This window comes from Amia ocellicauda (assembly GCF_036373705.1).
Source record: "Amia ocellicauda isolate fAmiCal2 chromosome 11 unlocalized genomic scaffold, fAmiCal2.hap1 SUPER_11_unloc_2, whole genome shotgun sequence".
In the NCBI taxonomy this organism is placed as follows: domain Eukaryota; kingdom Metazoa; phylum Chordata; class Actinopteri; order Amiiformes; family Amiidae; genus Amia; species Amia ocellicauda.
The window spans coordinates 824,029-896,117 of record NW_027102660.1 but is presented as its reverse complement, the minus strand read 5'-3'; the positions used below and the strand labels follow the sequence as shown (position 1 = coordinate 896,117).

Here is a 72,089-nt window from a genome sequence, read left to right as displayed (position 1 = left end):
ACGACATAATTAGGACCAAGCTCAGGCAATTAGTGGTGAGTTCCAGTGGGGACAATAAGCTCTGTTTTGCTTACAGTTTAATAAAACTACTCACCCCCGACATGCCTGAACCCCAAGCTCTGCAAGAGGCTTTAATGCTTCATCAGAGGGCCGGCTTAAACTCTCAACAGATGGTTGCCTTTTCAGACATTACCAAGTTTGAGGAGTTGTTGTCTTTAAAAATTGTTGTGTGGTACCGTTGTGAGGTAAAGGAAGTATTTGTTAAATTTCAGACACATCCTGAAACCCATACACAGACACTGTTTCTCTTCCTAGGTGATAGACATTAATTTGGAATAAAGAGTTTGACGGCTTTTTTGGGTTGTTCGTATGTTTGTCATTGGTGTTATAAGGCCTTCAATGATAAGCTTAAGCACCGCTGTGACGGTTACTGTAACGTCTGTTTCAATCCGCAATGTCGTAAGGGTTTGGCCCCTACCATCCAATGTAAAGATTGCTTAAGGATTTGTCTCTCAACGTTCTGTTTTTCCGAGCATAAGGTACAGAGGGCCGCTGCTGAGGGGGTTAAAAAACTGAGTTATTGTTATCAAACTAAATATTGCCCGCAGTGTTGCCTCCAGTACCATTTTCATGAGGTTAAACCACACAAATGTCTGGAGCCGAGATGCAGGATCTGTAATGCTGATTTAACCTCGGGGTCCGAACACCAGTGCTTTATTCAGCCGGTTAAAAAGGAGCCGCCGCACAACCGGTATGTCTTTTTTGCTTTTGAATGCCGGCAAGAAAACGGGGTCCACGTTGCTAATTATATACACTGTATTGACATGTTGGATCGTGAGTGGTCAGCTAGCGGTGAGAGTTGTGTCAGGGATTTCTTTACGCGGTATCGCGGTCCAAAATACCTCAATTACACATTTATTGCCCACAATGCTAAGGGTTATGATTCTTACATTTTGATGAAGTATCTGGTGGAAAATGGGGTGACCCCAAAAATAATAGCTCAGGGTAGCAAGATCATGTGTTTCACCGACGAAGCTTTCAACTAACGTTACATAGACTCGTTAAATTTCCTCCCCATGAAATTGAGCGCTTTGCCTAAGGCTCTGGGTTTTGAGGCTCAGAAGAAAGGTTGGTTCTGCCATTTTTTTAATACTAAGGACACTCAAAATTATCGAGGGTCCTACCCGCCCGCCTCTTATTATGGGGTTGATACTATGATGTCTCATGAGAGGGAGGAATTCTTTAAATGGTACAATACGGTTAAGTGAGGTGTTTTTGATTTCCGAGAAGAGATGGCCGCTTATTGTAAAAATGATGTGGTGATCCTTAAAGAAGCCTGTGTGCGTTTCTGCGCCGAGGTTATCAACACATCGGGTCTCGACCCTTTGCAAAGTGTGACCATAGTGTCTCTCTGCATGAAAATGTATCGGTCCAATTTCTTGCAGAGAAACACTATAGCGGTCACCACTTCTGACAACTATCGTGCTAGACAAAATAACTTTTCGACTGTCTCCATACAGTGGCTGGAATACCTGAGTGCCCGGGATAACATATTCATCAGACATGCTTTAAATCAAGGGGAAGTCAAAATGGGGCCTTACTACTTAGACGGTTTTAGCGACGTGTTCGGGCGGCGTACCGCTTATGAGTTTGCTGGTTGTATTTACCATGGCTGTCCTCAGTGCTTCGACCCAAACACCTTTAACCCCGAATCACAAAAACTCTGCGGTGATATCTACTATGATTTCCAGGAACGAATTGAAACTTTAAAAAACACCTATGGTTTGAACGTGCTGGTGATTTGGGAACACGAGTGGACGACCCTGAAGCAACAGGATGCGGGGGTACAATGGTTTTTGGAAACCTTGGACTTTCCTGAATGTCTAGAGCCCCGGGATGCGTTATTTGTGGGTCGTACCAATGCCCTCTGTTTACATTATGAGGTAAAGGAGGGTGAGAGAGTAGATTACTATGATTTCACCAGTCTGTACCCTTATGTCAACAAGACCAAAATGTACCCGGTGGGGCGTCCAACCATTGTTTATCGTGACTTTCTCGAAATCGGACATTACTTTAGTTTGATCAAAGTCACCATGTACCCTCCTCGCGAGCTGTTCTTACCCGTGTTGCCTTACAGGTGTTCGGGAAAATTGATGTTCCCTCTGTGTAGAACGTGTGTGGAAACTGAAAATCAAACTACCTCTTGTCTGCACAGTGATGAAGAGAGAGCGCTGACGGGTGTCTGGTGTAGCATTGAGCTTGACAAGGCGGTGGAGAAAGGTTACAGAGTCGGTAAGGTGTATGAGGTTTGGCATTTTTCTGAAAAAACTGATACTCTTTTTGCTGATTACATTATGACCCATCTGAAAGGGAAACAGGAGGCATCGGGCTATCCCTCATGGTGTGTTGACTCCGCGGCCAAAGAGCGATACGTTCAGCAATATTTTGAAAAGGAAGGGATCCGTCTAGAGCCGGGGAACATAACTGTAAACCCCGCCAAGAGACAAATGTCCAAACTGATTTTAAACAGTCTGTGGGGTAAGTTTGGGGAAAGAAATTACCGTCTAAACACAACCTTGATTAAAACCCCTGAACTGTTCATAGAATTTATGTTTTCCAAACAACATGCAGTATCACACTTTCAATTCTTAAATGACCACGTGGCACAGGTCCAGTGGAGGGCCCCTAAAGATTTCCCCACCAAACAGGGGAACGTTAATGTTTTCATAGCGGTTTTTACCTCGGCTTACGCCCGGCTTGAACTGTACAACTTAATGGATCAGTTGCAGGAACGCACGCTCTATCATGATACTGACTCTGTAATCTTTGTCACCAGGCCAGGGGATTGGGTCCCTCCCCTCGGGGACTACCTTGGGGAGTTAACGAGCGAACTAGATCCTCAGGACCACATAGTGGAGTTTGTTTCAGGGGGTCCTAAGACTTACGCATACAGAACGGCTGCGGGTAAGACCTGTATGAAAGTTAAGGGTTTCACTCTGAACCATTGTAACAACAAGCTCATTAACATCAAGTCTCTGACGACCCTGGTAGAAAGTTTTGTAACCGAGAAAGACGCGCCTCCTCGTGAGATTATTACAGCCGGAAATCAGATCTATCGCAATAAAAAGGGGTACACGTTGGAAAATAGATCACTAAACAAACGGTTCAGGGTGGTGTACAATAAAAGAGTGTTGAAGACTGATTATACCACTCTGCCTTATGGATATTAGCGGTGGTTTTGAAAACAGACTTCAACACCCTTTCTCCTGTATTATAGCCGGTCCCTCCAATTCGGGGAAGAGCTATCTTATAAAGAACATCATAGAAGATGTGGACGCAACCGTGTCCCAAGCTCTTGACAACATAGTGTGGTGTTTCTCTTGCTGGCAACCTCTCTACGATGATTTGGCTTCGAAAAAAAATAATCTGAAATTTGTGCAAGGTCTCCCCGCCTCGTTGTGTGGCGATGACTTGTTCCCGCCCGGTAATACTAACCTAGTGATCCTTGATGACCTGATGGAGCAGGCCGGTGACAACAGTGAAGTGGAAAAAGCTTTCACAAAGTACACTCATCATAGGAATTTAAGTATTATTTATTTAGTTCAAAATCTATTTTTTCAAGGTAAAAAAAGCCGCACTATTAATTTATATGCCAATTATATAATTCTTTTTAAAAACCCCAGAGATAAACTACAGGTCACCGTCTTGGCTCGTCAAATGTACCCTAACCAGACCAAGTTCTTTTTGGAGGCATTTGAGGATGCCACCAAAAAACCCTACGGGTACTTGATTGCGGAATTAAATGCACAAACCCCAGAAGACTTTCCCCTAAGAACAGGTTTGTGCCCGCACGATTGGCCGGCAGTCTATGTGCTAAAGAAAAGGAAATAAATAAGAATGTCTGTTCGGATTAAAAGAAATCTGCCGCTTTTGCAAATGTTATTTGAGAGGAGCCCGCGCCATAGGAAAGCTGTGCTGGCAGGGGCCCCCTCGGATTTGATCGAGACCCTGTGTGAAATAGCTTTTAACATCTTACGCGGTAATATACCCCTAACCCCTTCTCAACATTCTAAACTCAAAAAACAAAAAGCGGTTATCAAGATCATCGCTAATAAGAAGTATTCTATTAAAAGAAAAAGAAAGAAGATTAATCAAACCGGGGGTTTTATAGGACCGCTGTTGAGCATAGCCGTGCCTTTCCTAACCAGTCTTCTAGCTTCCAGAGTGGGTTAATAATGGAATATGCTCAGAAAATGTTTTTGATCCCTCAGGAGCAGCTTGAGAAACTGAGAAAAAATGTTGTCGGGCCAGAGCCCATTAGACAAACGGCCGAAAACAACCTGGACTCTGAAATGAAAGCTATACAGGCCAGGGCCGATTTAAATCAGTATTCCAAAGCCCAGTTGTATACCAACACGTTACAGCGCTACCTCCGTCTGGTTAGACAGGGTGAAAAAGATCAAAACATTTTAACTTTAACCATGGCCTCTCAAGAAAATGGTTCTGGGGCTGATGCGGGGGGAACGGTTGATAAAGATGTTGCGGTGACCGAACCTGTAGAGAGTTCAGAGGGAGATGTTGTAACGGATGTTTTGAGAAACATGCCGGCCAGAAGCAAAAGACATGCACAATATATCCTGCACAAAATGGTTCAGAAACTGCGGGTAACGGCTTGGAATGAACAGGGTGAATTTGTTTTTAAAGGACTACTGATCAAAGGTTCACACATGTTCGATTTGTTGAAGAGTGTCACTAGCACTAATAAGGTACCCGATAGTCGCCGACCTGTAGGCTGGAATGCTTTCCTACAGGCGATGGCCTGTCTGAACATGCCCCAATCAACAGTTCCTAACCAGGAAACGCGACAAAAAATCCGTCTGTGTAAAGAGGTGGAGCCTGATCTGACTCCGATATCTCATTACTCTGACCATGCTGAGCGACCATCCTCAGGATCTATCCATTGTTGGGAAGCTTATTAATCTCATGTTTTTATTTGTCTCCCCTGTAAATAATGACCCGACAAACAATTTTTTATTTTTATTTTTTATTTTTCAAATGTTGTACATTTATTTATACCATAACCCCTGCTTTGTATAAGAATTGTGTTGAATAAAAACAAAACTAATGATTCAAAGGCTGTTTTCATTATTTTTTCACCTTAACACGCATGACATCTTTTAAAATCCTCACAAGAACACCCCATCTGTATACACGGCTGGCTAGGGTCGTAAGTCATTGTGTTATAAGGGGGGGTCCACAGTGTCCTGACAAACTCTGCCACTTTTTTATAATTTTGGCCTAAATCCTCACTGTACAAGGCCATAATATCGGGGTATGACCTTCCTTTAGATCTATGAAATAAGAAAAACACACAGTGTTGACCACAAGTGAAGGTCTGAAGACTTTGTACTTGACGACCGCTGTAAATGGTTTCTTGACAGTTGTTCAGCAGAAAGTTATTGATCTTCCGAGGGAAAGGTCTGAAATCCGGGGGGTTTGCATAGGAATCAAAAAATTCACCACGGTGGTCCTCCCTTAGATAAATAGCCAGCCAATGTTCTCCGGGCATATTTTTAGGGTGTGTGTTGATTATGTACATTGCAGGTAAATTCTTGATCTTAAATTTAGGCAGCTGATCGCAGGTGTAGACTCCTTGAAACAGTTTCCGTGAGCTGGCCAGGGCATTCATGATGTGGTTGAGCTCTCTGGTGTTCATTTTAATAATAATCATACATAACATTTCTCCTCTGATTCACCTCAATAATGTTGTCAAACACTGCATACACGACCATATTTACAGTGCGTGGTAGAGGCTGCTTGAAACGCATCTCCAAACGCATATTGCCCGTCTTCATCAGTGAAAAATGTTGTCCACACTCTTCGTCAGGGGTCAGGTTGAAACCGTACAGGGTGTAACCGCTGCAGTATTCCCGGCGATCGATCAGCCGGGAGTTTGATCCTTGAGATGGCGACCCGTAGCCAGTACTAGACTGTCATATTCACGAACCACATTGCCGTTTTCAAAGTCAGGTTGAAAAGGTCTGGATGGAACCTGCACACCATCGACGTACAACGCTATAAATTCCGCGTTATAATGTTTAAAGTTAAAGGGGTTCTTGTTGTAAACCCCGGTAAATGCATCATTATCTTCGAGACCTATAATAACCTGTTTTGGGAGCTGTCCTAGAAACAGATTTTCCTGGTTCATCACCCGTGTCCCTGCGGGGATACTGTGGACTTTCATATAGACTCTTTCGATCGGGTACTCGGCGTTTGCCGTCATTAACGCCTGCGCGTGTCCTAGTTTAACCGCCGGGGAGACGGACACTTTTTTCACAAACAGCGAGGCCGATAATATGGTCAGTTTATATTTTTCAGTATCAGGGGTCATCAGACAAAAAGCACTTTTACTACGGATCATTTTAATTTTAATGTCTACCCCGTTGAGCATGAGTTTTTCTAGGAAAAATATGTCTGCATGGATATGCCCCATTAGCTCAAAGGTCCTCCCTTCTGTTGAAAAGGCCGTTCTTTTTTGCAAACCCTTATTGAGTCCCTCTGGATCCTTGTCGTCCATAGCTTCCGGGATGTCTTTGAAGAAAAGGCCGGGGTTGAACTGTTTGCTTAGGGTCTCCTCACTATAATTAAGTATACACTCCATCATGGCTCTATAGGGGTAAGTATTGCTGCTTTGACTAATGAGCCGATCTCCCAGGGTCACATCCACCTGTGAAAACATGGTGGCCACCGGGTAATTGATGACCCCAGCGTTGGTCGTCTTCTCGATTGCATCGCCATCCTCATCAGTCACTTTACAGTTCATTAAAATAAATGTGTTATTCAAATCAATATAATCCTCGCCATTGCCAGCTATAAAAAACTCCAGAGGGGCCGTGTCTGAAATTGCAGAAAGAGGGGGAATCTCTACATATATGATCTTATCTATACTCGTTTGAGTGTATGGAACTGTAAACAGATCCAGTTCTGATTTGACGCATTCTTCCGATAGACTGTGGACAAAAGACATGTTTAAAAGATGTATCCTGAGGCTCTATTTTTCTTTCTTTGAGACTTTCTTTTTGCAGGTTTTTTCTTGTGCTGCTTCCTTCTCCGAGTGTTTCCACGATATGTTGGAGAATGAGAGATTCTTCGTTTTTTGTTAGCCACGGATCTTTGTCGCCCCCTGGTGGACACATGCTGTTTCTTCTTTTACCCCCCTCCTCGCCATTACCATGAGACCCGAACCCTCCTGATGCTCATGGCTAGCTGCCCGGTTCATAACATTGGTGAACACGTCACTAACAATATTTTTAGCCGCTGATTTCAAGTGGGGTCTGGCTATAGCAAAGCCTCTCTTAAGCAGGGGTATGGCCATTCTAAAGAGACCACGAAAGAGTCCTCCTAGACCGGCGCCATACATTGTGGGGGCTCCTACAATACCGGGCAAGCCGTTCCATCTTGCATCTTGTAATAATCCACATAGGCGCTAGGATCTACATAACCCCTCGAGGTAGCCATTTTAATAATGTACAAACTGTTTCAGGGGTCGAAAATGTAGTTTGACATTAACTTTACCGAAGCGGAAGGGTACGTTGATATTCTGATCCGATTTTACTTCGATCGTGATGTTGTCAAAGTGGGTCTTTGAGACTGGTACGTAGTGTGGTTTGTCATAAGTAATTGTGACCATGTCATTGCTTTTACCTTTATTAAGTACATTTCTCAAAAGGGGGACATAACTATCCCCGACCCTCTGGTGGGTTATGATATCCGTATACACATAAAGAGTGTAAAAGCCGCCCCACCACTTCTGAGAACCTGCTCTCTGTGTCAGAATAGAACCCAAATATACGCCCCAGTTGGCCGCTGGTTTGAATGCTAATACCTGGTTTTGACACCTTGTACACTCTGTTTTTAATAGGGTTGTAATATAGCTTGATGTTGGGGGTGCCTTCTGAGAACTGTTTATGCATCTCATCTAATATTTTATCCACATTGTCATAATAACCTCCTTGTATCGTGAATGTCCATTGACTCTTTTTAACATCATCAAAAATGGCGAAGGTGGCATCCTTATCTTGTAAAACAGCCCAAGTGTAAGGATACTGTATTTCCGCCAACCCCACTTCCCACGACCCCCTTAGATCTATAGATTTTCCAAATTGTACCGTGTAACTGGATATTTCATTTTTAGGATATATATCGAGAGAGGCATTACTGGGTAGAGTCACGTAGAAGCCTCCTGATTCCATCTTGAGAATCGAAAGTAATGCCCCCAACACACCCGCGGGCATGTTGTTATAAGGATTGAATATCGCAAACCTGTTGTTCCGGGACCCAACTATTGAACTTTTCAGGCCATCCAAGCCATTTCATCAACACATATTTTTTCCGGTTCTGGGTTTTTTCAGCTAATATCTTTTCAACTCTGTATACACTGTCTTTACCCACAATAATTTTTTGTAACTCGGCTTCGTAAAACGTTCCTTCTATATCCTCCCTGTCATAGTCTTTTAACCGGTACACGGGGGGGTCTCTACCCAACTGTTCGGTAACTGTAAAATATTCGTCAGAAAATGTTTGTTCATAACCTTTGGCAAAAGTACTCCTTAGCTTTGAAACGCGAACCACATCACCGATGTTGAACTAATAAGTAGTTTTTCCCTTCTTAATAAATGGTCGGTATAATTTTTTATAGACCTTAAAAGAATTACTTTGATCAACATCTAAAGGCTTCATTTTAATACTGGTGTGATACCCTTGGTTGTAAGCATCGATAAAATCTTGAACTTTATCAAAATACTTGAACGTGTTGACCGCTGTAAAATATCTCCACATTTTGGTCTTTATGGTGCGGTTAAACCTCTCCACTACCGATGCCCTAAGCTCATTACCGGTGGTGAAATGATGTATTTTGTGTCTCTTCAGTAGATTCTGAAATTCTCTGTTGAGAAACTCTTTTCCTTTATCAGTCTGCAGTTTTTTAGGACATCGACCCTGGGACAATATATCCTCAAAGGCCCTTGTCACCGCCCGACCTGTTTTATTATGTAGAATGCGAGCCCAGGCATATTTTGATAACACATCGATACACATCAACATCAATTTGTGACCATTGTTATGTTTTGATAAATTTGACATATCGACTAGATCCATTTGCCATTGTGAATCTATGTCAGTTGCATATACGCGGTTTCTTTTAAAGTTAATCCTGAGAGGTTTATGTAAGGTATAGGCGTCTTGTTCCTGTAACCATTCTGAAACAACCACATCATTAACCTTCACTCCGGCCTCAGCGAGTCCTCTTTGAAAACCCTTCTTACCCGCCAAACCCCCAATCTTGGCTGGGTTGTAGTATAGTTCCTGCATTTGGGGAGCTTGCCGAGTCATTCTGTCAAATAACCACACAGACCCACACTATGCGCAAAGTTTTTATACAAGGTTTTTTATTCAACTTCAGGAGAGCAGATACCACTTTTTAGACATTTGAGAAAAGTATAACATACACAACAATTTTTTCTACGGTCCAGACAAAAAGAAATCAGATGATTGGTTACTTGATCTATATCAACAAATATACCTGTTTCTTTATCTTGTAGGCACACACCTCAGTTACATATGTAAATAAAACAACAATATGACCTATTTTAAAAGTAAACAGAGGTGTATTAAACATGCTCAGTAAAAGGTCATACAGATGTTGATGAAATGGCCTAATATCATTCTTGGCCCCCTTGAGCCCTTCATCCCAGTGTTCGTACCCCCCGGTCTTTGTTACAGCAGCCATTCACTTTTCCAGGTTTGAAAGTTGATCCTCATCGATGGTTAAATCTGTAGAGAAAAGGCTCGCGTTGGCTACTTTTCTGTCAAGCACATGGTGTAATAGCGCTCTCAGGTTAGCTGCTGAGTGTTGATGACAGAACCAGTTGCAGAAGCAGTCCAGAACATTCCCCATGTTCAAAGTCCCTTAGTTCAGGTCAGAGTCTGAATCAGTGGCGTAGATGTCGAATTCTTCGTCGCTGCCCCCAGCTTTAACTTCTTTACGGAAGAAATAAGCTTTTAGCTTGCCAGCGGTTTTTCTACTCGGCTCATCCAGGTCATTGAGCAGCTGCCCAAGTTTCTCTATTATAAACGGCTCCTTTTTCAGCTCCAGCAAAATCTCATCTATGATTTTCTGGACTTGTCCCACAGTGACATGTATGTGGGAGTAAGAGAGCGCCTTGATTAGTGCCGGTTTCAGCCACGGTTTGTTCAGTCTTCTGTAAAACACGTTGAAATAGAACAGGAAATAGTAACGGTCTGGTTCAAACAAACAACTGTGTCTCAACTGACTGGGGTGATTCACTTCACACCCCCGACAGACTTCTTTCAGAGCTCGGTCGATGAGAGCACTCAGAATATACACCAGGGTGCTTTTAACCACTCTGCTTACTTGGTCACATACCCCGGGCAAAAATCCTGCGTCTTCATCACGCCCCCGGGACAGTCCGATGCTCATTGGGTCGCCTGGTGGTTTGTGGGGTGTTTCTCCATCCATTGGACTGACCCCCTCCTGAGACGCACAGACGGTAGACAGTTCGGCAAAATCAAGGCCCTCCATGAGCTCCAGAGGCTGGGGATCCCCGAGACTCATTTGGACATCCATCGCACCGCATGTTGTTTCGTCCTGAGGGACCGGGGTCTGAGGTCTTGGAGAGTAACCACAGTCAAAGGGTTCCAGAGTGTATACAAAATCTGGGGAATAGAACCAGGGGTGATCCCGGGTTTGAAGAGGCCTGTAGAGCCTGTCGACGTCCGCAGCTTTCGGGTAAGACATTCTCTTTAATTTTAAACCATGAATGAATTGTTGCACCTTTTATCCTATCTCTTCACTACGTCACGACACACCGCCCTCTTAGAAGAGAGTAGCCCCTGAGCCGTCAGACCCCCCTCCAAAACCCCACACGTCGTCTGTCGTAGTTCTGCAAGCTTTCCCATTCACACCTTTCAAAACCCTGAGTCGGAGACTCCATTTCGCATTCTCTTGGACCCTCTTGCAAGCCTTCTAGAGTCTTATCCACAAGCCCCAGATCTCTCCAGGCCATCACCTTCAACCAGTCCTCATAAGAGTATTCAATTACCGTCTCAAAAGGTTCCAACGTACCCTCCTTCTCTCCCAAAGCAAGAAGCTCCACTCCAACATAGCTGGGATCCCTTTTAAAGCGGTAACCCCGTCGAGCCCCCCAGAACAACACCCAGGAGCGTTCAATCTTCAAATTGGTGAGTACAGGAACCCTTGCCCGGGATTGTTTCTTGCGGGGTTTCATGTTGATGTCGCTGGACATGTTGAAGAAGCGGGATGTTTCAGAAGCTGAGAATTAAAGAGGTATTGCCTAAAAGAAGCGCGGGTTCTTAAATAGAGAGGAGAGTTTCGGGGCGTTGCCTTCAGAGGGGTGGGGGTATTTATGGGTGGCCTTGTTGTTCAGGGTTTTATGGGTGCACACTTTCTGACGGATATGACGTAGGAATAATTAAGGAAATAACTCTACCTAAAATCACGCCCCCCAATTATGACGTAGGAATATTAATAAGCTTAGGGCATACGTCATAACAAAATAGGCCGCGCCCAAAAAACCCTACTATCTACTCTTATGTAGTTGAAGGCGCAGTATAGCTCTCATAGTCTGGTGGAGACGGAAGACCACCAGCCGTTTGAACAAGCCATTCAGCATCACCTTGTTGGGTTAAGTGCAGGCACTATCAGAGCGCAGGGCGTCCTGCCTTTGAAAGAGTTTCCGAAGTGTCCTGATGTGCCCTTTAGCAATGCAAAATAGGTCAGTGAAAATAGAAACCTTTATCTCACAGGCTGGCCCACGGGAAACGCCTGTGCGCGTTTTATCAGCCTGCTTCGATGGGAGGCATTCGAAACGCCAGGACGGGTCGTTTTCCGTAGTGTAGTGGCTATCACGTTTGCCTCACACGCGAAAGGTCCCCGGTTCGAAACCGGGCGGAAACAACCCGCGGTGCACGCGTGACAGTGCCATGTTACCCGTCGCCATCTCTCTGCCCCAAGGCCGGCCGTCGTTTTCTCTTCCTCGGAGTGGCAAGAAATCCTGACCTTGAGAACAAACGATCGCAGAAGGGTAGCTTTGCGAGGCGCTGGAACTCACACTTTTAAAATCGATACATGTTGTAGCTGTTACAATACGACCGTAGCAGGATCAGCGACATTGCTGTTACTCTTATGTAGTCGAAGGCGCAGTATAGCTCTGATAGTCTGGTGGTGACGGAGGACCTCCAGCCGTTTGAACAAGCCATTCAGCATCACCTTGTTGGGCTAAGTGCAGGCACTGTCAGAGCGCAGGGCGACCTGCCTTTGATAGAGTTTCCTAAGTGTCCCGAAATCGGTGCACTCAGAGCGTCCGTCCGTCGACAGGTTGAAATTGTAAACGCTGGTGTAGCCACTTTTAATTGAAATATGATGATGATGATGATGATGTTGTTGTTCTTGTTCTTGTTGTTGTTGTTGTTCTTGTTTTTCTTGTTGTCGTCGTGGTCGCCGTCATTATTATTGTTAAAGTAAAGCAGTAGTTAGATTTGTTGCTACCGTATGGTGTAGAAGGCACAATAGCTTTGTGATTGTCTGATGGTGGCACAAGACGAGCAGCAGCTGTTTGAACAAGCCATTGAACATCACCTTGTTGGGGTAAGTGTAAGTCTTGTCATAGCTCAGGGCGTTCTTCCTTTGAAAGAGTTTCCAAAGTGTCCTGATGTGCCCTTGAGCAATGCAAAATAGGTCAGTGAAAATAGAAACCTTTATCTCACAGGCTGGCCCACGGGAAACCCCTGTGCGCGTTTTACCAGCCGGCTTCGATGGGAGCCATTTGAAACACCAGGACGGGTCGGTTTCCGTAGTGTAGTGGCTATCACGTTCGCCTCACACGCGAAAGGTCCCTGGTTCGAAACCGGGCGGAAACAACCCGCGGTGCATGCGTGCCAGTGCCGTGTTACCCGTCGCCATCTCTCTGCCCCAAGGCCGGCCGTCGTTTTCTCTTCCTCGGAGTGGCAAGAAATCCTGACCTTGAGAACAAACGATCGCAGAAGGGTAGCTTTGCGAGGCACTGGAACTGACACTTTTAAAATCGATACATGTTGTTGCGTTACAATACGACCGTAGCAGGATCGGCGACATTGCTGTTACTCTTATGTAGTTGAAGGCGCAGTATAGCTCTGATAGTCTGGTGGTGACGGAAGACCACCAGCCGTTTGAACAAGCCATTCAGCATCACCTTGTAGGGCTAAACGCAGGCACTGTCAGAGCGCAGGTCGTCCTGCCTTTGAAAGAGTTTCCGAAGTGTCCCGAAATCGGTGCACTCAGAGCGTTCGTCCATCGACAGGTTGAAATTGTAAACGCTGGTGTAGCCACTTTTAATTAAAATCTGATGATGATGATGTTGTTGTTGTTATTCTTGTTGTCGTCGTAGTCGCCGTCATTATTAATGTTAAAGTAAAGCAGTAGTTAGATTTGTTGCTACCGTAAGGTGTAGAAGGCACAATAGCTCTGATAGTCTGGTGGTGAAGGAAGACCACCAGACGTTTGAACAAGCCATTCAGCATCACCTTGTTGGGTTAAGTGCAGGCACTGTCAGAGCGCAGGGCGTCCTGCCTTTAAAAGAGTTTCCGAAGTGTCCTGATGTGCCCTTTAGCAATGCCAAACAGGTCAGTGAAAATGGCATCCTTTCGCCGCACTTCAGACGCCATCTCACAGCCTAGCCGACCTGAAACACCTGAGCCCGTTTTACCAGCAGGCTTTAACGGTAACCATTTGAAGCAAGAGGCAGCGGTGTCAGTTTCCGTAGTGTAGCGGTTATCACGTTCGCCTAACGCGCGAAAGGTCCCCGGTTCGAAACCGGGCGGAAACAGCCTACTGTGGGCTGGCCCTTTTCGTCATTCTTGCCCTCGTGGTTCCCCGGAGGCGGTGGGTGTCTTTTCTTCATTGGAGTGCCCGCAATCGATGCACTCAGAGCGTCCGTCCGTCGACAGGTTGAAATTGTAAACGCTGGTGTAGCCACTTTTAATTAAAATCTGATGATGATGATGATGATGATGTTGTTGTTGTTGTTCTTGTTGTTGTTGTTCTTGTTGTCATCGTGGTCGCCGTCATTATTATTGTTAAAGTAAAGCAGTAGTTAGATTTGTTGCTACCGTAAGGTGTAGAAGACAACAGTTGGTATGGCGTGTGATATCAAAACATTCAGAATACTTTTAACCTATATAATTTATAAGCTTTGTAAAATAAACCCAAATATATCTTTTGCGGGGATAAACGCTGTTCTGAGTAGTTTGTGACTTGTTTAATACCAAACATAGCATCGCTATAAAAAAAAAAAAAAAATCACTGTAAAAGCGCTAGTTATTTTTGATCTTTATAGTTATTTTCTAGGCTCAGGTTGTTTTTTAGTGCTTATAAAGGCCTGAAATATTCTTAGTGGTTGTTGACTATAGGTCTTGATGTTTAAAAATGTTTTTTTGAGAGACCAAAAGGTTCTAATAAAAGTTTAGAGTAGAGAGGAGAGAGATCGTCTCCATCTTGGTTTCTATTTGAAATTTGATGCAGTGTCATTTTATTGGTTGGTTTTGATATGTTAATTGGTAACAGGGCGGCACAAAGGCCAGACCAGAACAATGCCTTACAAGCAGATCCGGCATGTGGCCATCAGTATAAGTATGAAGGTCTGGTCTTCAGCTCGACAGACTCATACTGACCTTTCGATTTAAGACTAAAGATCAACAATGTCCGGAAACAACATCAGCGATTCGATTTAAACGAGTTTTTAGGCAAGTCTTCAGATTCTTTTCATTGACTCAGAGCGTGTTGTGTGCATGTATTGTAAATAAGGCTATAACATCTGTTTTAAGTTCTGTAAAATAATTTTTCAGCCAGTCAACAGGAGTTAATTCCCAACGCTGAGGAGATCATCTGGAACAACGACGGTAAGATTTTTGTGTTTGCGCTCATGGGTTCTTATGCATGGGTGTGTGTGGTTTGAAGCGGCTCATTAGAGTTATGAAAACGTTTTAATATATATTAATGCCGGTCTCTTTAATTACACAGAAACTATCGAAAGGCCTGTGATTAATGTCTCCAAGGATCGACCAAGAGAAGTGGTTGTCCCTAGACAGGCTGTCTGCCGACCGGGTAAGAACTAAACCCCTGTTTGTTTGTATAACGTTTCTGTAAGATGTTTGAGTCCAGTTTTGTTAATTTTAAAAAATTATCCTGTCTAACAGTATTAAGAAACGTGGTTCGAGACAACGAAAGGCCTTCCACATCGAGGGCTTGTTTCGTTTTACCTTCGAGAACCGTAACCTTTCAAGAATCTGAAAGGCCGTCAGCCCCGGTATCTGATAGCTGTGAGTAAATATCTGCAGCCTGTAAGAGGTTAAAGCTTTTTATAAAGCGGTGTGGTTAAAGGTTAAACATGTCTCTTACCTTCACAGCGGTGCAAAAAGCTAAACCAGCCGAAAAACATAAGAAACGATTATTCTGTGGAGGTAAGTAAGATCTTTCAAACTTTAATGTTTTTAAAAGGGCTTTGTTTGCCCGTTGAGGGCTAATATTTAAGCGATGGGTGACCGTTTCCTGTAGGGCGGGGGGTTCTGGGAAAGATCTTTAGAAGTCCGGACAGGTCTAGGCTTGTTTCTGGGGAACGTGTTTAGAAATGACCGATTGCCGTACCGTCTGGTTAGGAAGTAAAGCCGTCCGAAAGGGTTTAGTAAGTTGTTTGGCTTATCTCCCGCTATTATACTTCTGTTTTAAAGTGGTTGTAGGAAAAGGCTTGAAGGTGTTCATTGTATTTAATATTTAAACAGATCGTGAAAACGTTTGTGAAACAGGAAGTCCCGGGATCAGGAAGCGTTTACACTTGGAAGGTTCGTTTAAAAATGAAATGTTGTTGTGTGTGTGTGTGTTTTATTAACAATATTACAGTTTTTAAAGAAACATTTAAGAAACAGTTTATTTACAGCGGCTTCTCTGTTTTAAATTTATTATCAAGTCCTAATAAATATATTGTCTGTAAATAATAAGGCGTTGTAGTGAATGTCTAAGGCTATTTTCAAAGGTCTAAAAAAGCTAAAGGTTTTGAATGTCCTGGACATGTTGTTTTAAGTTTGATTTCTGTCGCCGTTTAAAGATGTAAATGTAATGTATATTTTTATTCTTCCCAAGACTCTTGGGATAGTCATTCTGTGAATGAGCTATTGAGGACAATTACCCCGTCTAAGTGGGATCAAACATCTTTCCCGGTGAGATCACCGAGAGGATCCCCCACGATGGTCTTGGAGACCCCCCAACATCTACTCAGGCCACAGCCTTCTGGGGGTAATTCAACACCCCAGATTCAGCCCGCCGCATTGTCGGGCGGAACAAATACAGGCATCCAACAACCTCAGGGGTCGCCGTCAGTCAGGGCTGACACACCACCCAACGACGGCCTAGTTTCAACATCGTCCCCCCAGACCCGTTTCTTGGCTACCGAAACGCGAAACAGTAACCCCGCGCTTGGCCAGGGTGTCACCGCAAAGGCCTTCTTGGTCTCTGTCCATGAGTATACACTCACTCCCTGCCTCCTTCGACCGAGATTTACCGGAGCGACCATCGTTTGAAGCTGAGCCAGGCCACCAGCCCCCGGAGCTACTTCCTGAAGGTCGGCATGAGTTGCTACATACTTTGTTACAAAATCAAAGACTTGTGTTAGTGGGGCAAAACCTGGTGATAGAGAGCCAAAACACCCTTATTAATACCCTTACTAACGAATTGTACCGTATTTAATGTTTTAATAGACACAAAACGCCTTACTATTGTGGGTTGTTGGAAAAATAAAAAATAAATTAAAAAATGTCCTGACTTGGTAAAAGAACTCACAAACTAAAGGATTATGAACAAGCTAGGGCCCCAAAAAGACCTTCCCGAGAGAACATCCCCGGCCCTGTTGTGAACTCCTCTGATGTCCCAATGAACCTGGAACTATTACAAATGATAAATGATTTAAATAACCCCCAATTACCACCGATAGAATGTGAATTAACAGACTTACCTGTGAACCCCGACCTGTTACAGATGGTCAATGATCTAAATAACCACCTCCCACCGGTAGCGCTTATAGAGGTTCACCCCCTAGTTCACCCCGATTTGTTTGAAATGGTGGAGTCTTTGGAGGAGCTACCCCGACCAAATTCTGCCCCTATTATAAATGATTTGAAACAATTAGAACACAGGATGGCGGCAGAAGCAGCCATCACTATAAAGGAGGGTCTTGACATTAACCGGTTGGATATCTTTGAAGGACTTTTACAGGCTTTAAATGAGCCTCCTCAAAAAGGGGGTTTTGTAGATGTCAGCAGTGGGGGTGTTCGGAATGTGGAGGGTTCTGAGACTGATAAGGCTGTGGAGGACATGCTCTGTGAGAATGTAGGGGGTGAAGGCTTTGTTCAAAATGATGATGTGTCCAAGAGTACCAGTGATCCCGTGATTATAGATAGACCGGCCTATAACAATTTTGAAATGATTCAGCGTTTTACTTTTGCAGAACTTTTAAATTGTGACAATTATGCAGAAATATTTGTCAACATACACGAGGCCTTGCAGAAAATGCTTGAACAGGTTCAGACCTCGAGATGTTGTACAGTTAGAACTCAGAGGGGATGCTTTGTTTAGCAACCTATCTGCAATGCTGAGTGGAGATAATTTAGATGTCTGGCTAAAATCGAAGCGTTATTGCAAAGTAACGCAGCCATCTTAGCTGATGAAAGTCTGTCTCTGGTAATGAATGTGGTTCGTAACCCTGAGGGTGGGGCGCTTAGAAGACTGTCGAAATGCTTGAAGAACGACATAATTAGGACCAAGCTCAGGCAATTAGTGGTGAGTTCCAGTGGGGACAATAAGCTCTGTTTTGCTTACAGTTTAATAAAACTACTCACCCCCGACATGCCTGAACCCCAAGCTCTGCAAGAGGCTTTAATGCTTCATCAGAGGGCCGGCTTAAACTCTCAACAGATGGTTGCCTTTTCAGACATTACCAAGTTTGAGGAGTTGTTGTCTTTAAAAATTGTTGTGTGGTACCGTTGTGAGGTAAAGGAAGTATTTGTTAAATTTCAGACACATCCTGAAACCCATACACAGACACTGTTTCTCTTCCTAGGTGATAGACATTAATTTGGAATAAAGAGTTTGACGGCTTTTTTGGGTTGTTCGTATGTTTGTCATTGGTGTTATAAGGCCTTCAATGATAAGCTTAAGCACCGCTGTGACGGTTACTGTAACGTCTGTTTCAATCCGCAATGTCATAAGGGTTTGGCCCCTACCATCCGATGTAAAGATTGCTTAAGGATTTGTCTCTCAGCGTTCTGTTTTTCCGAGCATAAGGTACAGAGGGCCGCTGCTGAGGGGGTTAAAAAACTGAGTTATTGTGATCAAACTAAATATTGCCCGCAGTGTTGCCTCCAGTACCGTTTTCATGAGGTTAAACCACACAAATGTCTGGAGCCGAGATGCAGGATCTGTAATGCTGATTTAACCCCGGGGTCCGAACACCAGTGCTTTATTCAGCCGGTTAAAAAGGAGCCGCCGCACAACCGGTATGTCTTTTTTGCTTTTGAATGCCGGCAAGAAAACGGGGTCCACGTTGCTAATTATATACACTGTATTGACATGTTGGATCGTGAGTGGTCAGCTAGCGGTGAGAGTTGTGTCAGGGATTTCTTTACGCGGTATCGCGGTCCAAAATACCTCAATTACACATTTATTGCCCACAATGCTAAGGGTTATGATTCTTACATTTTGATGAAGTATCTGGTGGAAAATGGGGTGACCCCAAAAAAAGTAGCTCAGGGTAGCAAGATCATGTGTTTCACCGACGAAGCTTTCAACTAACGTTACATAGACTCGTTAAATTTCCTCCCCATGAAATTGAGCGCTTTGCCTAAGGCTCTGGGTTTTGAGGCTCAGAAGAAAGGTTGGTTCTGCCATTTTTTTAATACTAAGGACACTCAAAATTATCGAGGGTCCTACCCGCCCGCCTCTTATTATGGGGTTGATACTATGATGTCTCATGAGAGGGAGGAATTCTTTAAATGGTACAATACGGTTAAGTGAGGTGTTTTTGATTTCCGAGAAGAGATGGCCGCTTATTGTTAAAATGATGTGGTGATCCTTAAAGAAGCCTGTGTGCGTTTCTGCGCCGAGGTTATCAACACATCGGGTCTCGACCCTTTGCAAAGTGTGACCATAGTGTCTCTCTGCATGAAAATGTATCGGTCCAATTTCTTGCAGAAAAACACTATAGCGGTCACCACTTCTGACAACTATCGTGCTAGACAAAAGAACTTTTCGACTGTCTCCATACAGTGGCTGGAATACCTGAGTGCCCGGGATAACATATTCATCAGACATGCTTTAAATCAAGGGGAAGTCAAAATGGGGCCTTACTACTTAGACGGTTTTAGCGACGTGTTCGGGCGGCGTACCGCTTATGAGTTTGCTGGTTGTATTTACCATGGCTGTCCTCAGTGCTTCGACCCAAACACCTTTAACCCCGAAACACAAAAACTCTGCGGTGATATCTACTATGATTTCCAGGAACGAATTGAAACTTTAAAAAACACCTATGGTTTGAACGTGCTGGTGATTTGGGAACACGAGTGGACGACCCTGAAGCAACAGGATGCGGGGGTACAACGGTTTATGGAAACCTTGGACTTTCCTGAATGTCTAGAGCCCCGGGATGCGTTATTTGGGGGTCGTACCAATGCCCTCTGTTTACATTATGAGGTAAAGGAGGGTGAGAGAGTAGATTACTATGATTTCACCAGTCTGTACCCTTATGTCAACAAGACCAAAATGTACCCGGTGGGGCGTCCAACCATTGTTTATCGTGACTTTCTCGAAATCGGACATTACTTTGGATTGATCAAAGTCACCATGTACCCTCCTCGCGAGCTGTTCTTACCCGTGTTGCCTTACAGGTGTTCGGGAAAATTGATGTTCCCTCTGTGTAGAACGTGTGTGGAAACTGAAAATCAAACTACCTCTTGTCTGCACAGTGATGAAGATGACGGGTGTCTGGTGTAGCATTGAGCTTGACAAGGCGGTGGAGAAAGGTTACAGAGTCGGTAAGGTGTTTGAGGTTTGGCATTTTTCTGAAAAATCTGATACTCTTTTTGCTGATTACATTATGACCCATCTGAAAGGGAAACAGGAGGCATCGGGCTATCCCTCATGGTGTGTTGACTCCGCGGCCAAAGAGCGATACATTCAGCAATATTTTGAAAAGGAAGGGATCCGTCTAGAGCCGGGGAACATAACTGTAAACCCCGCCAAGAGACAAATGTCCAAACTGATTTTAAACAGTCTGTGGGGTAAGTTTGGGGAAAGAAATTACCGTCTAAACACAACCTTGATTAAAACCCCTGAACAGTTTATAGAATTTATGTTTTCCAAACAACATGCAGTATCACACTTTCAATTCTTAAATGACCACGTGGCACAGGTCCAGTGGAGGGCCCCTAAAGATTTCCCCACCAAACAGGGGAACGTTAATGTTTTCATAGCGGTTTTTACCACGGCTTACGCCCGGCTTGAACTGTACAACTTAATGGATCAGTTGCAGGAACGCACGCTCTATCATGATACTGACTCTGTAATCTTTGTCACCAGGCCAGGGGATTGGGTCCCTCCCCTCGGGGACTACCTTGGGGAGTTAACGAGCGAACTAGATCCTCAGGAGTTTGTTTCAGGGGGTCCTAAGACTTTTGCCTACAGAACGGCTGCGGGTAAGACCTGTATGAAAGTTAAGGGTTTCACTCTGAACCATTGTAACAACAAGCTCATTAACATCAAGTCTCTGACGACCCTGGTAGAAAGTTTTGTAACAAGAAAGACGCGCCTCCTCGTGAGATTATTACAGCCGGAAATCAGATCTATCGAAATAAAAAGGGGTACACGTTGGAAGATAGATCACTAAACAAACGGTTCAGGGTGGTGTACAATAAAAGAGTGTTGAAGACTGATTATACCACTCTGCCTTATGGATATTAGCGGTGGTTTTGATAACAGACTTCAACACCCTTTCTCCTGTATTATAGCCTGTCCCTCCAATTCGGGGAAGAGCTATCTTATAAAGAACATCATAGAAGATGTGGACACAACCGTGTCCCAAGCTCTTGACAACATAGTGTGGTGTTACTCTTGCTGGCAACCTCTCTACGATGATTTGGCTTCGAAAAAAAATAATCTGAAATTTGTGCAAGGTCTCCCCGCCTCGTTGTGTGACGATGACTTGTTCCCGCCCGGTCAAACTAATCTAGTGATCCTTGATGACCTGATGGAGCAGGCCGGTGACAACAGTGAAGTGGAAAAAGCTTTCACAAAGTACACTCATCATAGGAATTTAAGTATTATTTATTTAGTTCAAAATCTATTTTTTCAAGGTAAAAAAAGCCGCACTATTAATTTATATGCCAATTATATAATTATTTTTAAAAACCCCAGAGATAAACTACAGGTCACCGTCTTGGCTCGTCAAATGTACCCTAACCAGACCAAGTTCTTTTTGGAGGCATTTGAGGATGCCACCAAAAAACCCTATGGGGACTTGATTGCGGACTTAAAAGCACAAACCCCAGAAGACTTTCGCCTCAGAACAGGTTTGTGCCCGCCCGATTGGCCGGCAGTGTATGTGCTAAAGTAAAGGAAATACATAAGAATGTCTGTTCGGATTAAAAGAAATCTGCCACTTTTGCAAATGTTATTTGAGGGGAGCCCGCGCCATAGGAAAGCTGTGCTGGCAGGGGCCCCCTCGGATTTGATCGAGACCCTGTGTGAAATAGCTTTTAACATCTTACGCGGTAATATACCCCTAACCACTTCTCAACATTCTAAACTCAAAAAACAAAAAGCGGTTATCAAGATCATCGCTAATAAGAAGTATTCTATTAAAAGAAAAAGAAAGAAGATTAATCAAACCGGGGGTTTTATAGGACCGCTGTTGAGCATAGCCGTGCCTTTCCTAACCAGTCTTCTAGCTTCCAGAGTGGGTTAATAATGGAATATGCTCAGAAAATGTTTTTGATCCCTCAGGAGCAGCTTGAGAAACTGAGAAAAAATGTTGTCGGGCCAGAGCCCATTAGACAAACGGCCGAAAACAACCTGGACTCTGAAATGAAAGCTATACAGGCCAGGGCCGATTTAAATCAGTATTCCAAAGCTCAGTTGTATACCAACACGTTACAGCGCTACCTCCGTCTGGTTAGACAGGGTGAAAAAGATCAAAACATTTTAACTTTAACCATGGCCTCTCAAGAAAATGGTTCTGGGGCTGATGCGGGGGGTACGGTTGATAAAGATGTTGCGGTGACCGAACCTGTTGAGAGTTCAGAGGGAGATGTTGTAACGGATGTTTTGAGAAACATGCCGGCCAGAAGCAAAAGACATGCAGAATATATCCTGCACAAAATGGTTCAGAAACCGCGGGTAACGGCTTGGAATGAACAGGGTGAATTTGTTTTTAAAGGACAACTGATCAAAGGTTCACACATGTTTGATTTGTTGAAGAGTGTCACTAACACTAATAAGGTACCCGATAGTCGCCGACCTGTAGGCTGGAATGCTTTCCTACAGGCGATGGCCTGTCTGAACATGCCCCAATCAACAGTTCCTAACCAGGAAACGCGACAAAAAATCCGTCTGTGTAAAGAGGTGGAGCCTGATCTGACTCCGATATCTCATTACTCTGACCGTGCTGAGCGACCATCCTCAGGATCTATCCATCGTTGGGAAGCTTATTAATCTCATGTTTTTATTTGTCTCCCCTGTAAATAATGACCCGACAAACAATTTTTTTTTTTTTTCAAATGTTGTTCATTTATTTATACCATAAACCCTGCTTTGTATAAGAAATGTGTTGAATAAAAACAAAACTAATGATTCAAAGGCTGTTTTCATTATTTTTTCACCTTAACACGCATGACATCTTTTAAAATCCTCACAAGAACACCCCATCTGTATACATGGCTGGCTAGGGTCGTAAGTCATTGTGTTATAAGGGGGGGTCCACAGTGTCCTGACAAACTCTGCCACTTTTTTATCATTTTGGCCTAAATCCTCACTGTACAAGGCCATAATATCGGGGTATGACCTTCCTTTAGATCTATGATATAAGAAAAACACACAGTGTTGACCACAAGTGAAGGTCTGCAGACTTTGTACTTGACGACCGCTGTAAATGGTTTCTTGACAGTTGTTGAGCAGAAAGTTATTGATCTTCCGAGGGAAAGGTCTGAAATCCGGGGGGTTTGCATAGGAATCAAAAAATTCTCCACGGTGGTCCTCCCTTAGATAAATAGCCAGCCAATGTTCTCCGGGCATATTTTTAGGGTGTGTGTTGATTATGTACATTGCAGGTAAATTCTTGATCTTAAATTTAGGCAGCTGATCGCAGGCGTAGACTCCTTGAAACAGTTTCCGTGAGCCGGCAAGGGCATTCATGTTGTGGTTGAGCTCTCTGGTGTTCATTTTAATAATAATCATACAGAACGTTTCTCCTCCGATTCACCTCAATAATGTTGTCAAACACAGCATACACGACCATATTTACAGTGCGTGGTAGAGGCTGCTTGAAACGCATCTCCAAACGCATATTGACCGTCTTCATCAGTGAAAAATGTTGTCCACACTCTTCGTCAGGGGTCAGGTTGAAACCGTACAGGGTGTAACCGCTGCAGTATTCCCGGCGATCGATCAGCAGAGTTTGATCCTTGAGATGGCGACCCGTAGCCAGTACTAGACTGTCATATTCACGAACCGCATTGCCGTTTTCAAAGTCAGGTTGAAAAGGTCTGGATGGAACCTGCACACCATCGACGTACAACGCTATAAATTCCGCGTTATGTTTAAAGTTAAAGGGGTTCTTGTTGTAAACCCCGGTAAATGCATCATTATCCACGAGACCTATAATAACCTGTTTTGGGAGCTGTCCTAGAAACAGATTTTCCTGGTTCATCACCCGTGTCCCTGCGGGGATACTGTGGACTTTCATATAGACTCTTTCGATCGGGTACTCGGCGTTTGCCGTCATTAACGCCTGCGCGTGTCCTAGTTTAACCGCCGGGGAGACGGACACTTTTTTCACAAACAGCGAGGCCGATAATATGGTCAGTTTATATTTTTCCGTATCAGGGGTCATCAGACAAAAAGCATTTTTACTACGGATCATTTTAATTTTAATGTCTACCCCGTTGAGCATGAGTTTTTCTTGGAAAAATATGTCTGCATGGATATGCCCCATTAGCTCAAAGGTCCTCCCTTCTGTTGAAGAGGCCGTTCTTTTTTGCAAACCCTTATTGAGTCCCTCTGGATCCTTGTCGTCCATAGCTTCCGAGATGTCTTTGAAGAAAAGGCCGGGGCTGAACTGTTTGCTTAGGGTCTCCTCACTATAATTAAGTTTACACTCCATCATGGCTCTATAGGGGTAAGTATTGCTGCTTTGACTAATGAGCCGATCTCCCAGGGTCACATCCACCTGTGAAAACATGGTGGCCACCGGGTAATTGATGACCCCAGCGATGGCCGTATTCTCGATTGCATCGCCATCCTAATCAGTCACTTTACAGTTCATTAAAATAAATGTGTTATTCAAATCAATATAATCCTCGCCATTGCCAGCTATAAAAAACTCCAGAGGGGCCGTGTCTGAAATTGCAGAAAGAGGGGGAATCTCTACATATATGATCTTATCTATACTCGTTTGAGTGTATGGAACTGTAAACAGATCCAGTTCTGATTTGACGCATTCTTCCGATAGACTGTTGACAAAAGACATGTTTAAAAGATGTATCCTGAGGCTCTATTTTTCTTTCTTTGAGACTTTCTTTTTGCAGGTTTTTTCTTGTGCTGCTTCCTTCTCCGAGTGTTTCCACGATATGTTGGAGAATGAGAGATTCTTCGTTTTTTGTTAGCCACGGATCTTCGTCGCCCTGGTGGACACATGCTGTTTCTTCTTTTACCCCCCCTCCTCGCCATTACCATGAGACCCGAACCCTCCTGATGCTCATGGCTAGCTGCCCGGTTCATAACATTGGTGAACACGTCACTAACAATATTTTTAGCCGCTGATTTCAAGTGGGGTCTGGCTATAGCAAAGCCTCTCTTAAGCAGGGGTACGGCCATTCTAAAGAGACCATGAAAGAGTCCTCCTAGACCGGCGCCATACATTGTGGGGGCTCCTACAAAACCGGGCAAGCCGTTCCATCTTGCATCTTGTAATAATCCACATAGGCGCTAGGATCTACATAACCCCTCGAGGTAGCCATTTTAATAATGTACACACTGTTTCAGGGGTCGAAAATGTAGTTTGACATTAACTTTACCGAAGCGGAAGGGTACGTTGATATTCTGATCCGATTTTACTTCGATCGTGATGTTGTCAAAGTGGGTCATTGAGACTGGTACGTAGTGTGGTTTGTCATAAGTAATTGTGACCATGTCATTGCTTTTACCTTTAATAAGTACATTTCTCAAAAGGGGGACATAACTATCCCAGACCCTCTGGTGGGTTATGATATCCGTATACACATAAAGAGTGTAAAAGCCGCCACACCACTTCTGAGAACCTGCTCTCTGTGTCCGAATAGAACCCTAATATACGCCCCAGTTGGCCGCTGGTTTGAATGCTAATACCTGGTTTTGACACCTTGTACACTCTGTTTTTAATAGGGTTGTAATATAGCTTGATGTTGGGGGTGCCTTCTGAGAACTGTTTATGCATCTCATCTAATATTTTATCCACATTGTCATAATAACCTCCTTGTATCGTGAATGTCCATTGACTCTTTTTTACATCATCAAAAATGGCGAAAGTGGCATCCTTATCTTGTAAAACAGCCCAAGTGTAAGGATACTGTATTTCCGCCAACCCCACTTCCCACGACCCCCTTAGATCTATAGATTTTCCAAATTCCAAATATTTCATTTTTAGGGTATATATCGAGAGAGGCGTTACTGGGTAGAGTCACGTAGAAGCCTCCTGATTCGATCTTGAGTATCGAAAGTAATGCCCCCAACACACCCGCGGGCATGTTGTTATAAGGATTGAATATCGCAAACCTGTTGTTCCGGGACCCAACTATTGAACTTTTCAGGCCATCCAAGCCATTTCATCAACACATATTTTTTCCGGTTCTGGGTTTTTTCAGCTAATATCTTTTCAACTCTGTATACACTGTCTTTACCCACAATAATTTTTTGTAACTCGGCTTCGTAAAACGTTCCTTCTATATTCTCCCCGTCATAGTCTTTTAACCGGTACACGGGGGGGTCTCTAGCCAACTGTTTGGTAACTGTAAAAGTACTCCTTAGCTTTGAAACGCGAACCACATCACAGATGTTGAACTTATAAGTAGTTTTTCCCTTCTTAATAAATGGTCCGTATAATTTTTTATAGACCTTAAAAGAATTACTTTGATCCACATCTATAGGCTTCATTTTAATACTGGTGTGATACCCTTGGTTGTAAGTATCGATAAAATCCTGAACTTTATCAAAATACTTGAACGTGTTGACCGCTGTAAAATATCTCCACATTTTGGTCTTTATGGTGCGGTTAAACCTCTCCACTACCGATGCCTTAAGCTCATTACCGGTGGTGAAATGATGTATTTTGTGTCTCTTCAGTAGATTCTGAAATTCTCTGTTGAGAAACTCTTTTCCTTTATCAGTCTGCAGTTTTTTAGGACATCGACCCTGGGACAATATATCCTCAAAGGCCCTTGTCACCGCCCGACCTGTTTTATTATGTAGAATGCGAGCCCAGGCATATTTTGATAACACATCGATACACATCAACATCAATTTGTGACCATTGTTATGTTTTGATAAATTTGACATATCGACTAGATCCATTTGCCATTGTGAGTCTATGTCAGTTGCATATACGCGGTTTCTTTTAAAGTTAATCCTGAGAGGTTTATGTAAGGTATAGGCGTCTTGTTCCCGTAACCATTCTGAAACAACCACATCATTAACCTTCACTCCGGCCTCAGCGAGTCCTCTTTGAAAACCCTTCTTACCCGCCAAACCCCCAATCTTGGCTGGGTTGTAGTATAGTTCCTGCATTTGGGGAGCTTGCCGAGTCATTCTGTCAAATAACCACACAGACCCACACTATGCGCAAAGTTTTTATACAAGGTTTTTTATTCAACTTCAGGAGAGCAGATACCCCTTTTTAGACATTTGAGAAAAGTATAACATACACAACAATTTTTTCTACGGTCCAGACAAAAAGAAATCAGATGATTGGTTACTTGATCTATATCAACAAATATACCTGTTTCTTTATCTTGTAGGCACACACCTCAGTTACATATGTAAATAAAACAACAATATGACCTATTTTAAAAGTAAACAGAGGTGTATTAAACATGCTCAGTAAAAGGTCATACAGATGTTGATGAAATGGCCTAATATCATTCTTGGCCCCCTTGAGCGCTTCATCCCAGTGTTCGTACCCCCCGGTCTTTGTTACAGCAGCCATTAACTTTTCCAGGTTTGAAAGTTGATCCTCATCGATGGTTAAATCTGTAGAGAAAAGGCTCGCGTTGGCTACTTTTCTGTCAAGCACATGGTGTAATAGCGCTCTCAGGTTAGCTGCAGAGTGTTGATGACAGAACCAGTTGCAGAAGCAGTCCAGGGTCTGAGGTCTTGGAGAGTAACCGCAGTCAAAGGGTTCCAGAGTGTATACAAAATCTGGGGAATAGAACCAGGGGTGATCCCGGGTTTGAAGAGGCCTGTAGAGCCTGTCGACGTCCGCAGCTTTCAGGTAAGACATTCTCTTTAATTTTAAACCATGATTGAATTGTTGCGCCTTTTATCCTATCTCTTCACTACGTCACGACACACCGCCCTCTTAGAAGAGAGTAGCCCCTGAGCCGTCAGACCCCCCTCCAAAACCCCACACGTCGTCTGTTTTATCATCGTCGTCGTCATTCAAGGGGGATATATAATCCATAATCCAGCATATTCTCCTTCTAACCAAATCCAGTTGCGAACATTTGGTCAAGATGTCAAAACCATCATTTATACAGTTTATGACCTCTTTCAAGAACGGCCAGTCCACGGCGTCAAACATAATTTCCGTAACCTGTTTTTCTGGATCCTCCACACCCCCTTCAATAGGGTTTGTAATCAGGGTACTGCTAAACAAAACCTTACGATCTGTAGTTAGAGATAGACTCTTCACCACTCTACCGTAGTTCTGCAAGCTTTCCCATTCACACCTTTCAAAACCCTGAGTCGGAGACTCCATTTCGCATTCTCTTGGACCCTCTTGCAAGCCTTCTAGAGTCTTATCCACAAGCCCCAGATCTCTCCAGGCCATCACCTTCAACCAGTCCTCATAAGAGTATTCAATTACCGTCTCAAAAGGTTCCAACGTACCCTCCTTCTCTCCCAAAGCAAAAAGCTCCACTCCAACATAGCTGGGATCCCTTTTAAAGCGGTAACCCCGTCGAGCCCCCCAGAACAACACCCAGGAGCGTTCAATCTTCAAATTGGTGAGTACAGGAACCCTTGCCCGGGATTGTTTCTTGCGGGGTTTCATGTTGATGTCGCTGGACATGTTGAAGAAGCGGGATGTTTCTGATGCTGAGAATTAAAGAGGTATTGCCTAAAAGCAGCGCGGGTTCTTAAATAGAGAGGAGAGTTTCGGGGCGTTGCCTTCAGAGGGGTGGGGGTATTTATGGGTGGCCTTGATGTTCAGGGTTTTATGGGTGTACACTTTCTGACGGATATGACGTAGGAATAATTAAGGAAATAACTCTACCTAAAATCACGCCCCCCAATTATGACGTAGGAATATTAATAAGCTTAGGGCATACGTCATAACAAAATAGGCCGCGCCCAAAAAACCCTACTATCTACTCTTATGTAGTTGAAGGCGCAGTATAGCTCTGATAGTCTGGTGGTGACGGAAGACCACCAGCCGTTTGAACAAGCCATTCAGCATCACCTTGTTGGGCTAAGTGCAGGCACTGTCAGAGCGCAGGGCGTCCTGCCTTTGAAAGAGTTTCCGAAGTGTCCTGATGTGCCCTTTAGCAATGCCAAACAGGTCTGTGAAAATGGCATCCTTTCGCGGCACTTCAGACGCCATCTCACAGTCTAGCCGACCTGAAATGCCTGAGCCCGTTTTACCAGCAGGCTTCAACGGTAACCGTTTGAAGCAAGACGTGGCGGTGTCAGTTTCCGTAGTGTAGCGGTTATCACGTTCGCCTAACACGCGAAAGGTCCCCGGTTCGAAACCGGGCGGAAACAGCCTGCTGTGGGCCGGCCCTTTTCGTCCTGTTTGCCCTCGTGGTTCCCCGGAGGCGGTGGGTAGCTTTTCTTCATTGGAGTGCCCGAAATCGGTGCTCTCAGAGCGTCCGTCCGTCGACAGGTTGAAATTGTAAACGCTGGTGTAGCCACTTTTAATTAAAATCTGATGATGATGATGATGATGTTGTTGTTGTTCTTGTTGATGTTGTTGTTGTTGTTGTTGTTCTTGTTGTCGTCGTAGTCGCCGTCATTATTAATGTTAAAGTAAAGCAGTAGTTAGATTTGTTGCTACCGTAAGGTGCAGAAGGCACAATAGCTCTGTGATTGTCTGATGGTGGCACAAGACGAGCAGCAGCTGTTTGAACAAGCCATTGAGCATCACCTTGTTGGGGTAAGTGTAAGTCTTGTCATTGCTCAGGGCGTTCTTCCTTTGAAAGAGTTTCCAAAGTGTCCTGATGTGCCCTTGAGCAATGCAAAATAGGTCAGTGAAAATAGAAACCTTTATCTCACAGGCTGGCCCACGGGAAACGCCTGTGAGCGTTTTACCAGCCGGCTTCGATAGGAGTTATTCGAAACACCAGGACGGGTTGGTTTCCATAGTGTAGTGGCTATCACATTCGCCTAACGCACGAAAGGTCCCCGGTTTGAAACCGGGCGGAAAGAGCCTGCTGTGGGCCGGCCCTTTTCGTCCTGCTTGCCCTCGTGGTTCCCCAGAGGCGGTAGGTGGCTTTTCTTCATTGGAGTTCCCGAAATTGTTGGACTCAGAGCGTCCGTCCGTCGACAGGTTGAAATTGTAAACGCTGGTGTAGCCACTTTTAATTAAAATCTGATGATGATGTTATTGTTCTTGTTGTTGTTGTTGTTGTTCTTGTTTTTCTTTTTGTCGTCGTGGTCGCCGTCATTATTATTGTTAAAGTAAAGCTACCGTAAGGTGTAGAAGGCACAATAGCTCTGTGATTGTCTGATGGTGGCACAAGACGAGCAGCAGCTGTTTGAACAAGCCATTGAGCATCACCTTGTTGGGGTAAGTGTAAGTCTTGTCATAGCTCAGGGCGTTCTTCCTTTGAAAGAGTTTCCAAAGTGTCCTGATGTGTCCTTGAGCAATGCAAAATAGGTCAGTGAAAATACACTCACCTAAAGGATTATTAGGAACACCATACTAATACTATGTTTGACACCCTTTCGCCTTCAGAACTGACTTAATTCTACGTGGCATTGATTCAACAAGGTGCTGAAAGCATTCTTTAGAAATGTTGGCCCATATTGATAGGATAGCATCTTGCAGTTGATGGAGATTTGTGGGATGCACATCCAGGGCACGAAGCTCCCGTTCCACCACATCCCAAAGATGCTCTATTGGGTTGAGATCTGGTGACTGTGGGGGCCAGTTTAGTACAGTGAACTCATTGTCATGTTCAAGAAACCAATTTGAAATGATTCAACCTTTGTGACATGGTGCATTATCCTGCTGGAAGTAGCCATCAGAGGATGGGTACATGGTGGTCATAAAGGGATGGACATGGTCAGAAACAATGCTCAGGTAGGCCGTGGCATTTAAACGATGCCCAATTGGCACTAAGGAGCCTAAAGTGTGCCAAGAAAACATCCCCCACACCATTACACCACCACCACCAGCCTGCACAGTGGTAACAAGGCATGATGGATCCATGTTCTCATTCTGTTTACGTCAAATTCTGACTCTACCATCTGAATGTCTCAACAGAAATCGAGACTCATCAGACCAGGCAACAACTGTCCAATTTTGGTGAGTTTGTGCAAATTGTAGCCTCTTTTTCCTATTTGTAGTGGAGATGAGTGGTACCCGGTGGGGTCTTCTGCTGTTGTAGCCCATCCGCCTCAAGGTTGTACGTGTTGTGGCTTCACAAATGCTTTGCTGCATACCTCGGTTGTAACGAGTGGTTATTTCAGTCAAAGTTGCTCTTCTATCAGCTTGAATCAGTCGGCCCATTCTCCTCTGACCTCTAGCATCAACAAGGCATTTTCGCCCACAGGACTGCCGCATACTGGATGTTTTTCCCTTTTCACACCATTCTTTGTAAACCCTAGAAATGGTTGTGCGTGAAAATCCCAGTAACTGAGCAGATTGTGAAATACTCAGACCAGCCCGTCTGGCACCAACAACCATGCCACGCTCAAAATTGCTTAAATCACCTTTCTTTCCCATTCAGACTTTCAGTTTGGAGTTCAGGAGATTGTCTTGACCAGGACCACACCCCTAAATGCATTGAAGCAACTGCCATATGATTGGTTGGTTATTGAACAGGTGTTCCTAATAATCCTTTAGGTGAGTGTAGAAACCTTTATCTCACAGGCTGGCCCACGGGAAACGCCTGTGCGCGTTTTACCAGCCGGCTTCGATGGGAGCCATTCGAAACACCAGGACAGGTCGGTTTCCGTAGTGTAGTGGCTATCACGTTCGCCTCACACGCGAAAGGTCCCTGGTTCGAAACCGGGCGGAAACAACCCGCGGTGCATGCGTGCTAGTGCACACAGTGCTGACCACAAGTGAAGGTCTGAAGACTTTGTACTTGACGACCGCTGTAAATGGTTTCTTGACAGTTGTTGAGCAGAAAGTTATTGATCTTCTGAGGGAAAGGTCTGAAATCCGGGGGGTTTGCATAGGAATCAAAAAATTCACCACGGTGGTCCTCCCTTAGATAAATAGCCAGCCAATGTTCTCCGGGCATATTTTTAGGGTGTGTGTTGATTATGTACATTGCAGGTAAATTCTTGATCTTAAATTTAGGCAGCTGATCGCAGGCGTAGACTCCTTGAAACAGTTTCCGTGAGCCGGCCAGGGCATTCATGATGTGGTTGAGCTCTCTGGTGTTCATTTTAATAATAATCATACGGAACGTTTCTCCTCTGATTCACCTCAATAATGTTGTCAAACACAGCATACACGACCATATTTACAGTGTGTGGTAGAGGCTGCTTGAAACGCATCTCCAAACGCATATTGCCCGTCTTCATCAGTGAAATATGTTGTCCACACTCTTCGTCAGGGGTCAGGTTGAAACCATACAGGGTGTAACCGCTGCAGTATTCCCGGCGATCGATCAGCAGAGTTTGATCCTTGAGATGGCGACCCGTAGCCAGTACTAGACTGTAATATTCACGAACCGCATTGCCGTTTTCAAAGTCAGGTTGAAAAGGTCTGGATGGAACCTGCACACCATCGACGTACAATGCTATAAATTCCGCGTTATAATGTTTAAAGTTAAAGGTGTTCTTGTTGTAAACCCCGGTAAATGCATCATTATCCACGAGACCTATAATAACCTGTTTTGGGAGCTGTCCTAGAAACAGATTTTCCTGGTTCATCACCCGTGTCCCTGCGGGGATACTGTGGACTTTCATATAGACTCTTTCGATCGGGTACTTGGCGTTTGCCGTCACTAACGCCAGCGCGTGTCCTAGTTTAACCGCCGGGGAGACGGACACTTATTTCACAAACAGCGAGGCCGATAATATGGTCAGTTTATATTTTTCCGTATCAGGGGTCATCAGACAAAAAGCACTTTTACTACGGATCATTTTAATTTTAATGTCTACCCCGTTGAGCATGAGTTTTTCTTGGAAAAATATGTCTGCATGGATATGCCCCATTAGCTCAAAGGTCCTCCCTTCTGTTGAAGAGGCCGATCTTTTTTGCAAACCCTTGTTGAGTCCCTCTGGATCCTTGTCGTCCATAGCTTCCGGGATGTCTTTGAAGAGAAGGCCGGGGCTGAACTGTTTGCTTAGGGTCTCCTCACTATAATTAAGGATACACTCCATCATGACTCTATAGGGGTAAGTATTGCTGCTTTGACTAATGAGCCGATCTCCCAGGGTCACATCCACCTGTGAAAACATGGTGGCCACCGGGTAATTGATTAATTGATGACCCCAGCGTTGGCCGTCTTCTCGATTGCATCGCCATCCTAATCAGTCACTTTACAGTTCATTAAAATAAATGTGTTATTCAAATCAATATAATCCTCGCCATTGCCAGCTATAAAAAACTCCAGAGGGGCCGTGTCTGAAATTGCAGAAAGAGGGGGAATCTCTACATATATGATCTTATCTATACTCGTTTGAGTGTATGGAACTGTAAACAGATCCAGTTCTGATTTGACGCATTCTTCCGATAGACTGTTGACAAAAGACATGTTTAAAAGATGTATCCTGAGGCTCTATTTTTCTTTCTTTGAGACTTTCTTTTTGCAGGTTTTTTCTTGTGCTGCTTCCTTCTCCGAGTGTTTCCACGATATGTTGGAGAATGAGAGATTCTTCGTTTTTTGTTAGCCACGGATCTTCGTCGCCCTGGTGGACACATGCTGTTTCTTCTTTTACCCCCCCTCCTCGCCATTACCATGAGACCCGAACCCTCCTGATGCTCATGGCTAGCTGCCCGGTTCATAACATTGGTGAACACGTCACTAACAATATTTTTAGCCGCTGATTTCAAGTGGGGTCTGGCTATAGCAAAGCCTCTCTTAAGCAGGGGTACGGCCATTCTAAAGAGACCATGAAAGAGTCCTCCTAGACCGGCGCCATACATTGTGGGGGCTCCTACAAAACCGGGCAAGCCGTTCCCGGCTTGCATCTTGTAATAATCCACATAGGCGCTAGGATCTACATAACCCCTCGAGGTAGCCATTTTAATAATGTACAAACTGTTTCAGGGGTCGAAAATGTAGTTTGACAATAACTTTACTGAAGCGGAAGGGTACGTTGATATTCTGATCCGATTTTACTTCGATCGTGATGTTGTCAAATTGGGTCTTTGAGACTGGTACGTAGTGTGGCTTGTCATAAGTAATTGTGACCATGTCATTGCTTTTACCTTTAATAAGTACATTTCTCAAAAGGGGGACATAACTATCCCCGACCCTCTGGTGGGTTATGATATCCGTATACACATAAAGAGTGTAAAAGCCGCCCCACCACTTCTGAGAACCTGCTCTCTGTGTCAGAATAGATCCCAAATATACGCCCCAGTTGGCCGCTGGTTTGAATGCTAATACCTGGTTTTGACACCTTGTACACTCTGTTTTTAATAGGGTTGTAATATAGCTTGATGTTGGGGGTGCCTTCTGAGAACTGTTTATGCATCTCATCTAATATTTTATCCACATTGTCATAATAACCTCCTTGTATCGTGAATGTCCATTGACTCTTTTTAACATCATCAAAAATGGCGAAGGTGGCATCCTTATCTTGTAAAACAGCCCAAGTGTAAGGATACTGTATTTCCGCCAACCCCACTTCCCACGACCCCCTTAGATCTATAGATTTTCCAAATTGTACCGTGTAACTGGATATTTCATTTTTAGGGTATATATCGAGAGAGGCGTTACTGGGTAGAGTCACGTAGAAGCCTCCTGATTCCATCTTGAGTATCGAAAGTAATGCCCACAACACACCCGCGGGCAAGTTGTTATAAGGATTGAATATCGCAAACCTGTTGTTCCGGGACCCAACTATTGAACTTTTCAGGCCATCCAAGCCATTTCATCAACACATATTTTTTCCGGTTCTGGGTTTTTTCAGCTAATATCTTTTCAACTCTGTATACACTGTCTTTACCCACAATAATTTTTTGTAACTCGGCTTCGTAAAACGTTCCTTCTATATCCTCCCCGTCATAGTCTTTTAACCGGTACACGGGTGGGTCTCTAGCCAACTGTTCGGTAACTGTAAAATATTCGTCAGAAAATGTTTCTTCATAACCTTTGGCAAAAGTACTCCTTAGCTTTGAAACGCGAACCACATCACCGATGTTGAACTTATAAGTAGTTTTTCCCTTCTTAATAAATGGTCCGTATAATTTTTTATAGACCTTAAAAGAATTACTTTGATCAACATCTTTAGGCTTCATTTTAATACTGGTGTGATACCCTTGGTTGTAAGCATCGATAAAATCCTGAACTTTATCAAAATACTTGAACGTGTTGACCGCTGTAAAATATCTCCACATTTTGGTCTTTATGGTGCGGTTAAACCTCTCCACTACCGATGCCCTAAGCTCATTACCGGTGGTGAAATGATGTATTTTGTGTCTCTTCAGTAGATTCTGAAATTCTCTGTTGAGAAACTCTTTTCCTTTATCAGTCTGCAGTTTTTTAGGACATCGACCCTGGGACAATATATCCTCAAAGGCCCTTGTCACCGCCCGACCTGTTTTATTATGTAGAATGCGAGCCCAGGCATATTTTGATAACACATCGATACACATCAACATCAATTTGTGACCATTGTTATGTTTTGATAAATTTGACATATCGACTAGATCCATTTGCCATTGTGAGTCTATGTCAGTTGCATATACGCGGTTTCTTTTAAAGTTAATCCTGAGAGGTTTATGTTAGGTATAGGCGTCTTGTTCCCGTAACCATTCTGAAACAACCACATCATTAACCTTCACTCCGGCCTCAGCGAGTCCTCTTTAAAAACCCTTCTTACCCGCCAAACCCCCAATCTTGGCTGGGTTGTAGTATAGTTCCTGCATTTGGGGAGCTTGCCGAGTCATTCTGTCAAATAACCACACAGACCCACACTATGCGCAAAGTTTTTATACAAGGTTTTTTATTCAACTTCAGGAGAGCAGATACCCCTTTTAAGACATTTGAGAAAAGTATAACATACACAACAATTTTTTCTACGGTCCAGACAAAATGAAATCAGATGATTGGTTACTTGATCTATATCAACAAATATACCTGTTTCTTTATCTTGTAGGCACACACCTCAGTTACATATGTAAATAAAACAACATTATGACCTATTTTAAAATTAAACAGAGGTGTATTAAACATGCTCAGTAAAAGGTCATACAGATGTTGATGAAATGGCCTAATATCATTCTTGGCCCCCTTGAGCCCTTCATCCCAGTGTTCGTACCCCCCGGTCTTTGTTACAGCAGCCATTCACTTTTCCAGGTTTGAAAGTTGATCCTCATCGATGGTTAAATCTGTAGAGAAAAGGCTCGCGTTGGCTACTTTTCTGTCAAGCACATGGTGTAATAGCGCTCTCAGGTTAGCTGCAGAGTGTTGATGACAGAACCAGTTGCAGAAGCAGTCCAGAACATTCCCCATGTTCAAAGTCCCTTAGTTCAGGTCAGAGTCTGAATCAGTGGCGTAGATGTCGAATTCTTCGTCGCTGCCCCCAGCTTTAACTTCTTTACGGAAGAAATAAGCTTTTAGCTTGCCAGCGGTTTTTCTACTCGGCTCATCCAGGTCATTGAGCAGCTGCCCAAGTTTCTCTATTATAAACGGCTCCTTTTTCAGCTCCAGCAAAATCTCATCTATGATTTTCTGGACTTGTCCCACAGTGACATGTATGTGGGAGTAAGAGAGCGCCTTGATTAGTGCCGGTTTCAGCCACGGTTTGTTCAGTCTTCTGTAAAACACATTGAAATAGAACAGGAAATAGTAACGGTCTGGTTCAAACAAACAACTGTGTCTCAACTGACTGGGGTGATTCACTTCACACCCCCGACAGACTTCTTTCAGAGCTCGGTCGATGAGAGCACTCAGAATATACACCAGGGTGCTTTTAACCACTCTGCTTACTTGGTCACATACCCCGGGCATAAATCCTGCGTCTTCATCACGCCCCCGGGACAGTCCGATGCTCATTGGGTCGCCTGGTGGTTTGTGGGGTGTTTCTCCATCCATTGGACTGACCCCCTCCTGAGACGCACAGACGGTAGACAGTTCGGCAAAATCGAGGCCCTCCATGAGCTCCAGAGGCTGGGGATCCCCGAGACTCATTTGGACATCCATCGCACCGCATGTTGTTTCGTCCTGAGGGACCGGGGTCTGAGGTCTTGGAGAGTAACCACAGTCAAAGGGTTCCAGAGTGTATACAAAATATGGGGAATAGAACCAGGGGTGATCCCGGGTTTGAAGAGGCCTGTAGAGCCTGTCGACGTCCGCAGCTTTCGGGTAAGACATTCTCTTTAATTTTAAACCATGAATGAATTGTTGCACCTTTTATCCTATCTCTTCACTACGTCACGACACACCGCCCTCTTAGAAGAGAGTAGCCCCTGAGCCGTCAGACCCCCCTCCAAAACCCCACACGTCGTCTGTTGTAGTTCTGCAAGCTTTCCCATTCACACCTTTCAAAACCCTGAGTCGGAGACTCCATTTCGCATTCTCTTGGACCCTCTTGCAAGCCTTCTAGAGTCTTATCCACAAGCCCCAGATCTCTCCAGGCCATCACCTTCAACCAGTCCTCATAAGAGTATTCAATTACCGTCTCAAAAGGTTCCAACGTACCCTCCTTCTCTCCCAAAGCAAAAAGCTCCACTCCAACATAGCTGGGATCCCTTTTAAAGCGGTAACCCCGTCGAGCCCCCCAGAACAACACCCAGGAGCGTTCAATCTTCAAATTGGTGAGTACAGGAACCCTTGCCCGGGATTGTTTCTTGCGGGGTTTCATGTTGATGTCGCTGGACATGTTGAAGAAGCGGGATGTTTCAGATGCTGAGAATTAAAGAGGTATTGCCTAAAAGAAGCGCGGGTTCTTAAATAGAGAGGAGAGTTTCGGGGCGTTGCCTTCAGAGGGGTGGGGGTATTTATGGGTGGCCTTGTTGTTCAGGGTTTTATGGGTGCACACTTTCTGACGGATATGACGTAGGAATAATTAAGGAAATAACTCTACCTAAAATCACGCCCCCCAATTATGACGTAGGAATATTAATAAGCTTAGGGCATACGTCATAACAAAATAGGCCGCGCCCAAAAAACCCTACTATCTACTCTTATGTAGTTGAAGGCGCAGTATAGCTCTCATAGTCTGGTGGTGACGGAAGACCACCAGCCGTTTGAACAAGCCATTCAGCATCACCTTGTTGGGTTAAGTGCAGGCACTGTCAGAGCGCAGGGCGTCCTGCCTTTGAAAGAGTTTCCGAAGTGTCCTGATGTGCCCTTTAGCAATGCCAAACAGGTCTGTGAAAATGGCATCCTTTCGCCGCACTTCTCACAGCCTAGCCGACCTGAAACACCTGAGCCCGTTTTACCAGCAGGCTTTAACGGTAACCATTTGAAGCAAGAGGCAGCGGTGTCAGTTTCCGTAGTGTAGTGGTTATCACGTTCGCCTAACGCGCGAAAGGTCCCCGGTTCGAAACCGGGCGGAAACAGCCTACTGTGGGCTGGCCCTTTTCGTCATGCTTGCCCTCGTGGTTCCCCGGAGGCGGTGGGTGTCTTTTCTTCATTGGAGTGCCCGCAATCGATGCACTCAGAGCGTCCGTCCGTCGACAGGTTGAAATTGTAAACGCTGGTGTAGCCACTTTTAATTAAAATCTGATGATGATGATGATGATGATGTTGTTGTTGTTGTTCTTGTTGTTGTTGTTCTTGTTGTCATCGTGGTCGCCGTCATTATTATTGTTAAAGTAAAGCAGTAGTTAGATTTGTTGCTACCGTAAGGTGTAGAAGACAACAGTTGGTATGGCGTGTGATATCAAAACATTCAGAATACTTTTAACCTATATAATTTATAAGCTTTGTAAAATAAACCCAAATATCTCTTTTGCGGGGATAAACGCTGTTCTGAGTAGTTTGTGACTTGTTTAATACCAAACAAAGCATCGCTATAAAAAAAAAAAAAAAAATCACTGTAAAAGCGCTAGTTATTTTTGATCTTTATAGTTATTTTCTAGGCTCAGGTTGTTTTTTAGCGCTTATAAAGGCCTGAAATATTCTTAGTGGTTGTTGACTATAGGTCTTGATGCTTAAAAATGTTTTTTTGAGAGACCAAAAGGTTCTAATAAAAGTTTAGAGTAGAGAGGAGAGAGATCGTCTCCATCTTGGTTTCTATTTGAAATTTGATGCAGTGTCATTTTATTGGTTGGTTTTGATATGTTAATTGGTAACAGGGTGGCACAAAGGCCAGACCAGAACAATGCCTTACAAACAGATCCGGCATGTGGCCATCAGTATAAGTATGAAGGTCTGGTCTTCAGCTCGACAGACTCATACTGACCTTTCGATTTAAGACTAAAGATCAACAATGTCCGGAAACAACATCAGCGATTCGATTTAAACGAGTTTTTAGGCAAGTCTTCAGATTATTTTCATTGACTCAGAGCGTGTTGTGTGCATGTATTGTAAATAAGGCTATAACATCTGTTTTAAGTTCTGTAAAATTATTTTTCAACCAGTCAACAGGAGTTAATTCCCAACGCTGAGGAGATCATCTGGAACAACGACGGTAAGATTTTTGTGTTTGCGCTCATGGGTTCTTATGCATGGGTGTGTGTGGTTTTGAAGCGGCTCATTAGAGTTATGAAAACGTTTTAATATATATTAATGCCGGTCTCTTTAATTACACAGAAACTATCGAAAGGCCTGTGATTAATGTCTCCGAGGATCGACCAAGAGAAGTGGTTGTCCCTAGACAGGCTGTCTGCCGACCGGGTAAGAACTAAACCCCTGTTTGTTTGTATAACGTTTCTGTAAGATGTTTGAGTCCAGTTTTGTTAATTTTAAAAAATTATCCTGTCTAACAGTATTAAGAAACGTGGTTCGAGACAACGAAAGGCCTTCCACATCGAGGGCTTGTTTCGTTTTACCTTCGAGAACCGTAACCTTTCAAGAATCTGAAAGGCCGTTAGCCCCGGTATCTGATAGCTGTGAGTATATGTCTGCAGCCTGTAAGAGGTTAAAGCTTTTTATAAAGCGGTGTGGTTAAAGGTTAAACATGTCTCTTACCTTCACAGCGGTGCAAAAAGCTAAACCAGCCGAAAAACATAAGAAACGATTATTCTGTGGAGGTAAGTAAGATCTTTCAAACTTTAATGTTTTTAAAAGGGCTTTGTTTGCCCGTTGATGGCTAATATTTAAGCGATGGGTGACCGTTTCCTGTAGGGCGGGGGGTTCTGGGAAAGATCTTTAGAAGTCCGGACAGGTCTATGCTTGTTTCTGGGGAACGTGTTTAGAAATGACCGATTGCCGTACCGTCTGGTTAGGAAGTAAAGACGTCCGAAAGGGTTTAGTAAGTTGTTTGGCTTATCTCCCGCTATTATACTTCTGTTTTAAAGTGGTTGTAGGAAAAGGCTTGAAGGTGTTCATTGTATTTAATATTTAAACAGATCGTGAAAACATTTGTGAAACAGGAAGTCCCGGGATCAGGAAGCGTTTACACTTGGAAGGTTCGTTTAAAAATGAAATGTTGTTGTGCGTGTGTGTGTTTTATTAACAATATTACAGTTTTTAAAGAAACATTTAAGAAACAGTTTATTTACAGCGGCTTCTCTGTTTTACATTTATTATCAAGTCCTAATAAATATATTGTCTGTAAATAATAAGGCGTTGTAGTGAATGTCTAAGGCTATTTTCAAAGGTTTAAAAAAGCTAAAGGTTTTGAATGTCCTGGACATGTTGTTTTAAGTTTGATTTCTGTCACCGTTTAAAGATGTAAATGTAATGTATATTTTTATTCTTCCCAAGACTCTTGGGATAGTCATTCTGTGGATGAGCTATTGAGGACAATTACCCCGTCTAAGTGGGATCAAACATCTTCCCCGGTGAGATCACCGATAGGATCCCCCACGGTGGTCTTGGAGACCCCCCAACATCTACTCAGGCCACAGCCTTCTGGGGGTAATTCAACACCCCAGATTCAGCCCGCCGCATTGTCGGGCGGAACAAATACAGGCATCCAACAACCTCAGGGGTCGCCGTCAGTCAGGGCTGACACACCACCCAACGACGGCCTGGTTTCAACATCGTCCCCCCAGACCCGTTTCTTGGCTACAGAAACGCGGAACAGTACCCCGCGCTTGGCCAGGGTGTCACCGCAAAGGCCTTCTTGGTCTCCGTCCATGAGTATACGCTCGCTCCCTGCCTCCTTCGACCGAGATTTACCGGAGCGACCATCCTTTGAAGCTGAGCCAGGCCACCAGCCCCCGGAGCTACTTCCTGAAGGTCGGCATGAGTTGCTACATACTTTGTTACAAAATCAAAGACTTGTGTTAGTGGGGCAAAACCTGGTGATAGAGAGCCAAAACACCCTTATTAATACCCTTACTAACGAATTGTACCGTATTTAATGTTTTAATAGACACAAAACGCCTTACTATTGTGGGTTGTTGGAAAAATAAAAAATAAATTAAAAAATGTCCTGACTTGGTAAAAGAACTCACAAACTAAAGGATTATGAACAAGCTAGGGCCCCAAAAAGACCTTCCCGAGAGAACATCCCCGGCCCTGTTGTGAACTCCTCTGATGTCCCAATGAACCTGGAACTATTACAAATGATAAATGATTTAAATAACCCCCAATTACCACCGATAGAATGTGAATTAACAGACTTACCGGTGAACCCCGACCTGTTACAGATGGTCAATGATCTAAATAACCACCTCCCACCGGTAGCGCTTATAGAGGTTCACCCCCTAGTTCACCCCGATTTGTTTGAAATGGTGGAGGCTTTGGAGGAGCTACCCCGACCAAATTCTGCCCCTATTATAAATGATTTGAGACAATTAGAACACAGGATGGCGGCAGAAGCAGCCATCACTATAGAGGAGGGTCTTGACATTAACCGGTTGGATATCTTTGAAGGACTTTTACAGGCTTTAAATGAGCCTCCTCAAAAAGGGGGTTTTGTAGATGTCAGCAGTGGGGGTGTTCGGAATGTGGAGGGTTCTGAGACTGATAAGGCTGTGGAGGACATGCTCTGTGAGAATGTAGGGGGTGAAGGCTTTGTTCAAAATGATGATGTGTCCAAGAGTACCAGTGATCCCGTGATTATAGATAGACCGGCCTATAACAATTTTGAAATGATTCAGCGTTTTAATTTTGCAGAACTTTTAAATTGTGACAATTATGCAGAAATATTTGTCAACATACACGAGGCCTTGCAGAAAATGCTTGAACAGGTTGCTGAAAGGGTCAGACCTCGAGATGTTGTACAGTTAGAACTCAGAGGGGATGATTTGTTTAGCAACCTATCTGTAATGCTGAGTGGAGATAATTTAGACGTCTGGCTAAAATCGAAGCGTTATTGCAAAGTAACGCAGCCATCTTAGCTGATGAAAGTCTGTCTCTGGTAATGAATGTGGTTCGTAACCCTGAGGGTGGGGCGCTTAGATGACTGTCGAAATGCTTGAAGAACGACATAATTAGGACCAAGCTCAGGCAATTAGTGGTGAGTTCCAGTGGGGACAATAAGCTCTGTTTTGCTTACAGTTTAATAAAACTACTCACCCCCGACATGCCTGAACCCCAAGCTCTGCAAGAGGCTTTAATGCTTCATCAGAGGGCCGGCTTAAACTCTCAACAGATGGTTGCCTTTTCAGACATCACCAAGTTTGAGGAGTTGTTGTCTTTAAAAATTGTTGTGTGGTACCGTTGTGAGGTAAAGGAAGTATTTGTGAAATTTCAGACACATCCTGAAACCCATACACAGACACTGTTTCTCTTCCTAAGTGATAGTCATTACTTTGGAATAAAGAGTTTGACGGCTTTTTTGGGTTGTTCGTATGTTTGTCATTGGTGTTATAAGGCCTTCAATGATAAGCTTAAGCACCGCTGTGACGGTTACTGTAACGTCTGTTTCAATCCGCAATGTCGTAAGGGTTTGGCCCCTACCATCCGATGTAAAGATTGCTTAAGGATTTGTCTCTCAGCGTTCTGTTTTTCCGAGCATAAGGTACAGAGGGCCGCTGCTGAGAGGGGTTAAAAAATGGAGTTATTGTGATCAAACTAAATGTTGCCCGCAGTGTTGCCTCCAGTACCGTTTTCATGAGGTTAAACCACACAAATGTCTGGAGCCGAGATGCAGGATCTGTAATGCTGATTTAACCCCGGGGTCCGAACACCAGTGCTTTATTCAGCCGGTTAAAAAGGAGCCGCCGCACAACTGGTATGTCTTTTTTGATTTTGAATGCCGGCAAGAAAACGGGGTCCACGTTGCTAATTATATACACTGTATTGACATGTTGGATCGTGAGTGGTCAGCTAGCGGTGAGAGTTGTGTCAGGGATTTCTTTACGCGGTATCGAGGTCCAAAATACCTCAATTACACATTTATTGCCCACAATGCTAAGGGTTATGATTCTTACATTTTGATGAAGTATCTGGTGGAAAATGGGGTGACCCCAAGAATAATAGCTCAGGGTAGCAAGATCATGTGTTTCACCGACGAAGCTTTCAACTAACGTTACATAGACTTGTTAAATTTCCTCCCCATGAAATTGAGCGCTTTGCCTAAGGCTCTGGGTTTTGAGGCTCAGAAGAAAGGTTGGTTCTGCCATTTTTTTAATACTAAGGACACTCAAAATTATCAAGGGTCCTACCCGCCCGCCTCTTATTATGGGGCTGATACTATGATGTCTCATGAGAGGGAGGAATTCTTTAAATGGTACAATACGGTTAAGTGAGGTGTTTTTGATTTCCGAGAAGAGATGGCCGCTTATTGTAAAAATGATGTGGTGATCCTTAAAGAAGCCTGTGTGCGTTTCTGCGCCGAGGTTATCAACACATCGGGTCTCAACCCTTTGCAAAGTGTGACCATAGCGTCTCTCTGCATGAAAATGTATCGGTCCAATTTCTTGCAGAAAAACACTATAGCGGTCACCACTTCTGACAACTATCGTGCTAGACAAAAGAACTTTTCGACTGTCTCCATACAGTGGGTGGAATACCTGAGTGCCCGGGATAACATCTTCATCAGACATGCTTTAAATCAAGGGGAAGTAAAAATGGGGCCTTACTACTTAGACGGTTTTAGCGACGTGTCCGGGCGGCGTACCGCTTATGAGTTTGCCGGTTGTATTTACCATGGCTGTCCTCAGTGCTTTGACCCAAACACCTTTAACCCCGTAACACTAAAACTCTGCGGTGATATGTACTATGATTTCCAGGAACGAATTGAAACTTTAAAAAACACCTATGGTTTGAAAGTGCTGGTGATTTGGGAACACGAGTGGACGACCCTGAAGCAACAGGATGCGGGGGTACAACGGTTTATGGAAACCTTGGACTTTCCTGAATGTCTAGAGCCCCGGGATGCGTTATTTGGGGGTTGTACCAATGCCCTCTGTTTACATTATGAGGTAAAGGAGGGTGAGAGAGTAGATTACTATGATTTCACCAGTCTGTACCCTTATGTCAACAAGACCAAAATGTACCCGGTGGGGCGTCCAACCATTGTTTATCGTGACTTTCTCGAAATCGGACATTACTTTAGTTTGATCAAAGTCACCATGTACCCTCCTCGCGAGCTGTTCTTACCCGTGTTGCCTTACAGGTGTTCGGGAAAATTGATGTTCCCTCTGTGTAGAACGTGTGTGGAAACTGAAAATCAAACTACCTCTTGTCTGCACAGTGATGAAGAGAGAGCGCTGACGGGTGTCTGGTGTAGCATTGAGCTTGACAAGGCGGTGGAGAAAGGTTACAGAGTCGGTAAGGTGTATGAGGTTTGGCATTTTTCTGAAAAAACTGATACTCTTTTTGCTGATTACATTATGATCCATCTGAAAGGGAAACAGGAGGCATCGGGCTATCCCTCATGGTGTGTTGACTCCGCGGCCAAAGAGCGATACGTTCAGCAATATTTTGAAAAGGAAGGGATCCGTCTAGAGCCGGGGAACATAACTGTAAACCCCGCCAAGAGACAAATGTCCAAACTGATTTTAAACAGTCTGTGGGGTAAGTTTGGGGAAAGAAATTACCGTCTAAACACAACCTTGATTAAAACCCCTGAACTGTTCATAGAATTTATGTTTTCCAAACAACATGCAGTATCACACTTTCAATTCTTAAATGACCACGTGGCACAGGTCCAGTGGAGGGCCCCTAAAGATTTCCCCACCAAACAGGGGAACGTTAATGTTTTCATAGCGGTTTTTACCACGGCTTACGCCCGGCTTGAACTGTACAACTTAATGGATCAGTTGCAGGAACGCACGCTCTATCATGATACTGACTCTGTAATCTTTGTCACCAGGCCAGGGGATTGGGTCCCTCCCCTCGGGGACTACCTTGGGGAGTTAACGAGCGAACTAGATCCTCAGGACCACATAGTGGAGTTTGTTTCAGGGGGTCCTAAGACTTACGCATACAGAACGGCTGCGGGTAAGACCTGTATGAAAGTTAAGGGTTTCACTCTGAACCATTGTAACAACAAGCTCATTAACATCAAGTCTCTGACGACCCTGGTAGAAAGTTATGTAACGAGAAAGACGCGCCTCCTCGTGAGATTATTACAGCCGGAAATCAGATCTATCGCAATAAAAAGGGGTACACGTTGGAAAATAGATCACTAAACAAACGGTTCAGAGTGGTGTACAATAAAAGAGTGTTGAAGACTGATTATACCACTCTGCCTTATGGATATTAGCGGTGGTTTTGATAACAGACTTCAACACCCTTTCTCCTGTATTATAGCCGGTCCCTCCAATTCGGGGCAGAGCTATCTTATAAAGAACATCATAGAAGATGTGGACGCAACCGTGTCCCAAGCTCTTGACAACATAGTGTGGTGTTACTCTTGCTGGCAACCTCTCTACGATGATTTGGCTTCGAAAAAAAATAATCTGAAATTTGTGCAAGGTCTCCCCGCCTCGTTGTGTGGTGATGACTTGTTCCCGCCCGGTCAAACTAACCTAGTGATCCTTGATGACCTGATGGAGCAGGCCGGTGACAACAGTGAAGTGGAAAAAGCTTTCACAAAGTACACTCATCATAGGAATTTAAGTATTATTTATTTAGTTCAAAATCTATTTTTTCAAGGTAAAAAAAGCCGCACTATTAATTTATATGCCAATGATATAATTATTTTTAAAAACCCCAGAGATAAACTACAGGTCACCGTCTTGGCTCGTCAAATGTACCCTAACCAGACCAAGTTCTCTTTGGAGGCATTTGAGGATGCCACCAAAAAACCCTACGGGTACTTGATTGCGGACTTAAAAGCACAAACCCCAGAAGACTTTCGCCTCAGAACAGGTTTGTGCCCGCCCGATTGGCCGGCAGTGTATGTGCTAAAGAAAAGGAAATAAATAAGAATGTCTGTTCGGATTAAAAGAAATCTGCCGCTTTTGCAAATGTTATTTGAGAGGAGCCCGCGCCATAGGAAAGCTGTGCTGGCAGGGGCCCCCTCGGATTTGATCGAGACCCTGTGTGAAATAGCTTTTAACATCTTACGCGGTAATATACCCCTAACCCCTTCTCAACATTCTAAACTCAAAAAACAAAAAGCGGTTATCAAGATCATCGCTAATAAGAAGTATTCTATTAAAAGAAAAAGAAAGAAGATTAATCAAACCGGGGGTTTTATAGGACCGCTGTTGAGCATAGCCGTGCCTTTCCTAACCAGTCTTCTAGCTTCCAGAGTGGGTTAATAATGGAATATGCTCAGAAAATGTTTTTGATCCCTCAGGAGCAGCTTGAGAAACTGAGAAAAAATGTTGTCGGGCCAGAGCCCATTAGACAAATGGCCGAAAACAACCTGGACTCTGAAATGAAAGCTATACAGGCCAGGGCCGATTTAAATCAGTATTCCAAAGCCCAGTTGTATACCAACACGTTACAGCGCTACCTCCGTCTGGTTAGACAGGGTGAAAAAGATCAAAACATTTTAACTTTAACCATGGCCTCTCAAGAAAATGGTTCTGGGGCTGATGCGGGGGGTACGGTTGATAAAGATGTTGCGGTGACCGAACCTGTTGAGAGTTCAGAGGGAGATGTTGTAACGGATGTTTTGAGAAACATGCCGGCCAGAAGCAAAAGACATGCAGAATATATCCTGCACAAAATGGTTCAGAAACCGCGGGTAACGGCTTGGAATGAACAGGGTGAATTTGTTTTTAAAGGACAACTGATCAAAGGTTCACACATGTTTGATTTGTTGAAGAGTGTCACTAGCACTAATAAGGTACCCGATAGTCGCCGACCTGTAGGCTGGAATGCTTTCCTACAGGCGATGGCCTGTCTGAACATGCCCCAATCAACAGTTCCTAACCAGGAAACGCGACAAAAAATCCGTCTGTGTAAAGAGGTGGAGCCTGATCTGACTCCGATATCTCATTACTCTGACCGTGCTGAGCGACCATCCTCAGGATCTATCCATCGTTGGGAAGCTTATTAATCTCATGTTTTTATTTGTCTCCCCTGTAAATAATGTCTCGACAAACATTTTTTTATTTTTATTTTTTATTTTTCAAATGTTGTACATTTATTTATACCATAACCCCTGCTTTGTATAAGAATTGTGTTGAATAAAAACAAAACTAATGATTCAAAGGCTGTTTTCATTATTTTTTCACCTTAACACGCATGACATCTTTTAAAATCCTCACAAGAACACCCCATCTGTATACACGGCTGGCTAGGGTCGTAAGTCATTGTGTTATAAGGGGGGGTCCACAGTGTCCTGACAAACTCTGCCACTTTTTTATCATTTTGGCCTAAATCCTCACTGTACAAGGCCATAATATCGGGGTATGACCTTCCTTTAGATCTATGATATAAGAAAAACACACAGTGTTGACCACAAGTGAAGGTCTGAAGACTTTGTACTTGACGACCGCTGTAAATGGTTTCTTGACAGTTGTTGAGCAGAAAGTTATTGATCTTCCGAGGGAAAGGTCTGAAATCCGGGGGGTTTGCATAGGAATCAAAAAATTCACCACGGTGGTCCTCCCTTAGATAAATAGCCAGCCAATGTTCTCCGGGCATATTTTTAGGGTGTGTGTTGATTATGTACATTGCAGGTAAATTCTTGATCTTAAATTTAGGCAGCTGATCGCAGGCGTAGACTCCTTGAAACAGTTTCCGTGAGCCGGCCAGGGCATTCATGATGTGGTTGAGCTCTCTGGTGTTCATTTTAATAATAATCATACATAACGTTTCTCCTCTGATTCACCTCAATAATGTTGTCAAACACTGCATACACGACCATATTTACAGTGCGTGGTAGAGGCTGCTTGAAACGCATCTCCAAACGCATATTGCCCGTCTTCATCAGTGAAAAATGTTGTCCACACTCTTCGTCAGGGGTCAGGTTGAAACCGTACAGGGTGTAACCGCTGCAGTATTCCCGGCGATCGATCAGCAGAGTTTGATCCTTGAGATGGCGACCCGTAGCCAGTACTAGACTGTAATATTCACGAACCGCATTGCCGATTTCAAAGTCAGGTTGAAAAGGTCTGGATGGAACCTGCACACCATCGACGTACAACGCTATAAATTCCGCGTTATAATGTTTAAAGTTAAAGGGGTTCTTGTTGTAAACCCCGGTAAATGCATCATTATCTTCGAGACCTATAATAACCTGTTTTGGGAGCTGTCCTAGAAACAGATTTTCCTGGTTCATCACCCGTGTCCCTGCGGGGATACTGTGGACTTTCATATAGACTCTTTCAATCGGGTACTTGGCGTTTGCCGTCATTAACGCCTGCGCGTGTCCTAGTTTAACCGCCGGGGAGACGGACACTTTTTTCACAAACAGCGAGGCCGATAATATGGTCAGTTTATATTTTTCAGTATCAGGGGTCATCAGACAAAAAGCACTTTTACTACGGATCATTTTAATTTTAATGTCTACCCCGTTGAGCATGAGTTTTTCTTGGAAAAATATGTCTGCATGGATATGCCCCATTAGCTCAAAGGTCCTCCCTTCTGTTGAAAAGGCCGTTCTTTTTTGCAAACCCTTATTGAGTCCCTCTGGATCCTTGTCGTCCATAGCTTCCGGAATGTCTTTGAAGAAAAGGCCGGGGCTGAACTGTTTGCTTAGGGTCTCCTCACTATAATTAAGTATACACTCCATCATGGCTCTATAGGGGTAAGTATTGCTGCTTTGACTAATGAGCCGATCTCCCAGGGTCACATCCACCTGTGAAAACATGGTGGCCACCGGGTAATTGATGACCCCAGCGTTGGTCGTCTTCTCGATTGCATCGCCATCCTCATCAGTCACTTTACAGTTCATTAAAATAAATGTGTTATTCAAATCAATATAATCCTCGCCATTGCCAGCTATAAAAAACTCCAGAGGGGCCGTGTCTGAAATTGCAGAAAGAGGGGGAATCTCTACATATATGCTCTTATCTATACTCGTTTGAGTGTATGGAACTGTAAACAGATCCAGTTCTGATTTGACGCATTCTTCCGATAGACTGTGGACAAAAGACATGTTTAAAAGATGTATCCTGAGGCTCTATTTTTCTTTCTTTGATACTTTCTTTATGCAGGTTTTTTCTTGTGCTGCTTCCTTCTCCGAGTGTTTCCACGATATGTTGGAGAATGAGAGATTCTTCGTTTTTTGTTAGCCACGGATCTTTGTCGCCCCCTGGTGGACACATGCTGTTTCTTCTTTTACCCCCCCTCCTCGCCATTACCATGAGACCCGAACCCTCCTGATGCTCATGGCTAGCTGCCCGGTTCATAACATTGGTGAACACGTCACTAACAATATTTTTAGCCGCTGATTTCAAGTGGGGTCTGGCTATAGCAAAGCCTCTCTTAAGCAGGGGTATGGCCATTCTAAAGAGACCACGAAAGAGTCCTCCTCGACCGGCGCCATACATTGTGGGGGCTCCTACAATACCGGGCAAGCCGTTCCATCTTGCATCTTGTAATAATCCACATAGGCGCTAGGATCTACATAACCCCTCGAGGTAGCCATTTTAATAATGTACACACTGTTTCAGGGGTCGAAAATGTAGTTTGACATTAACTTTACCGAAGCGGAAGGGTACGTTGATATTCTGATCCGATTATACTTCGATCGTGATGTTGTCAAAGTGGGTCTTTGAGACTGGTACGTAGTGTGGTTTGTCATAAGTAATTGTGACCATGTCATTGCTTTTACCTTTAATAAGTACATTTCTCAAAAGGGGGACATAACTATCCCCGACCCTCTGGTGGGTTATGATATCCGTATACACATAAAGAGTGTAAAAGCCGCCCCACCACTTCTGAGAACCTGCTCTCTGTGTCAGAATAGAACCCAAATATACGCCTCAGTTGGCCGCTGGTTTGAATGCTAATACCTGGTTTTGACACCTTGTACACTCTGTTTTTAATAGGGTTGTAATATAGCTTGATGTTGGGGGTGCCTTCTGAGAACTGTTTATGCATCTCATCTAATATTTTATCCACATTGTCATAATAACCTCCTTGTATCGTGAATGTCCATTGACTCTTTTTAACATCATCAAAAATGGCGAAGGTGGCATCCGTATCTTGTAAAACAGCCCAAGTGTAAGGATACTGTATTTCCGCCAACCCCACTTCCCACGACCCCCTTAGATCTATAGATTTTCCAAATTGTACCGTGTAACTGGATATTTCATTTTTAGGATATATATCGAGAGAGGCATTACTGGGTAGAGTCACGTAGAAGCCTCCTGATTCCATCTTGAGAATCGAAAGTAATGCCCCCAACACACCCGCGGGCATGTTGTTATAAGGATTGAATATCGCAAACCTGTTGTTCCGGGACCCAACTATTGAACTTTTCAGGCCATCCAAGCCATTTCATCAACACATATTTTTTCCGGTTCTGGGTTTTTTCAGCTAATATCTTTTCAACTCTGTATACACTGTCTTTACCCACAATAATTTTTTGTAACTTGGCTTCGTAAAACGTTCCTTCTATATCCTCCCTGTCATAGTCTTTTAACCGGTACACGGGGGGGTCTCTAGCCAACTGTTCGGTAATTGTAAAATATTCGTCAGAAAATGTTTCTTCATAACCTTTGGCAAAAGTACTCCTTAGCTTTGAAACGCGAACCACATCACCGATGTTGAACTAATAAGTAGTTTTTCCCTTCTTAATAAATGGTCCGTATAATTTTTTATAGACCTTAAAAGAATTACTTTGATCAACATCTAAAGGCTTCATTTTAATACTGGTGTGATACCCTTGGTTGTAAGCATCGATAAAATCCTGAACTTTATCAAAATACTTGAACGTGTTGACCGCTGTAAAATATCTCCACATTTTGGTCTTTATGGTGCGGTTAAACCTCTCCAATACCGATGCCCTAAGCTCATTACCGGTGGTGAAATGATGTATTTTGTGTCTCTTCAGTAGATTCTGAAATTCTCTGTTGAGAAACTCTTTTCCTTTATCAGTCTGCAGTTTTTTAGGACATCGACCCTGGGACAATATATCCTCAAAGGCCCTTGTCACCGCCCGACCTGTTTTATTATGTAGAATGCGAGCCCAGGCATATTTTGATAACACATCGATACACATCAACATCAATTTGTGACCATTGTTATGTTTTGATAAATTTGACATATCGACTAGATCCATTTGCCATTGTGAATCTATGTCAGTTGCATATACGCGGTTTCTTTTAAAGTTAATCCTGAGAGGTTTATGTAAGGTATAGGCGTCTTGTTCCCGTAACCATTCTGAAACAACCACATCATTAACCTTCACTCCGGCCTCAGCGAGTCCTCTTTGAAAACCCTTCTTACCTGCCAAACCCCCAATCTTGGCTGGGTTGTAGTATAGTTCCTGCATTTGGGGAGCTTGCCGAGTCATTCTGTCAAATAACCACACAGACCCACACTATGCGCAAAGTTTTTATACAAGGTTTTTTATTCAACTTCAGGAGAGCAGATACCCCTTTTTAGACATTTGAGAAAAGTATAACATACACAACAATTTTTTCTACGGTCCAGACAAAAAGAAATCAGATGATTGGTTACTTGATCTATATCAACAAATATACCTGTTTCTTTATCTTGTAGGCACACACCTCAGTTACATATGTAAATAAAACAACAATATGACCTATTTTAAAAGTAAACAGAGGTGTATTAAACATGCTCAGTAAAAGGTCATACAGATGTTGATGAAATGGCCTAATATCATTCTTGGCCCCCTTGAGCGCTTCATCCCAGTGTTCGTACCCCCCGGTCTTTGTTACAGCAGCCATTAACTTTTCCAGGTTTGAAAGTTGATCCTCATCGATGGTTAAATCTGTAGAGAAAAGGCTCGCGTTGGCTACTTTTCTGTCAAGCACATGGTGTAATAGCGCTCTCAGGTTAGCTGCAGAGTGTTGATGACAGAACCAGTTGCAGAAGCAGTCCAGAACATTCCCCATGTTCAAAGTCCCTTAGTTCAGGTCAGAGTCTGAATCAGTGGCGTAGATGTCGAATTCTTCGTCGCTGCCCCCAGCTTTAACTTCTTTACGGAAGAAATAAGCTTTTAGCTTGCCAGCGGTTTTTCTACTCGGCTCATCCAGGTCATTGAGCAGCTGCCCAAGTTTCTCTATTATAAACGGCTCCTTTTTCAGCTCCAGCAAAATCTCATCTATGATTTTCTGGACTTGTCCCACAGTGACATGTATGTGGGAGTAAGAGAGCGCCTTGATTAGTGCCGGTTTCAGCCACGGTTTGTTCAGTCTTCTGTAAAACACGTTGAAATAGAACAGGAAATAGTAACGGTCTGGTTCAAACAAACAACTGTGTCTCAACTGACTGGGGTGATTCACTTCACACCCCCGACAGACTTCTTTCAGAGCTCGGTCGATGAGAGCACTCAGAATATACACCAGGGTGCTTTTAACCACTCTGCTTACTTGGTCACATACCCCGGGCAAAAATCCTGCGTCTTCATCACGCCCCCGGGACAGTCCGATGCTCATTGGGTCGCCTGGTGGTTTGTGGGGTGTTTCTCCATCCATTGGACTGACCCCCTCCTGAGACGCACAGACGGTAGACAGTTCGGCAAAATCGAGGCCCTCCATGAGCTCCAGAGGCTGGGGATCCCCGAGACTCATTTGGACATCCATCGCACCGCATGTTGTTTCGTCCTGAGGGACCGGGGTCTGAGGTCTTGGAGAGTAACCACAGTCAAAGGGTTCCAGAGTGTATACAAAATCTGGGGAATAGAACCAGGGGTGATCCCGGGTTTGAAGAGGCCTGTAGAGCCTGTCGACGTCCGCAGCTTTCGGGTAAGACATTCTCTTTAATTTTAAACCATGAATGAATTGTTGCACCTTTTATCCTATCTCTTCACTACGTCACGACACACCGCCCTCTTAGAAGAGAGTAGCCCCTGAGCCGTCAGACCCCCCTCCATAACCCCACACGTCGTCTGTCGTAGTTCTGCAAGCTTTCCCATTCACACCTTTCAAAACCCTGAGTCGGAGACTCCATTTCGCATTCTCTTGGACCCTCTTGCAAGCCTTCTAGAGTCTTATCCACAAGCCCCAGATCTCTCCAGGCCATCACCTTCAACCAGTCCTCATAAGAGTATTCAATTACCGTCTCAAAAGGTTCCAACGTACCCTCCTTCTCTCCCAAAGCAAGAAGCTCCACTCCAACATAGCTGGGATCCCTTTTAAAGCGGTAACCCCGTCGAGCCCCCCAGAACAACACCCAGGAGCGTTCAATCTTCAAATTGGTGAGTACAGGAACCCTTGCCCGGGATTGTTTCTTGCGGGGTTTCATGTTGATGTCGCTGGACATGATGAAGAAGCGGGATGTTTCAGAAGCTGAGAATTAAAGAGGTATTGCCTAATAGAAGCGCGAGTTCTTAAATAGAGAGGAGAGTTTCGGGGCGTTGCCTTCAGAGGGGTGGGGGTATTTATGGGTGGCCTTGTTGTTCAGGGTTTTATGGGTGCACACTTTCTGACGGATATGACGTAGGAATAATTAAGGAAATAACTCTACCTAAAATCACGCCCCCCAATTATGACGTAGGAATATTAATAAGCTTAGGGCATACGTCATAACAAAATAGGCCGCGCCCAAAAAACCCTACTATCTACTCTTATGTAGTTGAAGGCGCAGTATAGCTCTCATAGTCTGGTGGTGACGGAAGACCACCAGCCGTTTGAACAAGCCATTCAGCATCACCTTGTTGGGTTAAGTGCAGGCACTGTCAGAGCGCAGGGCGTCCTGCCTTTGAAAGAGTTTCCGAAGTGTCCTGATGTGCCCTTTAGCAATGCCAAACAGGTCTGTGAAAATGGCATCCTTTCGCGGCACTTCAGACGCCATCTCACAGTCTAGCCGACCTGAAACGCCTGAGCCCGTTTTACCAGCAGGCTCCAACGGTAACCGTTTGAAGCAAGAGGCGGCGTTGTCAGTTTCCGAAGTGTAGCGGTTATCAAATTCGCCTAACGCGCGAAAGGTCCCCTTTTCGAAACCGGGCGGAAACAGCCTGCTTTGGGCCGGCCCTTTTCGTCCTGCTTGCCCTTGTGGTTCCCCGCAGGCGGTGGGTGGCTTTTCTTCATTGGAGTGCCCGAAATCGGTGCTCTCAGAGCGTCCGTCCGTCGACAGGTTGAAATTGTAAACGCTGGTGTAGCCACTTTTAATTAAAATCTGATGATGATGATGATGATGATGTTGTTGTTGTTGTTCTTGTTGTTCTTGTTGTCGTCGTAGTCGCCGTCATTATTATTGTTAAAGTAAAGCAGTAGTTAGATTTGTTGCTACCGTAAGGTGTAGAAGGCACAATAGCTCTGATAGTCTGGTGGTGAAGGAAGACCACCAGACGTTTGAACAAGCCATTCAGCATCACCTTGTTGGGCTAAGTGCAGGCACTGTCAGAGCGCAGGGCGTCCTGCCTTTGAAAGAGTTTCCAAAGTGTCCTGATGTGCCCTTTAGCAATGCAAAATAGGTCAGTGAAAATAGAAACCTTTATCTCACAGGCTGGCCCACGGGAAACGCCTGTGCGCGTTTTATCAGCCTGCTTCGATGGGAGCCATTCGAAACGCCAGGACGGGTCGTTTTCTGTAGTGTAGTGGCTATCACGTTCGCCTCACACGCGAAAGGTCCCCGGTTCGAAACCGGGCGGAAACAACCCGCGGTGCACGCGTGCCAGTGCCATGTTACCCGTCGCCATCTCTCTGCCCCAAGGCCGGCCGTCGTTTTCTCTTCCTCGGAGTGGCAAGAAATCCTGACCTTGAGAACAAACGATCGCAGAAGGGTAGCTTTGCGAGGCGCTGGAACTCACACTTTTAAAATCGATACATGTTGTAGCTGTTACAATACGACCGTAGCAGGATCAGCGACATTGCTGTTACTCTTATGTAGTCGAAGGCGCAGTATAGCTCTGATAGTCTGGTGGTGACGGAAGACCTCCAACCGTTTGAACAAGCCATTCAGCATCACCTTGTTGGGCTGAGTGCAGGCACTGTCAGAGCGCAGGGCGACCTGCCTTTGATAGAGTATCCTAAGTGTCCCGAAATCGGTGCACTCAGAGCGTCCGTCCGTCGACAGGTTGAAATTGTAAACGCTGGTGTAGCCACTTTTAATTAAAATATGATGATGATGATGATGATGTTCTTGTTCTTGTTCTTGTTGTTGTTGTTGTTCTTTTGTTTTTCTTGTTGTCGTCGTGGTCGCCGTCATTATTATTGTTAAAGTAAAGCAGTAGTTAGATTTGTTGCTACCGTAAGGTGTAGAAGGCACAATAGCTTTGTGATTGTCTGATGGTGGCACAAGACGAGCAGCAGCTGTTTGAACAAGCCATTGAGCATCACCTTGTTAGGGTAAGTGTAAGTCTCGTCATAGCTCAGGGCGTTCTTCCTTTGAAAGAGTTTCCAAAGTGTCCTGATGTGCCCTTTAGCAATGCAAAATAGGTCAGTGAAAATAGAAACCTTTATCTCACAGGCTGGCCCACGGGAAACCCCTGTGCGCGTTTTACCAGCCGGCTTCGATGGGAGCCATTTGAAACACCAGGACGGGTTGGTTTCCGTAGTGTAGTGGCTATCACGTTCGCCTCACACGCGAAAGGTCCCTGGTTCGAAACCGGGCGGAAACAACCCGCGGTGCACGCGTGCCAGTGCCGTGTTACCCGTCGCCATCTCTCTGCCCCAAGGCCGGCCGTCGTTTTCTCTTCCTCGGAGTGGCAAGAAATCCTGACCTTGAGAACAAACAATCGCAGAAGGGTAGCTTTGCGAGGCACTGGAACTGACACTTTTAAAATCGATACATGTTGTTGCTGTTACAATACGACCGTAGCAGGATCGGCGACATTGCTGTTACTCTTATGTAGTTGAAGGCGCAGTATAGCTCTGATAGTCTGGTGGTGACGGAAGACCACCAGCCGTTTGAACAAGCCATTCAGCATCACCTTGTAGGGCTAAACGCAGGCACTGTCAGAGCGCAGGTCGTCCTGCCTTTGAAAGAGTTTCCGAAGTGTCCCGAAATCGGTGCACTCAGAGCGTCCGTCCGTCGACAGGTTGAAATTGTAAACGCTGGTGTAGCCACTTTTAATTAAAATCTGATGATGAAGATGTTGTTGTTGTTATTCTTGTTGTCGTCGTAGTCGCCGTCATTATTAATGTTAAAGTAAAGCAGTAGTTAGATTTGTTGCTACCGTAAGGTGTAGAAGGCACAATAGCTCTGATAGTCTGGTGGTGAAGGAAGACCACCAGACGTTTGAACAAGCCATTCAGCATCACCTTGTTGGGTTAAGTGCAGGCACTGTCAGAGCGCAGGGCGTCCTGCCTTTAAAAGAGTTTCCGAAGTGTCCTGATGTGCCCTTTAGCAATGCCAAACAGGTCAGTGAAAATGGCATCCTTTCGCCGCACTTCAGACGCCATCTCACAGCCTAGCCGACCTGAAACACCTGAGCCCGTTTTACCAGCAGGCTTTAACGGTAACCATTTGAAGCAAGAGGCAGCGGTGTCAGTTTCCGTAGTGTAGCGGTTATCACGTTCGCCTAACGCGCGAAAGGTCCCCGGTTCGAAACCGGGCGGAAACAGCCTACTGTGGGCTGGCCCTTTTCGTCATGCTTGCCCTCGTGGTTCCCCGGAGGCGGTGGGTGTCTTTTCTTCATTGGAGTGCCCGCAATCGATGCACTCAGAGCGTCCGTCCGTCGACAGGTTGAAATTGTAAACGCTGGTGTAGCCACTTTTAATTAAAATCTGATGATGATGATGATGATGATGTTGTTGTTGTTGCTCTTGTTGTTGTTGTTCTTGTTGTCATCGTGGTCGCCGTCATTATTATTGTTAAAGTAAAGCAGTAGTTAGATTTGTTGCTACCGTAAGGTGTAGAAGACAACAGTTGGTATGGCGTGTGATATCAAAACATTCAGAATACTTTTAACCTATATAATTTATAAGCTTTGTAAAATAAACCCAAATATCTCTTTTGCGGGGATAAACGCTGTTCTGAGTAGTTTGTGACTTGTTTAATACCAAACAAAGCATCGCTATTAAAAAAAAAAAAAATCACTGTAAAAGCGCTAGTTATTTTAGATCTTTATAGTTATTTTCTAGGCTCAGGTTGTTTTTTAGTGCTTATAAAGGCCTGAAATATTCTTAGTGGTTGTTGACTATAGGTCTTGATGCTTAAAAATGTTTTTTTGAGAGACCAAAAGGTTCTAATAAAAGTTTAGAGTAGAGAGGAGAGAGATCGTCTCCATCTTGGTTTCTATTTGAAATTTGATGCAGTGTCATTTTATTGGTTGGTTTTGATATGTTAATTGGTAACAGGGCGGCACAAAGGCCAGACCAGAACAATGCCTTACAAGCAGATCCGGCATGTGGCCATCAGTATAAGTATGAAGGTCTGGTCTTCAGCTCGACAGACTCATACTGACCTTTCGATTTAAGACTAAAGATCAACAATGTCCGGAAACAACATCAGCGATTCGATTTAAACGAGTTTTTAGGCAAGTCTTCAGATTATTTTCATTGACTCAGAGCGTGTTGTGTGCATGTATTGTAAATAAGGCTATAACATCTGTTTTAAGTTCTGTAAAATTATTTTTCAGCCAGTCAACAGGAGTTCATTTCCAACGCTGAGGAGATCATCTGGAACAACGACGGTAAGAATTTTGTGTTTGCGCTCATGGGTTCTTATGCATGGGTGTGTGTGGTTTTGAAGCGGCTCATTAGAGTTATGAAAACGTTTTAATATATATTAATGCCGGTCTCTTTAATTACACAGAAACTATCGAAAGGCCTGTGATTAATGTCTCCGAGGATCGACCAAGAGAAGTGGTTATCCCTAGACAGGCTGTCTGCCGACCGGGTAAGAACTAAACCCCTGTTTGTTTGTATAACGATTCTGTAAGATGTTTGAGTCCAGTTTTGTTAATTTAAAAAAATTATCCTGTCTAACAGTATTAAGAAATGTGGTTCGAGACAACGAAAGGCCTTCCACATCGAGGGCTTGTTTCGTTTTACCTTCGAGAACCGTAACCTTTCAAGAATCTGAAAGGCCGTCAGCCCCGGTATCTGATAGCTGTGAGTATATATCTGCAGCCTGTAAGAGGTTAAAGCTTTTTATAAAGCGGTGTGGTTAAAGGTTAAACATGTCTCTTACCTTCACAGCGGTGCAAAAAGCTAAACCAGCCGAAAAACATAAGAAACGATTATTCTGTGGAGGTAAGTAAGATCTTTCAAACTTTAATGTTTTTAAAAGGGCTTTGTTTGCCCGTTGAGGGCTAATATTTAAGCGATGGGTGACCGTTTCCTGTAGGGCGGGGGGTTCTGGGAAAGATCTTTAGAAGTCCGGACAGGTCTAGGCTTGTTTCTGGGGAACGTGTTTAGAAATGACCGATTGCCGTACCGTCTGGTTAGGAAGTAAAGCCGTCCGAAAGGGTTTAGTAAGTTGTTTGGCTTATCTCCCGCTATTATACTTCTGTTTTAAAGTGGTTGTAGGAAAAGGCTTGAAGGTGTTCATTGTATTTAATATTTAAACAGATCGTGAAAACGTTTGTGAAACAGGAAGTCCCGGGATCAGGAAGCGTTTACACTTGGAAGGTTCGTTTAAAAATGAAATGTTGTTGTGTGTGTGTGTGTTTTATTAACAATATTACAGTTTTTAAAGAAACATTTAAGAAACAGTTTATTTACAGCGGCTTCTCTGTTTTACATTTATTATCAAGTCCTAATAAATATATTGTCTGTAAATAATAAGGCGTTGTAGTGAATGTCTAAGGCTATTTTCAAAGGTCTAAAAAAGCTAAAGGTTTTGAATGTCCTGGACATGTTGTTTTAAGTTTGATTTCTGTCGCCGTTTAAAGATGTAAATGTAATGTATATTTTTATTCTTCCCAAGACTCTTGGGATAGTCATTCTGTGAATGAGCTATTGATGACAATTACCCCGTCTAAGTGGGATCAAACATCTTTCCCGGTGAGATCACCGAGAGGATCCCCCACGGTGGTCTTGGAGACCCCCCAACATCTACTCAGGCCACAGCCTTCTGGGGGTAATTCAACACCCCAGATTCAGCCCGCCGCATTGTCGGGCGGAACAAATACAGGCATCCAACAACCTCAGGGGTCGCCGTCAGTCAGGGCTGACACACCACCCAACGACGGCCTGGTTTCAACATCGTCCCCCCAGACCCGTTTCTTGGCTACAGAAACGCGGAACAGTACCCCGCGCTTGGCCAGGGTGTCACCGCAAAGGCCTTCTTGGTCTCCGTCCATGAGTATACACTCGCTCCTTGCCTCCTTCGACCGAGATTTACCGGAGCGACCATCCTTTGAAGCTGAGCCAGGCCACCAGCCCCCGGAGCTTCTTCCTGAAGGTCGGCATGAGTTGCTACATACTTTGTTACAAAATCAAAGACTTGTGTTAGTGGGGCAAAACCTGCTGATAGAGAGCCAAAACACCCTTATTAATACCCTTACTAACGAATTGTACCGTATTTAATGTTTTAATAGACACAAAACGCCTTACTATTGTGGGTTGTTGGAAAAATAAAAAATAAATTAAAAAATGTCCTGACTTGGTAAAAGAACTCACAAACTAAAGGATTATGAACAAGCTAGGGCCCCAAAAAGACCTTCCCGAGAGAACATCCCCGGCCCTGTTGTGAACTCCTCTGATGTCCCAATGAACCTGGAACTATTACAAATGATAAATGATTTAAATAACCCCCAATTACCACCGATAGAATGTGAATTAACAGAATTACCGGTGAACCCCGACCTGTTACAGATGGTCAATGATCTAAATAACCACCTCCCACCGGTAGCGCTTATAGAGGTTCACCCCCTAGTTCACCCCGATTTGTTTGAAATGGTGGAGGCTTTGGAGGAGCTACCCCGACCAAATTCTGCCCCTATTATAAATGATTTGAAACAATTAGAACACAGGATGGCGGCAGAAGCAGCCATCACTATAGAGGAGGGTCTTGACATTAACCGGTTGGATATCTTTGAAGGACTTTTACAGGCTTTAAATGAGCCTCCTCAAAAAGGGGGTTTTGTAGATGTCAGCAGTGGGGGTGTTTGGAATTTGGAGGGTTCTGAGACTGATAAGGCTGTGGAGGACATGCTCTGTGAGAATGTAGGGGGTGAAGGCTTTGTTCAAAATGATGATGTGTCCAAGAGTACCAGTGATCCCGTGATTATAGATAGACCGGCCTATAACAATTTTGAAATGATTCAGCGTTTTAATTTTGCAGAACTTTTAAATTGTGACAATTATGCAGAAATATTTGTCAACATATACGAGGCCTTGCAGAAAATGCTTGAACAGGTTGCTGAAAGGGTCAGACCTCGAGATGTTGTACAGTTAGAACCCAGAGGGGATGATTTGTTTAGCAACCTATCTGTAATGCTGAGTGGAGATAATTTAGACGTCTGGCTAAAATCGAAGCGTTATTGCAAAGTAACGCAGCCATCATAGCTGATGAAAGTCTGTCTCTGGTAATGAATGTGGTTCGTAACCCTGAGGGTGGGGTGCTTAGAAGACTGTCGAAATGCTTGAAGAACGACATAATTAGGACCAAGCTCAGGCAATTAGTGGTGAGTTCCAGTGGGGACAATAAGCTCTGTTTTGCTTACAGTTTAATAAAATTACTCACCCCCGACATGCCTGAACCCCAAGCTCTGCAAGAGGCTTTAATGCTTCATCAGAGGGCCGGCTTAAACTCTCAACAGATGGTTGCCTTTTCAGACATCACCAAGTTTGAGGAGTTGTTGTCTTTAAAAATTGTTGTGTGGTACCGTTGTGAGGTAAAGGAAGTATTTGTGAAATTTCAGACACATCCTGAAACCCATACACAGACACTGTTTCTCTTCCTAAGTGATAGTCATTACTTTGGAATAAAGAGTTTGACGGCTTTTTTGGGTTGTTCGTATGTTTGTCATTGTTGTTATAAGGCCTTCAATGATATGCTTAAGCACCGCTGTGACGGTTACTGTAACGTCTGATTCAATCCCCAATGTTGTAAGGGTTTGGCCCCTACCATCCGATGAAAAGATTGCTTAAGGATTTGTCTCTCTGCGTTCTGTTTTTCCGAGCATAAGGTACAGAGGGCCGCTGCTGAGGGGGTTAAAAAACTGAGTTATTGTGATCAAACTAAATATTGCCCGCAGTGTTGCCTCCAGTACCGTTTTCATGAGGTTAAACCACACAAATGTCTGGAGCCGAGATGCAGGATCTGTAATGCTGATTTAACCCCGGGGTCCGAACACCAGTGCTTTATTCAGCCGGTTAAAAAGGAGCCGCCGCACAACCGGTATGTCTTTTTTGCTTTTGAATGCCGGCAAGAAAACGGGGTCCACGTTGCTAATTATATACACTGTATTGACATGTTGGATCGTGAGTGGTCAGCTAGCGGTGAGAGTTGTGTCAGGGAAATCATTACGCGGTATCGCGGTCCAAAATACCTCAATTACACATTTATTGCCCACAATGCTAAGGGTTATGATTCTTACATTTTGATGAAGTATCTGGTGGAAAATGGGGTGACCCCAAAAATAATAGCTCAGGGTAGCAAGATCATGTGTTTCACCGACGAAGCTTTCAACTAACGTTACATAGACTCGTTAAATTTCCTCCCCATTAAATTGAGCGCTTTGCCTAAGGCTCTGGGTTTTGAGGCTCAGAAGAAAGGTTGGTTCTGCCATTTTTTTAATACTAAGGACACTCAAAATTATCGAGGGTCCTACCCGCCCGCCTCTTATTATGGGGTTGATACTATGATGTCTCATGAGAGGGACGAATTCTTTAAATGGTACAATACCGAGAAGAGATGGCCGCTTATTGTAAAAATGATGTGGTGATCCTTAAAGAAGCCTGTGTGCGTTTCTGCGCCGAGGTTATCAACACATCGGGTCTCGACCCTTTGCAAAGTGTGACCATAGCGTCTCTCTGCATGAAAATGTATCGGTCCAATTTCTTGCAGAAAAACACTATAGCGGTCACCACTTCTGACAACTATCGTGCTAGACAAAAGAACTTTTCGACTGTCTCCATACAGTGGCTGGAATACCTGAGTGCCCGGGATAACATCTTCATCAGACATGCTTTAAATCAAGGGAAAGTCAAAATGGGGCCTTACTACTTAGACGGTTTTAGCGACGTGTCCGGGCGGCGTACCGCTTATGAGTTTGCTGGTTGTATTTACCATGGCTGTCCTCAGTGCTTCGACCCAAACACCTTTAACCCCGTAACACAAAAACTCTGCGGTGATATGTACTATGATTTCCAGGAACGAATTGAAACTTTAAAAAACACCTATGGTTTGAACGTGCTGGTGATTTGGGAACACGAGTGGACGACCCTGAAGCAACAGGATGCGGGGGTACAATGGTTTATGGAAACCTTGGACTTTCCTGAACGTCTAGAGCCCCGGGATGCGTTATTTGGGGGTCGTACCAACGCCCTCTGTTTACATTATGAGGTAAAGGAGGGTGAGAGAGTAGATTACTATGATTTCACCAGTCTGTACCCTTATGTCAACAAGACCAAAATGTACCCGGTGGGGCGTCCAACCATTGTTTATCGTGACTTTCTCAAAATCGGACATTTCTTTGGTTTGATCAAAGTCACCATGTACCCTCCTCGTGAGCTGTTCTTACCCGTGTTGCCTTACAGGTGTTCGGGAAAATTGATGTTCCCTCTGTGTAGAACGTGTGTGGAAACTGAAAATCAAACTACCTCTTGTCTGCACAGTGATGAAGAGAGAGCGCTGACGGGTGTCTGGTGTAGCATTGAGCTTGACAAGGCGGTGGAGAAAGGTTACAGAGTCGGTAAGGTGTATGAGGTTTGGCATTTTTCTGAAAAACCTGATACTCTTTTTGCTGATTACATTATGACCCATCTGAAAGGGAAACAGGAGGCATCGGGCTATCCCTCATGGTGTGTTGACTCCGCGGCCAAAGAGCGATACGTTCATCAATATTTTGAAAAGAAAGGGATCCGTCTAGAGCCGGGGAACATAACTGTAAACCCCGCCAAGAGACAAATGTCCAAACTGATTTTAAACAGTCTGTGGGGTAAGTTTGGGGAAAGAAATTACCGTCTAAACACAACCATGATTAAAACCCCTGAACAGTTTATAGAATTTATGTTTTCCAAACAACATGCAGTATCACACTTTCAATTCTTAAATGACCACGTGGCACAGGTCCAGTGGAGGGCCCCTAAAGATTTCCCCACCAAACAGGGGAACGTTAATGTTTTCATAGCGGTTTTTACCACGGCTTACGCCCGGCTTGAACTGTACAACTTAATGGATCAGTTGCAGGAACGCACGCTCTATCATGATACTGACTCTGTAATCTTTGTCACCAGGCCAGGGGATTGGGTCCCTCCCCTCGGGGACTACCTTGGGGAGTTAACGAGCGAACTAGATCCTCAGGACCACATAGTGGAGTTTGTTTCAGGGGGTCCTAAGACTTACGCATACAGAACGGCTGCGGGTAAGACCTGTATGAAAGTTAAGGGTTTCACTCTGAAACATTGTAACAACAAGCTCATTAACATCAAGTCTCTGACGACCCTGGTAGAAAGTTTTGTAACCGAGAAAGACGCGCCTCCTCGTGAGATTATTACAGCCGGAAATCAGATCTATCGCAATAAAAAGGGGTACACGTTGGAAAATAGATCACTAAACAAACGGTTCAGGGTGGTGTACAATAAAAGAGTGTTGAAGACTGATTATACCACTCTGCCTTATGGATATTAGCGGTGGTTTTGATAACAGACTTCAACACCCTTTCTCCTGTATTATAGCCGGTCCCTCCAATTCGGGGAAGAGCTATCTTATAAAGAACATCATAGAAGATGTGGACGCAACCGTGTCCCAAGCTCTTGACAACATAGTGTGGTGTTACTCTTGCTGGCAACCTCTCTACGATGATTTGGCTTCGAAAAAAAATAATCTGAAATTTGTGCAAGGTCTCCCCGCCTCGTTGTGTGACGATGACTTGTTCCCGCCCGGTCAAACTAATCTAGTGATCCTTGATGACCTGATGGAGCAGGCCGGTGACAACAGTGAAGTGGAAAAAGCTTTCACAAAGTACACTCATCATAGGAATTTAAGTATTATTTATTTAGTTCAAAATCTATTTTTTCAAGGTAAAAAAAGCCGCACTATTAATTTAAATGCCAATTATATAATTCTTTTTAAAAACCCCAGAGATAAACTACAGGTCACCGTCTTGGCTCGTCAAATGTACCCTAACCAGACCAAGTTCTTTTTGGAGGCATTTGAGGATGCCACCAAAAAACCCTACGGGTACTTGATTGCGGACTTAAAAGCACAAACCCCAGAAGACTTTCGCCTCAGAACAGGTTTGTGCCCGCCCGATTGGCCGGCAGTGTATGTGCTAAAGAAAAGGAAATAAATAAGAATGTCTGTTCGGATTAAAAGAAATCTGCCGCTTTTGCAAATGTTATTTGAGGGGAGCCCGCGCCATAGGAAAGCTGTGCTGGCAGGGGCCCCCTCGGATTTGATCGAGACCCTGTGTGAAATAGCTTTTAACATCTTACGCGGTAATATACCCCTAACCCCTTCTCAACATTCTAAACTCAAAAAACAAAAAGCGGTTATCAAGATCATCGCTAATAAGAAGTATTCTATTAAAAGAAAAAGAAAGAAGATTAATCAAACCGGGGGTTTTATAGGACCGCTGTTGAGCATAGCCGTGCCTTTCCTAACCAGTCTTCTAGCTTCCAGAGTGGGTTAATAATGGAATATGCTCAGAAAATGTTTTTGATCCCTCAGGAGCAGCTTGAGAAACTGAGAAAAAATGTTGTCGGGCCAGAGCCCATTAGACAAACGTCCGAAAACAACCTGGACTCTGAAATGAAAGCTATACAGGCCAGGGCCGATTTAAATCAGTATTCCAAAGCCCAGTTGTATACCAACACGTTACAGCGCTACCTCCGTCTGGTTAGACAGGGTGAAAAAGATCAAAACATTTTAACTTTAACCATGGCCTCTCAAGAAAATGGTTCTGGGGCTGATGCGGGGGGTACGGTTGATAAAGATGTTGCGGTGACCGAACCTGTTGAGAGTTCAGAGGGAGATGTTGTAACGGATGTTTTGAGAAACATGCCGGCCAGAAGCAAAAGACATGCAGAATATATCCTGCACAAAATGGTTCAGAAACCGCGGGTAACGGCTTGGAATGAACAGGGTGAATTTGTTTTTAAAGGACAACTGATCAAAGGTTCACACATGTTTGATTTGTTGAAGAGTGTCACTAGCACTAATAAGGTACCCGATAGTCGCCGACCTGTAGGCTGGAATGCTTTCCTACAGGCGATGGCCTGTCTGAACATGCCCCAATCCACAGTTCCTAACCAGGAAACGCGACAAAAAATCCGTCTGTGTAAAGAGGTGGAGCCTGATCTGACTCCGATATCTCATTACTCTGACCGTGCTGAGCGACCATCCTCAGGATCTATCCATCGTTGGGAAGCTTATTAATCTCATGTTTTTATTTGTCTCCCCTGTAAATAATGACCCGACAAACAATTTTTTATTTTATTTTTTTTATTTTCAAATGTTGTACATTTATTTATAACATAACCCCTGCTTTGTATAAGAATTGTGTTGAATAAAAACAAAACTAATGATTAAAAGGCTGTTTTCATTATTTTTTCACCTTAACACGCATGACATCTATTAAAATCCTCACAAGAACACCCCATCTGTATACATGGCTGGCTAGGGTCGTAAGTCATTGTGTTATAAGGGGGGGTCCACAGTGTCCTGACAAACTCTGCCACTTTTTTATCATTTTGGCCTAAATCCTCACTGTACAAGGCCATAATATCGGGGTATGACCTTCCTTTAGATCTATGATATAAGAAAAACACACAGTGTTGACCACAAGTGAAGGTCTGAAGACTTTGTACTTGACGACAGCTGTAAATGCTTTCTTGACAGTTGTTGAGCAGAAAGTTATTGATCTTCCGAGGGAAAGGTCTGAAATCTGGGGGGTTTCCATAGGAATCAAAAAATTCACCACGTTGGTCCTCCCTTAGATAAATAACCAGCCAATGTTCTCCGGGCATATTTTTGGGTGTGTGTTGATTATGTACATTGCAGGTAAATTCTTGATCTTAAATTTAGGCAGCTGATCGCAGGCGTAGACTCCTTGAAACAGTTTCCGTGAGCCGGCCAGGGCATTCATGATGTGGTTGAGCTCTCTGGTGTTCATTTTAATAATAATCATACAGAACGTTTCTCCTCTGATGCACCTCAATAATGTTGTCAAACACAGCATACACGACCATATTTACAGTGCGTGGTAGAGGCTGCTTGAAACGCATCTCCAAACGCATATTGCCCGTCTTCATCAGTGAAAAATGTTGTCCACACTCTTCGTCAGGGGTCAGGTTGAAACCGTAGCAGTATTCCCGGCGATCGATCAGCAGAGTTTGATCCTTGAGATGGCGACCCTTAGCCAGTACTAGACTGTAATATTCACGAACCGCATTGCCGTTTTCAAAGTCAGGTTGAAAAGGTCTGGATGGAACCTGCACACCATCGACGTACAATACTATAAATTCCACGTTATAATGTTTAAAGTTAAAGGGGTTCTTGTTGTAAACCCCGGTAAATGCATCATTATCCACGAGACCTATAATAACCTGTTTTGGGAGCTGTCCTAGAAACAGATTTTCCTGGTTCATCACCCGTGTCCCTGCGGGGATACTGTGGACTTTCATATAGACTCTTTCGATCGGGTACTTAACGCCTGCGCGTGTCCTAGTTTAACCGCCGGGGAGACGGACACTTTTTTCACAAACAGCGAGGCCGATAATATGCTCAGTTTATATTTTTCAGTATCAGGGGTCATCAGACAAAAAGCACTTTTACTACGGATCATTTTAATTTTTATGTCTACCCCGTTGAGCATGAGTTTTTCTTGGAAAAATATGTCTGCATGGATATGCCCCATTAGCTCAAAGGTCCTCCCTTCTGTTGAAGAGGCCGTTCTTTTTTGCAAACCCTTATTGAGTCCCTCTGGATCCTTGTCGTCCATAGCTTCCGGGATGTCTTTGAAGAAAAGGCCGGGGCTGAACTGTTTGCTTAGGGTCTCCTCACTATAATTAAGTTTACACTCCATCATGGCTCTATAGGGGTAAGTATTGCTGCTTTGACTAATGAGCCGATCTCCCAGGGTCACATCCACCTGTGAAAACATGGTGGCCACCGGGTAATTGATGACCCCAGCGTTGGCCGTCTTCTCGATTGCATCGCCATCCTAATCAGTCACTTTACAGTTCATTAAAATAAATGTGTTATTCAAATCAATATAATCCTCGCCATTGCCAGCTTTAAAAAACTCCAGAGAGGCCGTGTCTGAAATTGCAGAAAGAGGGGGAATCTTTACATATATGATCTTATCTATACTCGTTTGAGTGTATGGAACTGTAAACAGATCCAGTTCTGATTTGACGCATTCTTCCGATAGACTGTGGACAAAAGACATTTTTAAAAGATGTATCCTGAGGCTCTATTTTTCTTTCTTTGAGACTTTCTTTTTGCAGGTTTTTTCTTGTGCTGCTTCCTTCTCCGAGTGTTTCCACGATATGTTGAAGAATGAGAGATTCCTCGTTTTTTGTTAGCCACGGATCTTCGTCGCCCTGGTGGACACATGCTGTTTCTTCTTTTACCCCCCCTCCTCGCCATTACCATGAGACCCGAACCCTCCTGATGCTCATGGCTAGCTGCCCGGTTCATAACATTGGTGAACACGTCACTAACAATATTTTTAGCCGCTGATTTCAAGTGGGGTCTGGCTATAGCAAAGCCTCTCTTAAGCAGGGGTACGGCCATTCTAAAGAGACCACGAAAGAGTCCTCCTAGACTGACGCCATACATTTTGGGGGCTCCTACAAAACCGGGCAAGCCGTTCCATCTTGCATCTTGTAATAATCCACATAGGCGCTAGGATCTACATAACCCCTCGAGGTAGCCATTTTAATAATGTACACACTGTTTCAGGGGTCGAAAATGTAGTTTGACATTAACTTTACCGATGCGGAAGGGTACGTTGATATTCTGATCCGATTTTACTTTGATCGTGATGTTGTCAAAGTGGGTCTTTGAGACTGGTACGTAGTGTGGTTTGTCATAAGTAATTGTGAATATGTCATTGCTTTTACCTTTAATAAGTACATTTCTCAAAAGGGGGACATAACTATCCCCAACCCTCTGGTGGGTTATGATATCCGTATACACATAAAGAGTGTAGAAGCCGCCACACCACTTCTGAGAACCTGCTCTCTGTGTCAGAATAGAACCCTAATATACGCCCCAGTTGGCCCCTGGTTTGAATGCTAATACCTGGTTTTGACACCTTGTACACTCTGTTTTTAATAGGGTTGTAATATAGCTTGATGTTGGGGGTGCCTTCTGAGAACTGTTTATACATCTCATCTAATATTTTATCCACATTGTCATAATAAACTCCTTGTATCGTGAATGTCCATTGACTCTTTTTAACATCATCAAAAATGGCGAAGGTGGCATCCTTATCTTGTAAAACAGCCCAAGTGTAAGGATACTGTATTTCCGCCAACCCCACTTCCCACGACCCCCTTAGATCTATAGATTTTCCAAATTGTACCGTGTAACTGGATATTTCATTTTTAGGGTATATATCGAGAGAGGCGTTACTGGGTAGAGTCACGTAGAAGCCTCCTGATTCGATCTTTAGTATCGAAAGTAATGCCCCCAACACACCCACGGGCATGTTGTTATAAGGATTGAATATCGCAAACCTGTTGTTCCGGGACCCAACTATTGAACTTTTCAGGCCATCCAAGCCATTTCACCAACACATATTTTTTCCGGTTCTGGGTTTTTTCAGCAAATATCTTTTCAACTCTGTATACACTGTCTTTACCCACAATAATTTTTTGTAACTCGGCTTCGTAAAACGTTCCTTCTATATCCTCCCCGTCATAGTCTTTTAACCGGTACACGGGGGGGTCTCTAGCCAACTGTTCGGTAACTGTAAAATATTCGTAAGAAAATGTTTGTTCATAACCTTTGGCAAAAGTACTCCTTAGCTTTGAAACGCGAACCACATCACCGATGTTGAACTTATAAGTAGATTTTCCCTTCTTAATAAATGGTCCGTATAATTTTTTATAGACCTTAAAAGAATTACTTTGATCCACATCTATAGGCTTCATTTTAATACTGGTGTGATACCCTTGGTTGTAAGTATCGATAAAATCCTGAACTTTATCAAAATATTTGAACGTGTTGACCGCTGTAAAATATCTCCACATTTTGGTCTTTATGGTGCGGTTAAACCTCTCCACTACCGATGCCTTAAGCTCATTACCGGTGGTGAAATGATGTATTTTGTGTCTCTTCAGTAGATTCTGAAATTCTCTGTTGAGAAACTCTTTTCCTTTATCAGTCTGCAGTTTTTTAGGACATCGACCCTGGGACAATATATCCTCAAAGGCCCTTGTCACCGCCCGACCTGTTTTATTATGTAGAATGCGAGCCCAGGCATATTTTGATAACACATCGATACACATCAACATAAATTTGTGACCATTGTTATGTTTTGATAAATTTGACATATCGACTAGATCCATTTGCCATTGTGAGTCTATGTCAGTTGCATATACGCGGTTTCTTTTAAAGTTAATCCTGAGAGGTTTATGTAAGGTATAGGCGTCTTGTTCCCGTAACCATTCTGAAACAACCACATCATTAACCTTCACTCCGGCCTCAGCGAGTCCTCTTTGAAAACCCTTCTTACCCGCCAAACCCCCAATCTTGGCTGGGTTGTAGTATAGTTCCTGCATTTGGGGAGCTTGCCGAGTCATTCTGTCAAATAACCACACAGACCCACACTATGCGCAAAGTTTTTATACAAGGTTTTTTATTCAACTTCAGGAGAGCAGATACCCCTTTTTAGACATTTGAGAAAAGTATAACATACACAACAATTTTCTCTACGGTCCAGACAAAAAGAAATCAGATGATTGGTTACTTGATCTATATCAACAAATATACCTGTTTCTTTATCTTGTAGGCACACACCTCAGTTACATATGTAAATAAAACAACAATATGACCTATTTTAAAAGTAAACAGAGGTGTATTAAACATGCTCAGTAAAAGGTCATACAGATGTTGATGAAATGGCCTAATATCATTCTTGGCCCCCTTGAGCCCTTCATCCCAGTGTTCGTACCCACCGGTCTTTGTTACAGCAGCCATTCACTTTGCCAGGTTTGAAAGTTGATCCTCATCGATGGTTAAATCTGTAGAGAAAAGGCTCGCGTTGGCTACTTTTCTGTCAAGCACATGGTGTAATAACGCTCTCAGGTTAGCTGCAGAGTGTTGATGACAGAACCAGTTGCAGAAGCAGTCCAGAACATTCCCCATGTTCAAAGTCCCTTAGTTCAGGTCAGAGTCTGAATCAGTGGCGTAGATGTCGAATTCTTCGTCGCTGCCCCCAGCTTTAACTTCTTTACGGGAGAAATAAGCTTTTAGCTTGCCAGCGGTTTTTCTACTCGACTCATCCAGGTCATTGAGCAGCTGCGCAAGTTTCTCTATTATAAACGGCTCCTTTTTCAGCTCCAGCAAAATCTCATCTATGATTTTCTGGACTTGTCCCGCAGTGACATGTATGTGGGAGTAAGACAGCGCCTTGATTAGTGCCGGTTTCAGCCACGGTTTGTTCAGTCTTCTGTAAAACACGTTGAAATAGAACAGGAAATAGTAACGGTCTGGTTCAAACAAACAACTGTGTCTCAACTGACTGGGGTGATTCACTTCACACCCCCGACAGACTTCTTTCAGAGCTCGGTCGATGAGAGCACTCAGAATATACACCAGGGTGCTTTTAACCACTCTGCTTACTTGGTCACATACCCCGGGCATAAATCCTGCGTCTTCATCACCCCCCGGGACAGTCCGATGCTCATTGGGTCGCCTGGTGGTTTGTGGGGTGTTTCAACATCAATTGGACTGACCCCCTCCTGAGACGCACAGACGGTAGACAGTTCGGCAAAATCGAGGCCCTCCATGAGCTCCAGAGGCTGGGGATCCCCGAGACTCATTTGGACATCCATCGCACCGCATGTTGTTTCGTAATGAGGGACCGGGGTCTGAGGTCTCGGAGAGTAACCGCAGTCAGAGGGTTCCGGAGTGTATACAAAATCTGGGGAATAGAACCAGGGGTGATCCCGGGTTTGAAGAGGCCTGTAGAGCCTGTCGACATCCGCAGCTTTCGGGTAAGACATTCTCATTAATTTTAAACCATGAATGAATTGTTGCGCCTTTTATCCTATCTCTTCACTACGTCACGACACACCGCCCTCTTAGAATAGAGTAGCCCCTGAGCCGTCAGACCCCCCTCCAAAACCCCACACGTCATCTGTTTTATCATCGTCGTCGTCATTCAAGGGGGATATATAATCCATAATCCAGCATATTCTCCTTCTAACCAAATCCAGTTGCGAACATTTGGTCAAGATGTCAAAACCATCATTTATACAGTTTATGACCTCTTTCAAGAACGGCCAGTCCACGGCGTCAAACATAATTTCAGTAACCTGTTTTTC

The 72,089-nt window shown here is 44.0% G+C and overlaps 8 non-coding genes across 8 annotated transcripts; all 8 read left to right on the top strand.

Moving 5' to 3' along the window:
• The first annotated feature begins 12,884 nt into the window (after positions 1–12,884).
• On the top strand, positions 12,885–12,957 carry trnav-cac (transfer RNA valine (anticodon CAC)). Its single transcript has one exon. It is a non-coding gene; the product is annotated as a tRNA-Val (tRNA).
• An 871-nt stretch (positions 12,958–13,828) lies between these two features.
• Positions 13,829–13,901, top strand: trnav-aac (transfer RNA valine (anticodon AAC)). The gene has a single exon. It is a non-coding gene; the product is annotated as a tRNA-Val (tRNA).
• A 15,367-nt stretch (positions 13,902–29,268) lies between these two features.
• Positions 29,269–29,341, top strand: trnav-aac (transfer RNA valine (anticodon AAC)). Its single transcript has one exon. It is a non-coding gene; the product is annotated as a tRNA-Val (tRNA).
• Positions 29,342–31,751: 2,410 nt separating this feature from the next.
• On the top strand, positions 31,752–31,824 carry trnav-cac (transfer RNA valine (anticodon CAC)). The gene has a single exon. It is a non-coding gene; the product is annotated as a tRNA-Val (tRNA).
• Positions 31,825–38,419: 6,595 nt separating this feature from the next.
• Positions 38,420–38,492, top strand: trnav-aac (transfer RNA valine (anticodon AAC)). Its single transcript has one exon. It is a non-coding gene; the product is annotated as a tRNA-Val (tRNA).
• Positions 38,493–55,054: 16,562 nt separating this feature from the next.
• trnav-cac (transfer RNA valine (anticodon CAC)) lies at positions 55,055–55,128 on the top strand. Its single transcript has one exon. It is a non-coding gene; the product is annotated as a tRNA-Val (tRNA).
• An 891-nt stretch (positions 55,129–56,019) lies between these two features.
• On the top strand, positions 56,020–56,092 carry trnav-cac (transfer RNA valine (anticodon CAC)). Its single transcript has one exon. It is a non-coding gene; the product is annotated as a tRNA-Val (tRNA).
• An 872-nt stretch (positions 56,093–56,964) lies between these two features.
• trnav-aac (transfer RNA valine (anticodon AAC)) lies at positions 56,965–57,037 on the top strand. The gene has a single exon. It is a non-coding gene; the product is annotated as a tRNA-Val (tRNA).
• Positions 57,038–72,089: the final 15,052 nt, after the last annotated feature.